The sequence below is a fragment of the Cherax quadricarinatus genome, chromosome 31, assembly GCF_038502225.1.
Source record: "Cherax quadricarinatus isolate ZL_2023a chromosome 31, ASM3850222v1, whole genome shotgun sequence".
In the NCBI taxonomy this organism is placed as follows: domain Eukaryota; kingdom Metazoa; phylum Arthropoda; class Malacostraca; order Decapoda; family Parastacidae; genus Cherax; species Cherax quadricarinatus.
The window spans coordinates 11,248,511-11,320,599 of NC_091322.1; positions in this window are offsets into that span (position 1 = coordinate 11,248,511).

Below are 72,089 nucleotides of genomic sequence, written 5' to 3' on the forward strand. Positions count from 1 at the left end.
TATGGGCCAACAGGCCTGCTGCAGTGTTCCTCCTTTCTTATGTTCTTATGTAACTCCACGCCTCTTGCCAAGACCCTCGCATTTACTTCTCTTACAACTCTTATTTCTTTGAGCAAACACTAGGACATGTTTATTAGTAAAAGTTTCGGTTCTGGGACCTTGATAATTTCTGAATGATCAAGGTCCCAGGACCGAAACGTTTTGTAATATCCCCTAATGTTTACTCACGTGTCTTATAAACCACCTGTTGGTATCAATTACTAAGGTTTATACTAGGTACTATGGAAAGGAAGCAGATATGGGGGAGTCATCCTACCGCCTTATAAAAACAACAGATTTGGCTCTATTCCACAGTGGTGGCAGTAAATCAAAAACAAAGAACTATAGACTACTAACAATGACCTCCAACATTATTAAAAAGTTTAAGAATGAAGATCGCTAACTACTTGAATTTACAACAGTTTACACAACCCAGTACAACATGTGTTTACAGCAAGTTGCTCCACCTTGTCCTGGTTGGCTTCTGTCTTTATATGCATGACCTCATATAACACCAAGACAAATATTCCATGATACTGTTATTAACTACAAAAATTATATTGAGATTGTTAAATGCATTAAGGGCAATGATTAACCAAATAACCAAATATTTTAGTAACTCTCTTATTATTGAAGATATTATTTATAACTCCTTCCTCTCGCAACCTCTGGACCATCTTCTGCTATCAACTTTCCTGTACTCGACTGAAGAAGCCTACTGTGTAGGCGAAACGTTTCGAAATAAAGATACCTAACTGTTGCATATGTGTCTTACCTAACAATCTGTCGGTATTTTATACCATTTTAATGTTTATTCTGTCAGACACTGCAACACAAGGGTATCTTGGTACAGACCATCAACTTCGACAACCTCTACTAGTGAGAACGGCTGGGTTTGAGAGGGACCTGCCCTCCCAAAGCAACCTGTGTCTCACCTCCTGGCACTATATAAGGCCCCATTCTGTCACTTCAACTTCATATTGTTTCAGACAACGGAACAATGCTCTTCTCCAGACTGAGGGACTGACCACCTCAAAACTTTAAGGGTGATGGACTGATTACATCGTCTTCAAGTATCTTCTGCTTCTATCAACTTTCCTGTACTCGACTGAAGAAGCCTACTGTGTAGGCGAAACGTTTCGAAATAAAGATACCTAACTGTTGCATATGTGTCTTACCTAACAATCTGTCGGTATTTTATACCATTTTAATGTTCAAACTGTAGTATACACAGACTTTACGAAGTGCGATCATGGTTTAATAGTGTACAAAAATGCCTGCAAAAGAATAACTGGAAAAATAAGCAGATGGAGTTTTAACTTTTTTAACAAATAGAATGCAAAAAGTACGTAATAGTAAATAGTTAAGTCAGTGGCTTCCACAGTGAGGCGTTGGGTTCCCTAATTCACAGAACTGTACCCTATCATTTTCTTAATCCTCGTATGGGGCTTAAACAGGGGACATTAATCAAAGCATCTTATCATCCTTTGCAGACAATAATGGAATTCATATGTGTGGCATCCATTGAGAACACTCCGAATCTCCAAGCGGATATAAATGAAATCTTCCTCTGGGCCATAGACAACACTATAATGTTCAGTAAAGACAAATTTCAGTTACTCCATTAAGGAAAAAATGAGGAAATAAAAACTAGAACAGAACACACAATTAACTCTTGCTACTCACTACAGGAAAAACTAACGTAAAGGACTTAGGCGTGATAATGATAGAGCATATTTCTTTCAAGGATCACATCAGTGTCACTATCACAACTGCGAAGAAAAATGATTCGAGTGGATGGTAAGAACTTTCAAAACAAGGAATGCCAAGCTAATGATAGTCATCTTTAAGTCAACTGTTCTCTCTAGGTAGAAATATTGCTGTACACTAATAGTCCCTTTTAAGGCGAGGGAAATTGCAGACCTAGAGAATGTGCAGAGAATCTTCACAATGTATAAATTCAGTCAAGCTCCTAAATTTCTGGGAACGTTTGAAAGTCTCTTTTCATCCTTTTGCTCCTTGGAACCCAGGCAAGAAAAATCTATCATAATTTACACTTGGAAATTCCTAGAAGGGCTCATTGCTAATCTGCACACACAAATCATTCTACGAAAGCAAGAGACTCGGCAGAAGGTGCAAAATACCCGATGAAGAGCAGCGATGCCATAAATACATGTAATGGCTGTATGTAGAGGCAGCTGGTATGGGATAGTCCATCTTGTCCATGATTAAAAGGTAGATCGATGTGGTAGCTGGCGAGTTAGAAGCACTACAGGATAGAATAAACTCAAGTAGACTAGACCATAGTTAATTGGATGTGGGATACATCAGGCAGACAAGGGTGAGGATAAGCAATGCCAAGACCAAGGTGGGTAGGTGTTGTTGCAAGTGCAGCTGTCAAGGAAGTGAGAGAGAGGCATGTGGACACAGCCTCACACTAACTCAGTACAGGGTCACCAAGTGAAATCTTTGAGAAACAGGCCTAGGCAGGGATTTTGAAATTACGGGTAGGAACCTCGTTACATACACTAAGAAATAACACAATAAGTTTAAGGGGCCCAATATTTTTCAACAGCCCCCTTTCATGCATGAGGGGGATTGCCAACAAACCCCAAACACACTTCAAGAGGGAACTTGATAAGTTTCTCAAGTTAGTTCCTGATAAGTAAGGCTGTGGTTTGTACATTGGACTGCGTGCTGCCAGCAGTAACAGCATGGTTGATCAGGCTTTGATACACCAGGATGTTTGGTCCAGGAATGGGCTTCCAGGGTGTTGACTCCCGAAAATATCCTTCAGGTGTCGAAGCAGGTGTTGAGACGTGTGGTGACGGGTGTGGAGACAGGTGTGGAGACAGGTGTGGGGGCATTATGTATTGAGTGCCACCTGCGCCATCTTCCCAACCCACCGGAAGTCGGAAGTCTTTTGCATAATGTTACTGCCTCATTATGCTTCCCCGGGCACTAGCTTCCTATTATCTTGGGTCATCACACAGTATTGGGTCACTTGGGGTTACTGGAGTTATCCTGGGTCATCAGGGACACTGGTGTTATCTTGAGTCATGACAGCATTGGGTCACTTGGAGTTACTGGAGTTATCTTGGGTCATGACAGTATTGGTTCATCTGGGGTTACTGGAGTTATCTTAAGGCATCACACCGTGATTTCAGATTTTACGTTCAATAGGAAAGGAAATTGATTGGTTTATCAAACGAGCCATGTAGATCCCATGACGATATTCTTAAAACACCTATACTTTCTTGACTTGAATATTGCTGTACACTAACAGTCCCAGTCACAACAGGCGAAACCGAAGACTTGGAGATTGTACAGAGAGCTTTAACTGCCCATCATATACTATTTAAATTAAATTTTGAAAATGCCTAGAATCCTGCATATTGTAAGCCCCAGAAATAGAGAGTAAGATATATCAGAATTTAAACCTGCAGAATTTAAACCCGGAGCCCAGTCCTGGGCCAGGCTTGTCAGGTGCTTGCCTAGTCAACCAGGCTGATACTGCTGGCAGCCTACTGGCCCATATTCTGTATTTGGCATGGAAATCTTGGAGCATACAATTTCCCTTAAGCTACAGTACCTAAATATAAGGTCGCCGACCGTAGACTCCATGACTGGTGCAAAAATTGCTTGATGAAGTTAGCAATTTGAATGGGCAGTCAACAGCCTGGCCCCAGACCTGGTTGCGTGAGTACAAAAACTCTCAAAGTAGGTCTCTGGTATGTTAGGGGTAAACCCACCCCTAAATGGCCTCATAGGTGTTCATTGGCTGTTCCCTGATCAGTCTTAAACGGGGTGCTCTAGCTTCCCTGTCTTTCGAATACAATGAAGCAGGATTTTTTTTTGTATCTTTTGAATTGGGTGTACTTATGTACTTCTGGATATCTGTATGATTGTTTTCAAACACGATGTCCATTGTATACAAAAGCCAGAAGGTTATCAAATAGAACGAAAGGAACCTGTGAGTAATGTCAGCTGACATTTCTTTCAAAGAAAACAATAAAGCAAATGTCACGACGGCCAAAAAAAATATGGGGAGAGGATCATTAATGGGAACTTTCAAAACAAGGGAAATAGTGCCATTTGTGACACTACTCTAATCGCTTTTGCTCTCTTAAAGTATTGCTCAGAGTTGACGGCCCCGTCCAGGGAAAGGAAGATATCGGAACTAGAACAGATACAGAGATCATTTATAGCCCGCATAGAGTTAAAGCATTTAAATTACTGTGAAAACCTCAAAGTTCTAAATATGTAATCACTGGAGTCTACCTGGAGAGTATTCCGGGGATCAACACCCCCGCAGCCCGATCCACGACCAGGCCTCCCGGTGGATCAGGGCCTAATCAACCAGGCTGTTACTGCTTGCCACACGTAGTTCAACGTATGAACCACAGCCGGCTGATCCAGTACCGACATCTGTCCAGCTCCCTCTTGAAGGCAACCAGAGGTCTATTGGTAATTCCCCTTATGCATGGTGGGAGGCTGTTGAACGGTCTTGGGCTGGGACACTTAGGGTGTTTTCTCTTAGTGTACCAATGGCGCCCCTACTTTTCATTGGGAGTATTTTGCATCGCCTGCCCAGTCTTCTACTTTCGTAGGGAGCGATTTCTGTGTGCAGATTTGGGACCATTCCTTCTAGGATTTTCAGTGTAGATTATGATACGTCTCTCTCACCTGCGTTCCAGCGAGTAGAAGTCAGGTGCTTCCAAGCGTTCCCAGTAGTTGAGGTGTTTGATAGAACTTATATGTGCAGTAAAGGTTCTCTGTACACTCTGGTTCTGCAATTCACCTGCTTTGAATGGAGATGTTAATGTACAGCAATATTCCAGCCTATAGAGAACAAGTGATTTGAAAAGGATCACCGCCACTGCCAATACACCCACATAACACTCCGGCACCCTCATGGGAACCCTCCATATTTTACAGAAAGCAGGATAGAGAATAATATGAACATATAGACCGCTCAAAAGCGTGTCAGTCCACTATCAACTAGTCTAGTGGCTGTTTCACAAATAGCATAGTTTTGTGTGGAACTGTGAAGTGACTTAAGAAACCTATATTACTTCTTGTTTATACTCTCTCTCTCTCTCTCTCTCTCTCTCTCTCTCTCTCTCTCTCTCTCGCTCTCTCGCTCTCTCGCTCTCTCGCTCTCTCGCTCTCTCTCTCTCTCTCTCTCTCTCTCTCTCTCTCTCTCTCTCTCTCTCTCTCTCTCTCTCTTTTTTTTTACACAGGGTTTGACAAGGTTAAGGATCCCTAGCTTTAATGACAAGCTATTTACAGGTTAAGGATTCCTAACTTTATTGGCAAGCTAAGAGCTGTTACCTACATCAGCTCATTTGAAAGCATTTTTATTGTTATGAGACATACAAGTAGGGAACAGGATGAAGTTGGAGCCATCTGTGGGCCAGCATTTTCATTTGATCAACTGACTTTATCTCGTTGACATCATTATGCTGTACGAATGTGTTCCATACTCGAGTCATCCTGGGTATGTATGATCTCAGATGGAGTGATGTTCTGGAGAAGGGTACAGCCAGAGTGAAGTTGCTGCTTTCTGCCCGTCTTGTAGCATAAAAGCTTGTTTCATGCTGTCCTCGAAGTGGATCCAAGTGTGGTACTTTGACAATATTGGCCTTGTACATAACAGTAAGGCCACCCACATCCCTCCTATGTTGAAGGCTCTGCTGAAATGACAGATCTATCCAAGATGGGTCCAGGCGAGAGATGAGACGTCTTGCTCTGTTCTCTACTCTGTCAAGCAGTCTCTCTCTCTCTCTCTCTCTCTCTCTCTCTCTCTCTCTCTCTCTCTCTCTCTCTCTCTCTCTCTCTCTCTCTCTCTCTCTTTCTCTCTGTCTCTCTTTCTCTCTCTCTCTCTCTCTCTCTCTCTCTCTCTCTCTCTCTCTCTCTCTCTCTCTCTCTCTCTCTCTCTCTCTCTCTCTCTCTCTCTCTCTCTCTCTTTCACGTTTGTATATTTTCCTTTGCCATAGAGACATATGTCTAGAGCATACTTGGAGCACCAACAAGTTCATTTTCCCAAGGAACTGGTTTAGATCTAGGGTGGTCATGTCATCATCTCAACGTATCTCTCTGTGTTCGCTATTAATTTGATCCCAGTTGATGCTCATGTTGAAGCTGAATCTCTTGAAATTGTCTTCATGATTGATAGTGTTTCTTTCTGACCACTGGGCACGCAGGCCTATACCTCGAGTATGTTGTGGTCTGAGATTGCATTTTTCGACACCGTTATGTCCGACTGTCTTCATTGTTCATATTAAACGTCTGGGTTGTTTTCCAGCCTGGTTGGTTGGGCAGTCTGCTGGCTTTCGGCGAATTTATTGCAGAGGATTAATATTTCTGTTATTTGGGACTGTTCGTCCATGCTAGCTCCAGGGACTCTCTGCAGTTACAGTTCTTGCAACATTCTTTCATTTAGAATGTCTCAAATTGAAGTCTTCAAGGAATATGATATTTTGAAATAAGTTTAAAATTATATCAAAACGGTGCTCAATCTCCCGTAACTGGTCCTTGAACTGGTGCGAGGTTGTGTCCAGTGGTTTATGTACAGACACAGCAACTAGGTTCTGGTTGTCTATTTGACTGTCAGAACTTCAGCTACGCCACTAGTGATGTTAATTAACTCAGTATACATTTAGTATACATTTAGCTGCGGCCGGAAAAACCGGCCGCAGCTAAATAGGTTGTGCCCTAGATTCCATATTCCCTTATCAAAATAGTCATTTATATGAGTCTTTGTTAAAGCTGCCAACATTGCACTTGACTCCATGAGAAGACCACTGATAAAAACGGTATTATATTGTTCTTCATTGGTTTGATACCTTGTGCAGGATTCATTGCTAGTTGCAATGCTGGGGAGATTTGTTGGATATACTCAGCATATGTAACGGATGAACCCGCTACTATCTTGGATTCTAGTCCGATATGACTCCTAAAGTGTTGATACTTTCTTAACATTTCTTGCCATTTTGCTGCGCTTCCTAGCACTGAAAAATCCTTGTTGCTTGTATGATTAAATTTGAAGTTGTTGGGTGGGGTGAGGTAGGTTTTAAATTGAGGGGTGAAGTGTGAGGTGGGTTGTTATGTTTTGGTTAATAAGATTTGAGGTGGTGGGTGGGGTTTAGTGGGTTTTGAGAGGTGGGGTAGGCTGGTGAGTCAGTGGGCGGCGGCGAAGGTGATGGTAGTGGCAGTATCCAACAAGTGTTTACATGACGCTGGTAAACTCCCACTTTTGTTTACCTTAGAGGCTGCACCAGCCGTCTGGGCAAGCTGAGTCAGGACAAACACACACCAACACTAAGTATGGGCGAAGAGCAAGACCAAGGATGAGAGAGCAGCATAAAGAGGAGACGTCAGCGAGGATCAATGGGAAGGAAGGTGGAGGGATGAGAGAGGAAAGTTAAGAGGAAGAAAAATGGAAGAGTCGCGAAAGAGGATAATCAAGGGGAAGTAAGAATGAAGAATAAGATAAAAATGGCAGCAGGCTTACCCTCTGCTGGTAGGATTATTATATTTATGGAGAAGTGCTGTACCCTTATGGGTCATGCAGCACCAGAGGAATTAGTGGTAATTAAATTTGATCCAGGCTTGTTTGGTGCTTGCCTGATCAACCAGGCTGTTGCTGCTGGCGGCCCTCTGGCCCACATATCCACCAAAACCTGGTTAGTTTGCCACTTGATGGATGTACTTGAAGATTTCTACACTTTTTCCCGCAGTAGTGTTTCTGATATCTTCTGGTAAGATGTTAAGGAGTCTGGACCGTATACCCCACGGCTACGAGGATGAGAATCAGCAGAGGTACCAGGATAGTGCCTCGGGAAGCTGAGCTTTTTACCTCTCTGATGCTGGATTTTGCTCTGTTTACTACTACTTTTTGTGTTCTGTGTGTTAGGAACCCGAAAATTCATCTGCCTACCTTTTCCGTGCAGTATGACCCTTGTAGGTTTAGCGCTTTTTTATTATAATAATACCTTCCCCGTAATGCTTATGGCCCTCATTTTGTGTGCAGTCTCCCCATGATCATATTTGTCAAACGCCTTTACAAAATCTATGTATATCACATTTGCGTTTTGGTTGTCTTTCAACACCTCCGTAATTCTGTCATAGTGATTCGGTATCTGTGACAGGCATGATCGTCTTGCTCTAAAATCATACTAGTAGGTTTGGGTTATGCCGATTGTGCTGTTCCATGTACTCAATGGAGCGGACGAGAGATACATGATAATATATAAATGGAAGGTACTTGAGGGCCTAGTCCGATATCTGCATACTGCCATAACATACTGGAGCGAGAGATATGGGAGTAAGTGCAAAATAAACCTAGTGAAAAGCAGGGGTGCGATGGGCACAAGGGAACACTGTGCCAACATCCGTGGCTCCAGATTATTCAACATCTTTCCAGAAGATATCTGAAACACTGCTGGGACGAGTGTAGAAGTCTTCAAGAGGAAACTGGACAAGTATCTTCACCAGGTGCCAGATTAACCAGGCTGTTATGGATATGTGGGGCAGCGGTCAACCAACAGCAACAGTCTGGTTGACCAGGCTAGCACCAGACGAGTCTGGCCTATGGCTGGGCTCCGGGAGTAGAAAGACTCGGAACTCATCAAAGGTATTTCAGAGGTAAAGGGACGGCGTCCTTGCATTTCACTGGATTTATTTTACATTTTCTCCTATGTATCTCACTCCACCATTGTACAGATTCCGGACTAGGCCGTTAAGCACCTTCCACGTAACTTAACCTTCCCTGCTCTACTGAGTGCATTCCCAATAATTTAAATACTCTATTAACTTTATGGAGGTTTGGCAGACGGTGCAAGATACCTCAGGTGAAAAGCAAGGTGGCGTTGAGTACAATGAGGTGAATCAAAGTTAAAGGTAAAGGCTGAGAGAGAATTTAATAGTGTAAAAGTACCACGACTCTTCAGTACCCTTTATACAAAAGGGGGATTACCAGCAGACCTCTGGCCAGATTCCTCAAATCAGCTCCTGATAAGCTAGGCTGTGGTAAATTGGGCTGCGGGCACCGACAGCATGATCGATGAGGCCTGGTCTAGGACCGGGCATCAGGGGCAGTAACCTCTGGAAGCGATTACACTTAGTCTACAGGTAACCTGTATTTCTTCTTCCTGGAACAGAACCTTTAACACTGAACTATAAATACTCTAAGCGAGAGAACACAAGCAATTTGAGTAGTGTCTCCATTCGCACTCATTCCCTGTTTTAAAAGCTCACATTATCTAGAAAAATGACAGGATGGATAATGAGAACCTTCAAAACTAAGGATGCCAAGCCCATGATGACACTCTTCAGGTCGCTTGTTCTATCTAGGCTGGAATATTGCTGCACACTAACAGCACCTTTCAAGGCAGGTGAAATTGCTGACCTAGAAAATGTAGAGAACCTTCACAGCGCGCATAACGGAGATAAAACACCTCAATTACTGGGAGCACTTGATGTTCCTGAACCTGTATTCCCTGGAACGCAGGCGGGAGAGATACATGATTATATACACCTGGAAAATCCTAGAGGGACTAGTACCGAACTTGCACACGAAAATCACTCACTACGAAAGCAAAAGACTTGGCAGACGATGCAACATCCCCCCAATGAAAAGCAGGGGTGTCACTAGCACGTTAAGAGACAATACAGTAAGTGTCAGGGGCTCGAGACTGTTCAGCTGCCTCCCAGCATACATAAGGGGGATCACCAATAGACCCCTGGCAGTCTTCAAGCTGGCACTGGACAAGCACCTAAAGTCGGTACCTGACCAGCCGGGCTGTGGCTCGTACGTTGAATTGCGTGCAGCCAGCAGTAACAGCCTGGTTGATCAGGCTCTGATCCACCAGGAGGCCTGGTCACAGACCGGGCCGCGGGGGCGTTGACCCCCGGAACTCTCCAGGTAAACTCCAGGTATCTTCATCATTTTTCCGGCTTTCAACACATTTGCGCAATTGTGTGTCTTAGAAGAAAGGTCAGGTGACATTATCACACCCAGGTCCTTTACATATTCCTTTCGTTGGGACTTCGGGTGAATTTTAGGTTTTTTGTTTTGTTTTTTATTCGCCGGTACTTTCCCGGCCCGGATCTTTTCCAACAGTGGTGACCCGGCCTTGGCTCCCTATCTTTAATATCACTTATCTTAAAGGCTGATGACTTAAAGGCTACAGCAGCTCCACCCTGCAGTCATTCCTTCACACAACCATCCTTGTCCCCCGTAGCTGTCCAACATCAATGAACGTAATGCTATTCTCCACTGCTCACTGGAATAATTTGCATATATCTTGCAATTTTTCCGTGTCTTCTGCAGAGGTGATTTTCATGCTTATTTTGGTGTCTTCTCCAAACGATGACACGAAACTGTAGCAAGCATTTTTATCTCAGTCCGCTATAAAGATAAGATAGAATAAAGTCACCTGGACTGTGTCTTGGGGGTATCAAGGTTTTTACTTTGCGAATGCTGGATTGTGCTCTGTTTACTATTGTTTTGTCAGAAAAGTGAATATCTATTTGCATACTTTTCCCGTTATACATTTTCCCCCGTATTTTATGTGCAATCACAGCCTTCTGATATTTTCAAATGCCTTTACGAAATCTGTGCATACCTACTACATCTGTGTTTTTATTTTCTTGGGTTGTGCTGTTTCATAAAAATCTTACTTTAGCACATCTTAATTCTGTCATAGTGGTGCAGTAGCTGTGACAAGCATGAACGTCCCGTTTAATAAACATGCCGTTTAATAAATTTTTATTTTGGCGTCTCATCACCTATTCGAAGGCTTTTATGAAGTACAGTGTTTGTGTTACTGGTGTGCAGTTTTTGCCAGCACTCTAATTCCTTCCTTATGCAGAGGAGCTATGCATGCATAGCTTCTTTCACCTAAATAACAAAAAAGGCGCAATACCGTGACTGGAGCGATACACAAATAACCCGCACATAGAAGAGAGGAGATTACGACGACGTTTCGGTCCGACTTGGACCATTTACAAAGTCACACTAACCAGAAGTGGAGCAGGACGGCTATATATAGGCAGGAAGAGGTGGTGGTAGTAGTAGTAGTAGTACAAGAATGGTATATAATACCGACAAGATGAAATTAAGACACATGCGCAACACCCGGGCATCTCTATCGTAGACGTTTCGCCATCCAGCCAGCCACTGTTGTGGACGTTTCGCCATCCAGTGGCTGGCTGGATGGCGAAACGTCTACGATAGAGATGCCCGGGTGTTGCGCATGTGTCTTAATTTAATCTTGTCGGTATTATATACCATTCTTGTACTACTACTACTACTACCACCACCTCTTCCTGCCTATATATATAGCCGTCCTGCTCCACTTCTGGTTAGTGTGACTTTGTAAATGGTCCAAGTCGGACAGAAACGTCGTCGTAAGCTTCTCTCTTTTATGTGCGGGTTATTTGTGTTTCTTTCACCTAGATTTAAGCTCTTCCTCGAAAGGATACTGAGTGCTAGCGCTAGTGATATTGTGCACTTTATAAATATGGAATTACTTGTCTCTGTTCCAGGTGCTGCATGAGTGGGCTTTTTTTTTCTATTTTTCGAATTCTACGGAATTAATGCCTTATGTAAGTTATATGATCTGTGTTGCTTTCAGAGGCAACGAAATTTTCTGCATTCTTCATCCTGCTTTCGTTTAGTGGACTGCTGAACATTGATTCATATTGATTTTTGTTTAGAATTTCGCTCATTTTTCATCGGTGTGTGAACCTTCTGTGTTCAATGGTACAGTTCTACAGACAGTTTTTAATTTGTATTTTTCATAAGTGTAAAAAAGTTTCTTGCAATATCCTGAACGACTTTTTTGTTCCCTCTTTGTTTCTTCTTTCTGGTGTGAAAAGTTTTTGCTCTGTCTCGGTACTCTCTCGACTGACATTATCTTTCCTTTGTCTTTATATATTTACCTTTATTCTTGTACACTCTCTATATGTGGTGATCTTTTATGTTTTCTTGGTGGTACATATTTAGTGCAGACCTTGTATGTTTCTCTGTTCAGCTTTTCTACCTCCGCATTTATACTAGTTTGTACTTCTATAATGCTGTGATCACAGTATATTGTATTTGTGATTATTTTAATTGGTAGTGTACGAAAGTATCGGTATCAGTGGGTATCGGCTTATTTTGATGGTGTAGGTATCGGCCTAAAATTGAGTATGGGTTTAGGTATATGCAAAAATTTTCGTAATGGTTGTAATTGTTGTTCGTGAAGGTCAAATCCAGTCTTTTTTTTATTTTAGTGGCTTCTGTAATCTGTTGGTTCAAACCAAACTTTTTACGAAGCTTCATTAGTTCCAGAAATTATTTCTGGTAGTGCTGCGCTGTACCATCTTCCAGTCCATATCTGGGAGGTTGAAATCTTCCAGGAGGATTTTTTTTTTCAAGCAGTTGTATATCTTCCCTTATCTGAACCCTGAAATCCTCATTCGTTACTGACTGTGCTTTATATACAAGTATAATCACTAGAATTATATTTTCTAATAGTTCTGCGCAACAAAATGTGTCTCAAATGGTCGTACTTCTTCCTGTCACCTATTTATTCTGTCACATCTATAAATATTGTACTTTTTTATTTATAATTTTTTCACAGTCCAAATATCCCTTGTATGGGTTTCTGTAAATACTTCCAAACATAACATTTGCTTACTTTTTCATTTGTTTATTTTAAACCTTGAGTGTTTGCAAATAGGAAGGAGGATTTACCGTTTAAGATGTTTTGTTTTAGTGTAATTTTTGTTAATATCGGAGGTAATGTATTACGTCGTACGGCAGTTGGTGTATTTATCCTTGCTTTCTCCATTATTGGTTATACTCTTGTCTGATGTACTTTCGAACCTGTTGTACGATTGGCTTGGTTTGTCCTACTGCTGTTCACTCTCTTTACCACCTGTTGCTCTTCCTTGTTCTCTTTTTTGGGTTGCTTGTTTCTGTATATATTTTTTTCTGTTGGCATTATCCCCGCTTTCTCTGTAGCGTCGTATTCCTTTCATAGGATTGTCTAGGAAACTAAGGTCATAATATTGATTTGCAGTGAGGATTTGCACATCTCTGGGTGGAAGTACATGCACTCCTTGTTAAAACGACACTTTCCCTTCCTTAGCATATTAGGACATTTTCTGGGGTGTTGGTACCCGCATACTCTTCCCTATACGTATAGTACTGGCATAATGTCCCCGCTGCCTACATCTGTAGTCAACAGTTTCGTTTTCTGTGAGGTGTTCTAGGCTCTCATTTTTATTTTTCTCTGAGTACATTTCTCCAGCTTCTGATTGTTTTCTTTCTTTCTTGTATTTTTTCATCACTGCTCTGCATCCTTACTTCAGTCTCTTCTATCTTGTCCTGTGTCTTTTTTAGCATCAGGCTACTCATCATCTTACCAGAAAATATCAGAAACACTGCTGGGACAATTGTAGAAGTCTTCAAGAGGAAACTGGACAAGTATCTTAACCAGGTGCCAGATCAGCCAGGCTATGATGGATATGTGGGTCAGCGGGCCACTAGCAGGAACAGCCTGGTTCACCAGGTTCACCTGGCCCAAGGCCGGGTTCTGGGAGTATAAAAACTCGGAACTCATCAAAAGTATATATCAAAGGTATCCCACTCAGAATATTTCTGGCAAGTTCCTCAGGAAATTCTTTATATTAACTAGGGTTGTAATTTGCATTACTTCCCTTATACCTGTCTTACTTTCCCTCTCTCTAGGACAAATCCAGAGACACTTTTCCCATTTTAGGTCATTATTTGTAGCTGTATTAATGTGTACATAAAACATGAAATTTTGTACCTGAGTTCTCCCCACGAGATCCACATCATTTTTTTCCGTTCGTAATTTTGACAGCTGGATCCCTACTAGTGTTGAATATGATAGTCCGCGTGGGTTTAGGGTGGAGTTAGGCGGGTGGATGGGTAGGTGGGTGTATGAGTAGCTGGGTGAACTGGTTGAACTGATGGGACTGTCATCTCAACACTTAGTTCCTGCTGATCACTTAAGTCTTTTATCTTGTTTTCTGTCATATTAAACAATTTCACTAACCATCAGAATTAACTACAGTAATAGATCAAAAGTTAATGTGGGTCCTGAAAGCTCTGGCAACTCTTCATATTGTCACTTTTTCATAAGCATATCCTGTGAATGTCCTCCACAATTGCACTCTAGAAGCATGGAGCCTTAACACAAGTTTCCCGCGCACACCCTCTGAAAAGTGATGATGTTGTAAGTATGCTAATAGATAACCCAGTAAATATAGAGGACTTTTCAACACCATCTCTGAAACATAACTGGGGATTACCATATTCCCTTAACTGTCTTTAACAGTGAATCTAATTTCCTGTGGGGTTTTCTTGATCAGACAAGCTGTGGGGCTTACGTCGGATGGCCTGATGAGCCCTACAGATTAGCATCAAGTTGTACAGGGCTCCACGCGACGCGGAAGTTTGACCCCCTCTTTCATCAGGAACCCTTGTTTTGAGGAGATTCTCTATAAATTGAGGATTGGGTGTGCACTCATCACCCGTAACCACCTACTTCCAGGTGTTGTGGTGTCTGACTCATGGCCTTCTTTTAACACGCTTTATATTTTAACTTATAGTGATGGAATTTTTAATTGTATTGTGTGTGTGTGTGCGCGTGTGTTCTTTTGGTGGTTGTTATTTTTTAGAGTTTTACGTTGAGTGTTCTTGTGCGCTTTTATTATTTTATTTCTTAGAGTGCTGAATTCTCTTTCAGGTCGATTCGTTGTTTAGTCTCACAGCTTCCTAAGTCGATGTTTTTATTTTTTTTGTAACACTAACCCTGACTGATAGTGCCGTAAGCAGGGTGATGCTGGTGTGGGACCAGGTTTAATAAGTTAAATAACTGTACAGATTAATAACTGACTCTCGGTGAGTTCACATACTTATTCTAGCAGAACAGTAAGCTCTCGCGAGAATAGTCGTTTGTACAAAGACTTAAGTATGACCTGTCACCCTCTTGTCACTTTACCTCAGCTCACATACATACAATATTTGAGAATGATTATTAATATTTGTTTTGTTATCTAACCTATATACAACTGAATAATTTTCAAGATTACCAGTGTCTTAGTGTAGTAAATATGTTTTGGAATGTGCAGTAACAAAATAGTAGACTTTTCGAATTTTGGAAAAATAAGAAGAGATGTTGCTAAGCGGATACATAGTCTTCCTAATCTTTCACAGATTAGATTAGGCGTCCAGGCGCCCTCGTAAAAGAGAAATGACAGGGATTCCCAGACTAAAATCCGGTGATAACCTGAGCAAACAACTCCTCGTACACAATGTATCATAATGCTTAAAAATCAGGATTTTATGTCTTAATGGAAATAATATACTTAAATCAGTTGAAGACAGCAGTAAGAAAAATTACAGATTCCATTGAGGATATTCAGACAACAATTTCGGTACTAAGTATTAGAGATGGGATGACTCCAGATTTTTTTTGCAGTTACTGATACTTAATTTTAAGCCAATACTTTGGTACCGATTTCATCTCAGTTGTCCGATACCCACCGATTCTGATACTTAGCTTTAGGCCGACGCTGATAACGATACCATCAAAATTAGCCAGTACCCACCGATACCGATACTTCGGTACATCCAAACTAAGTAGAATAAATGTTACTTTGGTAGACATGAGAGAGAACTGTGAGTGGAATAAAAGCATAGTATGCAAACCAGTTATGTGGCCATCATTGGGATATGTGCTACATAGTATGCACACCAGTTATGTGGCCATCAATGGGGTATGTGCTACATAGTATGCACACCAGTTATGTGGCCATCAATGGGATATGTGCTACATAGTATGCACACCAGTTATGTGGCCATCATTGGGATATGTGCTACATAGTATGCACACCAGTTATGTGGCCATCAATGGGGTATGTGCTACATAGTATGCACACCAGTTATGTGGCCATCATTGGGATATGTGCTACATAGTATGCACACCAGTTATGTGGCCATCATTGGGATATGTGCTACATAGTATGCACACCAGTTATGTGGCCATCAATGGGATATGTGCTACATAGTATGCACACCAGTTATGTGGCCATCATTGGGATATGTGCTACATAGTATGCACACCAGTTATGTGGCCATCAATGGGGTATGTGCTACATAGTATGCACACCAGTTATGTGGCCATCATTGGGATATGTGCTACATAGTATGCACACCAGTTATGTGGCCATCATTGGGATATGTGCTACATACTATGCACACCAGTTATGTGGCCATCATTGGGGTATGTGCTACATAGTATGCACACCAATTATGTGGCCATCAATGGGGTATGTGCTACATAGTATGCACACCAGTTATGTGGCCATCAATGGGGTATGTGCTACATAGTATGCACACCAGTTATGTGGCCATCATTGGGGTATGTGCTACATAGTATGCACACCAGTTATGTGGCCATCATTGGGGTATGTGCTACATAGTATGCACACCAGTTATGTGGCCATCAATGGGGTATGTGCTACATAGTATGCACACCAGTTATGTGGCCATCAATGGGGTATGTGCTACATAGTATGCACACCAGTTATGTGGCCATCAATGGGGTATGTGCTACATAGTATGCACACCAGTTATGTGGCCATCAATGGGATATGTGCTACATAGTATGCACACCAGTTATGTGGCCATCAATGGGGTATGTGCTACATAGTATGCACACCAGTTATGTGGCCATCATTGGGATATGTGCTACATAGTATGCACACCAGTTATGTGGCCATCATTGGGATATGTGCTACATAGTATGCACACCAGTTATGTGGCCATCAATGGGGTATGTGCTACATAGTATGCACACCAGTTATGTGGCCATCATTGGGATATGTGCTACATAGTATGCACACCAGTTATGTGGCCATCATTGGGATATGTGCTACATAGTATGCACACCAGTTATGTGACCATCAATGGGGTATGTGCTACATAGTATGCACACCAGTTATGTGGCCATCATTGGGGTATGTGCTACATAGTATGCACACCAGTTATGTGGCCATCAATGGGGTATGTGCTACATAGTATGCACACCAGTTATGTGGCCATCATTGGGATATGTGCTACATAGTATGCACACCAGTTATGTGGCCATCATTGGGATATGTGCTACATAGTATGCACACCAGTTATGTGGCCATCAATGGGGTATGTGCTACATAGTATGCACACCAGTTATGTGGCCATCATTGGGATATGTGCTACATAGTATGCACACCAGTTATGTGGCCATCAATGGGGTATGTGCTACATAGTATGCACACCAGTTATGTGGCCATCAATGGGGTATGTGCTACATAGTATGCACACCAGTTATGTGGTTATGTGCTACATAGTATGCACACCATCATTGGGATATGTGCTACATAGTATGCACACCAGTTATGTGGCCATCAATGGGGTATGTGCTACATAGTATGCACACCAGTTATGTGGCCATCATTGGGGTATGTGCTACATAGTATGCACACCAGTTATGTGGCCATCATGTGGCCATCAATGGGGTATGTGCTACATAGTATGCACACCAGTTATGTGGCCATCATTGGGATATGTGCTACATAGTATGCACACCAGTTATGTGGCCATCAATGGGGTATGTGCTACATAGTATGCACAGCAGTTATGTGGCCATCATTGGGGTATGTGCTACATAGTATGCACACCAGTTATGTGGCCATCATTGGGGTATGTGCTACATAGTATGCACACCAGTTATGTGGCCATCATTGGGGTATGTGCTACATAGTATGCACACCAGTTATGTGGCCATCATTGGGGTATGTGCTACATAGTATGCACACCAGTTATGTGGCCATCAATGGGGTATGTGCTACATAGTATGCACACCAGTTATGTGGCCATCATTGGGGTATGTGCTACATAGTATGCACACCAGTTATGTGGCCATCATTGGGGTATGTGCTACATAGTATGCACACCAGTTATGTGGCCATCATTGGGGTATGTGCTACATAGTATGCACACCAGTTATGTGGCCATCAATGGGGTATGTGCTACATAGTATGCACACCAGTTATGTGGCCATCATTGGGATATGTGCTACATAGTATGCACACCAGTTATGTGGCCATCATTGGGGTATGTGCTACATAGGGGAACACTAACAATACAGATTCTAGTCATAAATTGAAAATGTTATAAAATACCAACAAGTTGATGATTAAGACACGTGTGTAGCAGTCAGGAATCTTTATTGATGAAACGTTTCACCTCCACACTAGGCTTCTTCAGTCAAATATAGAGGCAGCAAATGTAGTGGTGAAATGAAGATGATGTAATCAGTCCATCAGTTTTGGAGAAAATGTATTTAAGAGATTGACCGATGAATAGTTCATTGAGCACAATCATATTGTGACTTCAATATTTCACTCATTTTCTTATTGTCATGAGTGCATATAATTCATTCCCTTTAAATAAAGGCCCTATACTGGATATAGTTATGGCCATGGATTTTGCATGCTGGAAAAAGGATTTAGGATTTCTTCTAATCTCACTTATAGTTCTTTTCTCCCTTTGTCTCCCCTGAACGCTGTATGATGGTATCAGTTTGGGGTTTTCCTTTGTGCTTCAGAGAGTCTGTTGCCATTTAGAAGCTCTAGTATTATTATTATTTTTCTTTTTTGCTTGTAGATTGATACAAGCACAACAACCAGGCTCTGATTTTTTATTTTGACTGTCAACGACTATAGCGTATGTCGGGTTAAGTGACTCGGTACATATGAGTGACTAACCCCCTCCCCAACGCCCCCTTGTTGCCTGTTTTTCCGGTCGCATCTGTATAGTCTTTAATATAAATCTTCGTAAAAGCTGTAAACATTACATGTAATTCCAAGTGGGCGTAAGACAACAATATGATGTTCAATGAGGACAATTTTCAGTTACTTTCCTATGGTACAGTGGCGGCAATAAAGATTTAGGTACAGTACAGGACAGACTCAAATCATTCAGTTGAGCGAAAACTTCGTGTGTGAGACTTTAGAGTAATGTCAGAAGATCTCGCATTCAAGGATCACAACATTGTTTTGTTGCTACCGCAAGGAATATGAAAGCTGGATAACTAGAACTTTCAAGTCATGAGATGCTGAGCCATTGATGATACTCTTCAGGTCACATGTTCTCTCCGGACTTGAATACTGCTGTATACGCAAACCTCTCTTCAGAATTTTTTTCTAAAAAATCTTGTATGTCTCTATAATAGTAAGACAGTTTAGTTTGTATTTTCAAGGCATTTTACATATCATTACTCTTAGTTTACTTTATCCATTAAAAATGCAATTAGGCTTCAAACTTATTAGTCTTGGGTAGTCTCATCTTAAATTTATTAATGTCAAGTCAAAGCTATGTAAGCATACTTCTGTTATTTCTTTGTACAATAATTCAGATTTAAATTTTGATTGGAATTTTAAATGTTTTTAATTTATGCATTACTTTTATTGTAATTTTAGATTCTGAAGATAAATTATGTTACATCCAAAACAATAATAATAAAGAAATAGTGTGTCTACTAAGACTGTGGTTGCCCCAGCCTTGGAGTCCTGTTTTATAATGAAGATTCCTTTCCCATGAGAAGCCTCAATTGCTAATATATATATATATATATATATATATATATATATATATATGTCGTGCCGAATACGTAAAACTGGTCAATTAGCAAGAACTCATTTAAAATTAAGTCCTTTCTAAAATTTTCTCTTATACGTTTAAAGATATATTTTTTTCATTAATGTTAATGTAAAAATTTATAATTTTGCACCAAAAGAATCTTAGAAAACTTACCTAACCTTATTATAACAAGAACAATTTATTTTAGCCTAACCCAACTAAATATATTTTAGATTTGTTTACAATAATTTAACACTAAACAAACACAGTGAAATATATTTTTTTCGTTAGGTTCAGAATGATTTTGGCGAAAATATTGCATACACAAATTTTCACTTGTCCTATATGGCAAGATGAGCGTTGCTATTTAAGCCAAGATCGCAAGTTCTGCCTATTCGGCACGACATATATATATATATATATATATATATATATATATATATATATATATATATATATATATTTATTTATTTATTTATTTATTTATTATTAACACACTGGCCTATTCCCACCAAGGCAGGGTGGCCCGAAAAAGAAAAACTTTCACCATCATTCACTCCATCACTGTCTTGCCAGAAGGGTGCTTTACACTACAGATAAAGTTTTTCTTCTTCTCTTTTTTAGTAAATGTCTGCAGGAGAAGGGGTTACTAGCCCATCGCTCCCGGCATTTTAGTCGCCTCATACGACACGCATGACTTACGGAGGAAAGATTCTTTTCCACTTCCCCTTATATATATATATATATATATATATATATATATATATATATATATATATATATATATATATATATATATATATATATATATATATATATATTAGCAATTGAGGCTCCTCATGGGAAAGGAATCTTCATTATAAAACAGGACTCCAAGGTTGGTCTAGGTAGTAGGCTGGTAGACAGCAACCGCCCAGGGAGGTACTACCGTCCTGCCAAGTGAGTGTACAACGAAAGCCTGTAATTGTTTTACATGATGGTAGAATTGCTGGTGTCTTTTGTCTGTCTCATAAACATGCAAGATTTCAGGTATGTCTTGCTACTTCTACTTGCATTTAGGTCACACTACACATACATGTACAAGCATATATATACACACACACCCCTCTGGGTTTTCTTCTATTTTCTTTCTAGTTCTTGTTCTTGTTTATTTCCTCTTACCTCCATGGGGAAGTGGAACAGAATTCTTCCTCCGTAAGCCATGCGTGTTGTAAGAGGCGACTAAAATGCCGGGAGCAAGGGGCTAGTAACTCCTTCTCCTGTATATATTACTAAATTTAAAAAGAGAAACTTTAGTTTTTTCTTTTGGGCCACCCTGCCTCGGTGGGATACGGCTGGTATGTTGAAAGAAAGAAAAGATATATATATATAAATATATATATATATATAAATATATATATATATATATATATATATATATATATATATATATATATATATATATATACAATTTATACAGGAGAAGGGGTTACTAGCCCCTTGCTCCTGGCATTTTAGTCGCCTATTACAACACGCATGGCTTACGGAGGAAGAATTCTGTTCCACTTCCCCGTGCAGATAAGAGGAAATAAACAAGAACAAGAACTAGAAAGAAAATATAAGAAAACCCAGAGGGGTGTATATACACACACACACACACACACACACACACACACCTGTGTATATATATATACACACACCCCCCTGTATATATATATATATATATATATATATATATATATATATATATATATATATATATATATATAAAAGAACATCAGAACATAAGAACGAAGGAACACTGCAGCAGGCCTACTGGCCCATGCGAGGCAGGTCCAAGTCTCCTACCGGTTTAAGCCAATGCACCCAACCTAGTCAGGTCAGATCACATTGACTTAAGGGAGGAACACGGCAACCGACCTGGTAGCACAAGCTATCAGGTCCAACTCACACCCACCCACATCCACTCATGTATTTATCCAACCTATTTTTAAAGCTACACAACGTTCTGGCCTCTATAACTGTACTTGGGAGTTTGTTCCACTCATCCACAACTCTATTACCAAACCAGTACTTTCCTATATCCTTCCTGAATCTGAATTTTTCCAACTTAAAACCATTGCTGCGAGTCCTGTCTAGGCTAGATATTTTCAGCACACTATTTACATCCTCTTTATTTATTCCTGTCTTCCATTTATACACCTCAATCATATCCCCCCTAATTCTACGTCTTTCTAGAGAGTGCAGATTCAGGGCCCTTAGTCTATCCTCATAGGGAAGGTTTCTGATACATGGGATCAACTTTGTCATCCTCCTTTGTACATTTTCCAGAGCATTTATATCCATTCTGTAATACGGTGACCAAAACTGTGCAGCATAATCTAAATGAGGCCTAACCAAGGATGTATAGAGTTGAAGAACAACCTGAGGACTCCTATTATTTATGCTTCTTGATATGAAGCCAAGGATTCTATTAGCTTTATTGCGAACACTTATGTACTGTTGTCTTGGTTTCAGATTACTGCTAACCAGAACTCCTAAATCTTTTTCGCAATCCGTAATATTAAGATCTACATTATTTAGTTTATATGTGGCATGGTTATTTTCCTGTCCAACTTTTAGAACTTTGCATATGTCTATATTAAACTGCATCTGCCACTTCTCTGACCACTGCATCAGTCTATTAAAATCTTCCTGGAGTGCTCTGATGTCCTCGTCAGAATGAATTCGACGGCCTATTTTGGTGTCATCGGCAAACTTGCTGATGTCGCTCTTTATGCCCTCATCTATGTCGTTTATGTAGATTGTGAACAGCAGGGGGCCCAACACTGACCCCTGTGGAACACCGCTCGTGACGCTTCCCCACTCTGATTTCTCCCCATTTATGCAAACTCTCTGCTGCCTATTTGTCAACCATGCCTCTATCCAGGAAAAAATTTCTCCTCTTATTCCATGTGCCTTAATTTTCCTCAATAGTCTCTGATGTGGGACCCTGTCAAAAGCCTTACTGAAGTCCATATACACAATATCATATTCATTACCATGATCTACCTCCTCAAATACCTTAGTGAAAAAAGTTAATAAATTCTTAAGGCAGGAACGCCCCTTTGTAAAACCATGCTGAGATTCGTTGATTAATTTATGCTTTTCAAGGTGGCTACGAACTGCCTCGGCAATTATTGACTCCATAAATTTTCCCACTATTGGTCTATAGTTCGAAGCTAAGGACCTGTCACCTGCTTTGAAAATAGGTATCACATTTGCTATTTTCCACTTATCTGGCACCATGCCAGTTTGTAGTGATATGTTGAAAAGATTAGCCAAAGGTTTGCTGAACTCCTCTTTACATTCCTTCAGAACCCTTGCATACAGTTCATCAGGGCCTGGGGATTTGTTAGGTTTTAATTTATCTATTTGCCTAAGGACCATGTCACTTGTGACCCTAATCGTGCACAGTTTATTATCGTCCTGTTCTACATAATTTATCATTTCTGGAATATCGCTGGTATCCTCCTGTGTAAAAACTGAGAGGAAGTATGTGTTAAAAATTCTACACATTTCCTTATCACTGTCAGTGAGCTGACCCGAGGAACTTTTGAGTGGGCCTATCTTGTCCCTGATCTTACTTTTGTATACCTGAAAGAATCCTTTTGGGTTAGTCTTCGATTCTCTTGCAACTTTAACCTCATAATCTCTTTTTGCTTTTCTAATTCCCTTTTTTATTTCTCTCTTTAACTGAATATATTGATTTCTTAATTGCCCCTCTCCTCTTTTGATTTGCCTATATATTCCTCTCTTTTGACCAATCAGATATTTTAATCTATTGTTCATCCATTTAGGATCATTTTTGTTTGATCTGATTTCTCTATTTGGAACATAATTTGACTAAGCAGCTAGAACTATGCCCTGGGAAGCGTCATATCGGCAACCATCACCACCTACCTGACCCTTAGTCAGGTCATTCCAGTTCAGCCCACCTAAGTAATTTTTCAGTCCTATGAAATCAGCCAAGCGAAAGTCAGGGATGGAGACTTGATTGTCATTATTAGGGGAATTCCATGATATATTAAAACTGAGTGATTTGTGATCACTTTCCCCAAGCTCATCATTAACCTCAAGATTATTAATTAGTGTTTCCCTACTGGCAAGAACCAGGTCAAGGAGGTTATTTCCCCTAGTTGGCTCTGTCACAAACTGTTTTAAAAAACAATCCTGGATTGTATCAAGAAAGTCACCTGACTCTAAATTTCCTGTCAAATTGCTCCAGTCAATCTGTCTATAGTTGAAATCTCCCATTAGCACAACATTTTCGTATGTAGATGCCTTACGAATTCGTCCCTTAGAAGTTTACTGCACTCCCTATCAAGATTTGGGGCCCTGTAAATCACACCCAAAATTAGTTTTTCTCGGCCCTCGAGAAGCTGTAACCAAACAGATTCAGTGGCCGACGCTTCTAATTTTATATCTTGTCTAACACAACAATTTAAATTGTCTCTGACATACATCGCTACTCCACCACCCTTCCTGTTGACCCTGTCAGTGTGGAATAATTTATAGCCTTGTATGTGACATTCAGAGGGCATCTCTCTATCTTTCAGATTGAGCCAGGTCTCTGTTATAGCAATAATATCTATGTTTCCTGCACCTGCAGTTAATCTTAGCTCATCTATCTTATTTCTTACACTCCTGCTATTAGTATAGTAAACCTTAAGGGAGCTAGTCCCTTGCTGCCCTCTGCTGTCCCCCTTTGTTTGCTGACCTGATCTATTGTCTTTATTTATAACTTCATGCTGAATGTCTTTTATACATTTACTGTTTCCAACCCTAGTATTGCAACCTGCTTGTTTCCCACACACACCCATACCTCTATCTTCTATCAGTTTAAAATCATAGGCATTTCACCAATGGCCTTCTCAATTGAGTTTGCAAGTGCTACCACCCCAGCCCCAGAGAGATGTACCCCATCCCTTGCATACATATCATGTTTACCATAAAAGTTGTTCCAGTTGTCAATGAATGGGATTGCAAGTTCCTTGCAGTGTCTGTCTAGCCAGCAATTTACACCAATTGCCCTAGACAACCATTCATTTCCTACTCCCCTTCTAGGCAATATGCTACATATGATTGGGACCCCTCCCTTAGACTTATCTATAGCTGACCTGTACTTATCTAGCACCTCTTCTCTCCTACCCTTCCCAATATCATTTCCACCAGCACTGAGACAGATAATGGGCTTGTTCCCATTACCTGACATGATATTATCCAGCCTGTTAACTATGTCCCCAACGCCAGCTCCAGGGAAGCACACTCTATCTCTCATCTTCTTATTCCTATTACAAAAAGCACGGTCAATATATCTTACCTGAGAGTCACCAACCACAAAAATGCGCTTACCTCTGTTAGCAGGGGCATTAGTACCCTTACTTTCACTGGCCACTGAAGTACATTCATCCTGAAGAACAGAGAAGCGATTTCCTACCTTCAGATCTTCACTCTTAGCTTTCCTTATTCTGATTCTCCTCTCATTACTGGTTACCACTCGCCACTTGTAGCAGGTGCTGGACTGCACCTCACTGCTGGTAGCCGTTGCTACCTCCCCACCTACAACCTCCTCACAGCGAGAGACAGACTGCATCTCACTGCTAGAAGCCTCATTCCCCACAACTCCAGCCACCTCACACTCTCTCCCAAACCCATTAAGGTGGACCTTCAGCCTCCTAATCTCCTCCTGGAGAAGCAAGACCTCCTCCTTCAACTCTCCAACCTCAATTTTTAAAACACTGCAGAAGCTTTGTAACCGTCCACGCTAATCCCCAAAGCAGCTCAGGGTCTGTGACCTCACGTGACGACTGACCAATGACCACCCTGTCTTGGTGGGATACGGCCGGTTTGTTGATATATATATATATATATATATATATATATATATATATATATATATATATATATATATATATATATATGTGTGTGTGTGTGTGTGTGTGTGTGTGTGTGTGTGTGTGTGTGTGTGTGTGTGTGTGTGTGTGTGTGTTTGTGTGTGTGTATGTATAATGTCGAGCCGAATAGGCAGAACTTGCGATTTTGGCTTAAATAGCAACGCTCATCTTGCCATATAGGACAAGCGAAAATTTGTGTATGCAATAATTTTGCCAAAATCATTCTGAACCTTACGAAAAAAATACATTTCACTGTTTGTTTAGTACTAAATTATTGTAAACAAATCTAAAATATATTTAGTTGGGTTAGGCTAAAATAAATTGTTCTTGTTATAATAAGGTTAGGTAAGTTTTCTAAGATTCTTTTGGTGCAAAATTAAAAATTTTTACAATTACATTAATGAAAAATATATATCTTTGAACATATAAGAGAAAATTTTAGAAAGGACTTAATTTTAAATGAGTTCTTGCTAATTGACCAGTTTTACATATTTGTCACACACACACACACACACACACACACACACACACACACACACACACACACACACACACACACACACACACACACACACACACACACACACACACACACATATATATATATATATATATATATATATATATATATATATATATATATATATATATATATATATATATATATATATATATAAGGCGATTTTGCCTTAAATAACAACGTTCTTGCCGAATACGACAAGCGAAACTTTGTGTATGTAGTAATTTCGCAAAAATCATTCTGAACCTGGTCGCCACTAGGTTCACTCTCTACCTGCTTCATGAACTTTATCACACTTCTTCTTAAAGCTATATATGGATCCTGCCTCCACTACCTCACTATCCAGACTATTCCACTTTCTGACAACTCTGTGACTGAAGAAATACTTCCTAACATCCCTGTGACTCATCTGAGTCACAGGGTATGTATGTGTGCGTGTGCATACCTGCTGGCTCTTTTTTTTTTTTTTTTTTTTTTTTTTTTTTTTTTTTTTTTTTTTTTTTTTTTTTTTTTTGCCTAGTGGCTAGATTATTATGCTCCGCCTCTCTTGCTCATCCTGTGGGATGGTGGAGCAAAAAGTATTAAACGAAGGGCGAGGTCTACTTAGGTGCCGGATATGCCCACTTGTAGATGATATGGGCGGTAGTGTGTGCTTGACCCTGGCTGCTGGGGCGTGGTGGCGCGGGTGTGGCAGCCGCGGCAGTTAGTACTCACTACAGTTTAAACACAACATGGCTTCTGGTATCCCTACGAGACGGTACACTGTACCCCCTCTCCCCCCGCCCTATGAAAAACAGAACTCAACGCGTAGATATAAATCCAGATGTACTCCTGTTATTCCTTTTGGGGCCTAGTTCCTAGGGTCCTAGGCCTTTTGAGTATCCACGTTTTCTTGAGCTTCTGTCCAGAGGATGGATGTAGGGTGCACGGTAAACTAGCCATTTCGGCAGCAAAATCAATCGAAGGGGCTCCAGTGGAAATAAGTTATATTGTTTGATTTTATTGAGTTATTCTAAGTTAATTCTACATGATACAGTCTAACGTAGGCACCACAGCCTGGATGATCAGGAACTATCGTGAAAAACTTATCAGGTTCTATCTTGAAGACAGCTTGGTCTTTTGGTAATTTCCCCAATGTATTAAGAGAGGTGCAAATTACCCCAACGAAAAACGGGTTTCATGACTACACTTAAGAGGAAAACTCAATAAGTATGAAGGGACCGAGACTATGCCTTTATATATAAGGAGGCTTATCAGCAAACCCCTGTCTGCGATGAATTGGCCTTAGTGAGGCTAAACCAAACAGGCTGCTTGATCACCCATCCTCTGGGATACCTGTTTTGGAATTGGGCCACGGAGGCGTTGACCCCCGAAAGACTCTCCAGGTAGTATTGATTTCTTTACACTTGAGTTGTCTCTTAGTGTACTCATTGCACTCCTGCTTTTCATTGTGGGTTTTTTGCACCGTCTGCTAAGCCTCTTGCTGTCGTGGAGAGTGATTTCGGTGTGCAGATTTAGGGCCAATTCCTGTAGAATTTTCTGGTTGTAAAAATGATGTATCTTTCCTCGCCTGCATTTCAAAGGTGCTCCGGGCTTGACTGAATTTATATGGACCGTGAAAGTTTTCTGTACATTTTCCAGTTTTATGATGTCGCGTGCCTGAAAGGGGCTATTAGTGTGCAGCAATATTCCAGTTGAGTAAGAGAAAAAGGTGAATTAAAGAGTATCATCATTGGCGTGGCATCTTTTGTTTGGAAGACTCTAATTATCCAATCCCAAAAGTTCTTTGCGTTTATGATAACAGCACTGAAATCTAAAATCCTCTGATATTATGACTTCTGAATCCGAAATTATCTACTGGTAATCAACTGGTAAGCCTCTCACACTTCTTTTTCATACCCAAAATGAGTATGAAATGGAAATCTGTTAATTATTTTTTGCACTCTGTCAGCACTGATAATCTCTTATTTGTCTCATGAATACAGATGATAGCTAAATGATACACATTATTACTTAATTCGATATACGCATACTTTTATTGTACTTACTTATGTGCTTCTTACGGGTTGTTTCCAACTTAGAGGCCTGGTCAGAGAGCGGACGTGGAGAGGCTAATCCCTAGAATCACTAGAAGATACATAATAATAATAATAATAATAATAATAATAATAATAATAATAAATTATTATTATTATTATTATTATTAAAACATAAAGGTTTGTACGAAGCTCAGAACGCGACTGGTCTCTGCTGTCGTAATTTCTCAACACACATCAGGAAGTGTAGAATAACCCCAGTGAAAAACAGGGACGCCAGTTAGAGAATAGTGTGCCAACAGATATAAGAAATATTGCTGGAACAAATGTGGAAGTTTTCCAGGAGAAACTTGAACAATTCCTGCAGAAAGTTCTAAATCAACCAAGTTCTGATAATTATGTAGACCTGATACAAGCAGACAACAATAAGGCAGTCAACTAGGAATTCTGACCTCGGGCCGAGTTCAAGGGATGAAAAACACTCGATACCATTAATAAGTATATCACAGGTATGTTTAAAGCAAAGTAGATCACTATCCCTGCGTCCCGGTCTGAAACATGGTTCCATGAATGACAGCCCCAGGTTATTTTGGTTGTTGGTGTTCACTGTACGCAGTATGAGTACAACAACCCGTCTCGTGGTATACAATACAGACAAGTGGATGAATAAGACACGTGAAAAAAAATAATATTTTTGTTTCCACAAGTACATGTACAAGGTATACAGTCCTCGCTCACATCAATGACATACTACTATATAGAAAGCCCCTTGTTATGCTGAGTATTTCGGGCAAATTTGGTCAATCTTTGTCCCAGGATGCGACCCACACCAATCAACTAACGCCCAAGTACCCATTTTACTGATGGATTGACATGGACAGCAGATGCCTTGAGGAAACACGTCCAATTGTTTCGTGCCGTACCGGGGAATTGAACCCCGGACCTCAGTGTGTGAGCTGAGTGCACTAGCAATCGAGGTATCTTTATTGTAGAAAAGTTTCGCCTGCGTAGTAGGCTTCTGCAGTCGGGTACATAGGTAATTAATATGCTGAAGACAATTGAAAAAGTGGATATTCGAGATATTTAGTCCCTCAGTCTTCCTAGCAATAGAAGAGTCATCTTGAGGATTTTTCAGGTGTAAATTATTATGTACCTTTCTCGTCTACGTTCCAAGGATTGCTGTTATCAGTAGTTCAGATGCTTGATTAAGTGTATACGGGCAATGAAAGTTCTCTGCAGGCAAATGTCACGACAGCCAAAAGATGACGGGATGGATAATGAGACCTTTCAAAACAAGGGAAATGGTGCCAGTGGTGACACTTTTCAGATCGCTTGCGCTCTCTTGTATAGAATATTGTTCAGTGTTGATGGCCACGTTCAGGCCAGTAGAGAAATGAGAAATCATGGCCCGCATAGAGCCAATAAAGCGTTTAAGTTACTGGCAACGCCGTAAAGTCATAATTATGTACTCACTGGAGCGGAAGAGAGAGAGAGAGGGGGGGGGGGAATGTGATAAATATATATATATATATATATATATATATATATATATATATATATATATATATATATATATATATATATATATATATATATATATATATATATATATATATATGCAATAAGATCACAGTAAACAGGTGATTTCAGAATATGCAAAACAACCACTCTGAAAGAATAGAGAAATTCCAAGCGCTTTCGTGACTACTCACATTATCAAGGAGTAGTCACGAAAGCGCTTGGAATTTCTCTATTCTTTCAGAGTGGTTGTTTTGCATATATATATATATATATATATATATATATATATATATATATATATATATATATATATATATATATATATATATATATATATATATATATATGTTGTGCCAAATATGTAAAGCTGGTCAATTAGCAAGAACTCATTTAAAATTAAGTCCTTTCTAAAAATTTCTCTTATACGTTTAAAAATATATTTTTTCATTAATGTTAATGTAAAAATTTTTAATTTTGCAGCAAAAGAATCTTAGAAAACTTACCTAACCTTATTATAACAAGAACAATTTATTTTAGCCTAACCCAACTAAATATATTTTAGATTTGTTTACAATAATTTAATACTAAACAAACACAGTGAAATATATTTTTTTCGTTAGGTTCAGAATGATTTTGGCGAAATTATTGCATAAAAATTTTTCGCTTATCCTATATGACAAGCGTTGCTATTTAAGCCAAGATGGCAAATTCTGCCTATTCGGCACGACATATATATATATATATATATATATATATATATATATATATATATATATGTGTGTGTGTGTGTGTGTGTGTGTGTGTGTGTGTGTGTGTGTGTGTGTGTGTGTGTGTGTGTGTGTGTGTGTGTACTTGAGGGCCTTGTCCAAAATCTACACACTGCCAGTAGCATACTGGAGTGAGAGATAAGAAACTTAAGACGACGTTGCGGTCCCACTTAGAACATTGACTAGTTACACTTATAATGTGGCACTCATTATTACTTAGTGGCACTCACTATTACCTAGTAGCACTCATTACCTTGTGACACATTATTACCTAGTGGCACTCATTATTACCCATTGCAAAATGATCCTAATGAAAAGCAGGGGCGCCTTGAGCACAATAAGAGAACATTGAATCAACATCTGTAGCCCAGACTATTCAACATCTTACCAGAAGCTATCAGAAACACTGCTTGGACAAGTGTATAAGTCTTCAACAGCAAACAGAACAAGTATCTTCACCATGTGCCAGATCAACCAAGCTGTAACGGATGTGGACCAGCTGGCCGCCAGCAGCAACAGCCTGGTTGATCAGGCAAGCACCTTTTTCCAAGGCTGGGCTCCAGGAGTAGAAAAACTCTCGAAACTCATCAAAGGTATAGCAAAGGTATACTTCAAACTTTCACCCCAAGTACACTGCATATTAGAGTATATCAACAATGGTTCATCTAAGTCAATAGTAATCAGGATCGCGTTTTATATAGTAGTATAAGCAAGAAAACAATAATAATAATAATAATAATAATAATAATAATAATAATAATAATACTGTAGTCTAATAATAAAAGGAGTATCCACTTTGTAGAGGTGAAAATTTATGGTTGTACTATCACTAAATGATGTGCAGTGATGGGTGGATAGGTTGTTGTTTCATAATTGCATACTACCGGATATTCGGGTGAAATCTGTATGAAACAGTGATCATGGCTTCATGGAGAGTAAGCAGTCCTGTTTGTTACCAAGCAAATAAATTATGTAGATATTCTTTGCGTGGAAAATATCTGAGAATACCATAGTTTTAAGTGCTACGGGACCGTTGTGGGGGATATTCCTGGTGTTGCCATGTAAGCAAATTTTGTGTGTAGTATACGGATATTATGTGAAGTATAAATAATACAGTAAAGCAGCAAGAAAGGGTTCCGTATTAAGGGAAAACGCATAATGCAAATGGTAAAAATAAATTTTGAAAGTGAAATTCGTAGAAACAAATAATTTGTAGAACATTACGAATGGAAATACTGGTACCATAGGCTTACTTTTACAGTGTGCAGTGTTTTTTGAGTTTAAAATACTAAAAGGAAGAACTTACCCTAGTGAATCTTGTACGTTGCATCAGTTATATAGATAACTGAGTGATCTTTAGTGAATTACAGTACATACATATATATATATATATATATATATATATATATATATATATATATATATATATATATATATATATATATATATATATATATATATAATAGTACGGAGTGATCAATGGTGAGGGTTCCATAGCCGCCAACAATTCGCGCTAAGTCCCTCTTTTTGGACATAGCCGGAGTATACACGAATATCTCGCACATAGGAGACTGAAACTTATGACGACGTTATAAGTTTCATTCTCCTAAGTGCGGGTTATTTGTGTATTTTTCCAGTCACGGTATCGTTCCTTTTTATTCTTAGCAGGAGTATAATTATAGAAACCCTGAGCGAAGTGTCATTGAGAGTTACACAATACACAATATCATTGAGAGTCATATTAAACAGTCAAGTGTGAGGCAACTAGCCATATTTTGGGGTGTATGGTAGAAGGAAGCAGAGAACAAGTACGAATGGATCCCATAGATAGAAGCAGATGCTCTGTGGAGCAAAGCTGAAGAGAAAAGAAAACCTTGCAGAAAAGAAAATTAAAAACTGATCACAGTATTCATAACGTTTGAACATTTGTAGCATTCTTATTATTCTGCTGAAACTGTATTATTTTGGCTGCTGTTTACTATGCTATAGGTTCTGTAAATAACATGATTACGGTTGTTCATTAATTTCATGAATCAGTAATAGTTGAAGCATTATTTCTTTCTGTTCAAATAATACATTTAGATTTTTTTTTTCATAATTCCAAAGAGTATTGACAATATAGTGATGTTACAAAACATAAGTTAATGTTCACAAAGTGACATTTGTGAAATGTAAATTGTAGTGTCCACTTTAACATGAGTTTATGAATTATATAAGCAAGTTTAAATATTGACTATCCTAGTCTACTATACGTAATATAGATACATAAAAGTATACTGTGGGAGGAATTGGCGGCTGTGAGGAGAGGTTGGAGGTCACGAAATAGTGAAATATTGTTAGGGAAAGTTGCAATTTTGTTAGGGAAATTTCAGATAATTTTAAAATTGGTGCATTGTGCGAACGTTTGAAGTCGTTCCAGCTATATTCCTTGGAACGTAGGCGAGATTATAATCTGCACCGGAAAAATTCTAGGATTGGCCACAGATCTATTCACACACATCATTTCCCATGAAAGTAAGAGGTTTGACGTGGTAGACTATGCAAAATACCCGTGAAGCAAAGCAGAGGTGCGGTGAGTACGCTAAGGAGAAACTCAGTGTGAAGAGACCAGACTTTTCTGTCCTCCCTTCATGCATAAGTGAGATTACCAACAGACCCATGGCTGTCTTCACGACGGAACTGGACAAATTTCTCAAGTCAGTACCTGATCAGCCGGACTTAGTGCAGCGAGCACAATTAGCCTGGTTGATCAGGCCATCCACTGGGAAGCCCGGTCTAGGACCGAGCAACGGAGACATTGACTATCGGAATAAACTCCTGGTAGACGGAGGAGAATAGGGAAGAGAAAATCGGAAATCAATCTATTCCGCAAATGGAACACTCACATACATACACACAAAAAAAAATTGCTGCGATGAATTCGAACTTACTACCGTCTGTCTTCCTCATCAGAAAGACACATGATATGGTAATCACTTGGTTGGCTCGGCCACGACATCCTTATAGAGTTCGTGTGATGGAAGTATTTATATTTCCACATGGGAGTGTTCATGCTCTCATCAGTGACACAAACCCAAATGCAATAGTATTTAAGACACTCGTGTGCATGTGTGAAGTATTTCTTCAGTTACCCTTCTGTTGAAATACTTGTAAAATTCCGAAGTATTGATATATATATATATATATATATATATTTTATTATTTTTATTATCACACCGGCCGATTCCCACCAAGGCAGGGTGGCCCGAAAAAGAAAAACTTTCACCATCATTCACTCCATCACTGTCTTGCCAGAAGGGTGCTTTACACTACAGTTTTTAAACTGCAACATTAACACCCCTCCTTCAGAGTGCAGGCACTGTACTTCCCATCTCCAGGACTCAAGTCCGGCCTGCCGGTTTCCCTGAATCCCTTCATAAATGTTACTTTGCTCACACTCCAACAGCACGTCAAGTATTAAAAACCATTTGTCTCCATTCACTCCTATCAAACACGCTCACGCATGCCTGCTGGAAGTCCAAGCCCCTCGCACACAAAACCTCCTTTACCCCCTCCCTCCAACCCTTCCTAGGCCGACCCCTACCCCGCCTTCCTTCCACTACAGACTGATACACTCTTGAAGTCATTCTGTTTCGCTCCATTCTCTCTACATGTCCGAAGAGACATGTAGAATTGGGTTCCAGACTCATCGACACCACCAGGGACCCAAGGGCAGCCACTTTCATGTTCCAGCGCCTCAGCGTCGCCATCCAGAGGGGAAATGCTTGCTGCATACTTGGCTCACGTCCAGCCTCGGAGGAGCTGGAGGAAATTCATCATCTTTGATACATTGTGCCATTGTATTCATGTTTATGTTTTTTTCTGTAAATGTATTTTGTTTATTAATAAATGTTCACATAGAATTAGAAACATATAGGGGGTGGTAGGAGAAGAAAATATTCAAACAGCTCCGGGGAGAACCTTGAGTTTTCTCTGAGGTACGTTTATTGTCTTCTCTGAGGATGAGGGTCCCCATTCCAGCTATAGAGGTGGTACTTCCCTATATTTCTCTCTCTCTCTCTATATATATATATATATATATATATATATATATATATATATATATATATATATATATGTGTGCAGAATAGGTAAAACTTGCGATTTCTGCTTAAATAGCAATGCTCTTCTTGCCGAATAAGGCAAGCGAAAATTTGTGTATGCAATAATTTCTCAAAAATAATTCTGAATCTAACGAAAAATATATTTTATTGTGTTTATTATTAAATTATTGTAAACTTATCTAAAATATATTTAGTTGGATTAGGCTAAATTAAATTGTCGTGTGGGGGTTCGAATGCTGAAATTGGGTATAAACATGCGCATCGGACTGCTGGTAACTTATAATAATGAGTACTAAAGGTGGAGCGCCAAACCTGACCTGTCGTCTCTCTAACGTCTCGACTTGAACTGCTGTGCCCCTACCCGGAGGGCAAGCAGCATTCAAGTATCATGCTGTGGTCAGCAGAATGACTCAATAATGGTCAGTGATCACATAGCGAAACGGTGAATCAATATCTGTTGGTGTGAGTCACATACTACTGACACTACTGGTAACTGATACTACTGATAAAATTATGCTTGTTATTATAAGGTTAGGTAAGTGTTCTAAGGTTCTTTTGGTACAAAATTATTAATTTTTACATTAACATACGTATATGAAAAAAATATATCCTTAAATGAAATTTTAACTTTAGACAAATTGATTGGAACGATGTGACAGGAAATCTCGAGTCTAGTGATTTTCTTGATATGGTTCAAGACTGCTTTTTAAAACAGTTTGTGACAGAACCAACTAGAGGAAACAATCTGCTTGTCTTGGTTCTTGCCAACAATCTTGAGGTTAGTGATGAGATTGGGGAAAGTGATCACAAATCACTTAGTTTCAATATATCATGGAATTACCCAGATAACTGCAATCAAATCGCTGTCCCAGATATTCGCTTGGCTGACTTCATGGGTATGAGAAATTACCTGGGTGGGCTAAATTGGGACGACCTAACTATGTGTCAGGTAGGTAGAGTTGGTTGGCAATAATGACGTATTTCAGAGCATAGTGCTGGCTGCCCAGACGACTTTTGGCCCAAGTAGGGAAATTAGATCTAACAAAAATTATTCCAATTGGATAAACAGATTAAAATATCTCATTGGTCAAAAGAGAGGTAAATATAGGCGTATCAAAAGAGGGAAAGTGCAGTTAAGAAATCAGTATATTCAATTAAAGGGAGAATAAAAAAAAGGAATAAGAAAAAGCAAAAAGGGATTATGAGGCTAAAGTCGCAAGGGATTCGAAGACTAACCTAAAAGGGTTCTTTTAGGTATACAGGAGTAAGATAAGGGACAAGATAGGCCCACTTAAGAGTAACTCAGGTCAGATCACTGACAGTGATAAGGAAATGTGTGAACTTTTCAATACCTACTTCCTCTCAGTTTTTACTCAGGAAGATACTAGCGAAATTCCAGAAATAAATTATGTAGAACAGGACGATAATCTAAGCATGATTAGGGTAACTATTGACATGGTCCTCAGACAAATAGAGAAATTAAAACCTAACAAATCCCCAGGCCCTGATGAACTGTTTGCAAGGGTTTTAAAGGAATGTAAAAAGGACCTTAGCATACCTTTGGCTAATCCTTTCAATATACCACTACAAACTGGCATAGTGCTAGACAAGTGGAAAATGGCAAATGTAATATCTATTTACAAGGCAGGTGACAGGTCCTTACAAGGCAGGTGACAGGTCCTTAGCTTCGAACAATAGACCAATAAGCCTTATGAAACGTTTCGCCTGACTGAAGAAGCCTACTGTGTAGGCGAAACGTTTCATAATAAAGGTACCTAACTGTTGCATATGTGTCTTACCTAACAACCTGTTGGTATTTTATACCATTTTAATGTTCAATCTGTCAGACACTGCAACAAAAGGGTATCTTGGTACAGACCTGCAATCAACTTCGACAACTTCCACTAGTGAGAGCGGCTGGATTTGAGAGGGACCTGACCTCTCAGCATCTGAGTTCTTACCTCTCCTAGTGGCCTACGTCTCACCTCTTGGCGCTATAAAAAGCTCCATCCTGTCACTTCATCTCCATATTGTTTCATACTATGGAACAATGCTCTTCTCCAGACTGAGGGACTGACCACCTCAAAACTTTAAGGGTGATGGACTGATTACATCGTCTTCAAGTATCTTCTGCTTCTATCAACTTTTCTGTACTTGACTGAAGAAGCCTACTGTGTAGGCGAAACGTTTCATAATAAAGATACCTAACTGTTGCATATGTGTCTTACCTAACAACCTGTCGGTATTTTATACCATTTTAATGTTCAGTAGAGAGTTTGCATAAATGGGGAGAAATCAGAATGGTGGCACGTCACAAGCAGTGTTCCACAGGGGTCAGTGTTGGGCCCGTTGTTGTTCACAGTCTACATGAACGACATAGGTGAGGGCATAAATAGCGACATAAGCAAATTTGCCGATGACACCAAAAGAGGCCGTCCAATTCATTCTAATGAGGACAGAACACTCCAGGATGATTTGAATAGACTGATGCAGTGGTAGGAGAAGTGGCATATGCAGTTTAATATAGACAAATGCAAAGTTCTGAATGTTGGACAGGAAAATAACCATGCCATATATAAACTAAATGTAGATCTTAATATTATGGATTGTGAAAAGGATTTAGGAGTTCTGGTTAGCAGTAATCTGAAACCAAGACAACAGTGCATAAGTGTTCGCAATAAAACTAACAGAATCCTTGGCTTCATAACAAGACTTATAAATAATAGCAGTCCTCAGGTTGTTATTCAACTCTGTATCTTTGGTTAGGCCTCATTTAGATTATGCTGCACAGCTCTGGTCACCGTATTACAGAATGGATATAAATGCACTAGAAAACATACAAAGGAGGATGACAAAGTTGATCCCATGTATCGGAAATCTTCCCCATGAGGATAGACTGAGGGCCCTGAATCAGCACTCTCTAGAAAGGCGTAGAATTAGGGGGGATATGACTGAGATGTATAAATGGAAAACAGGAATTAAAGGGGATGTAAATAGCGTGCTAAAAGTATCTAACATAGACAGGACTCGCAGCAATGGCTTTAAATTGGAAAATTCAGGTTCAGGAAGGATGCAGGAAAGCACTGGTTTGGTAATAGAGTTGTGGATGAGTGGAACAAACTCCAAAGTACTGTCAGAGAAGCTAAGACTTTTGTAGTTTTAAAAATAGGTTGGATAAATACATGAGTGGGTGTGGGTGGGTATGAGTTGGACCTAACTGGCTTGTGCTACTAGGTCGGATGCAGTGTTCCTCCCTTAAGTGACGTGTCTGACCTCACTAGGTTAGTGAGCTTAAGCCGTTGGGAGAATTGGACCTGCCTCGCATAGGCCAGTAGGCCTGTTGCAGTGTTCCTTATGTTCTTATGTGTGTGAAAAAATTTAGAAACGACTTAATTTTAAACGAGTTCTTGCTAATTGGCCAATTTTACCTATTTGCCACATTGTAATATATATATATATCTATATATATATATATATATATATATATCTATATCTCTCTATATATATATATATATATATATATATATAGTGATATCACATTGGAGGGAGGCAGTATGGAAGAAGTGAATGTTTTCAGATATTTGGTGGTTGACTTGTCAGCAGATGGGTTTATGAAGGATGAGGTTAACCATAGAATTGATGAAGATAAAAAGGTGAGTGGTGCATTGAGGTATCTGTAGAGACAAAAAACATTATCCATGGACGAAGAAGAAGGGAATGTACTAGAGTATAGTGGTACCAACACATATGGGTGTGAAGCATAGTTGTAAATGCTGCAGCGAGGAGTAGGCTGGAGACAGTGGAGATTTCGTGTCTAAGGTCAACGTGTGGTGTCAATAGTATGCAGAAAATTCGTAGTATGGAAATTGGGAGGAAGTGTGAAGTTACTAAAAGTATTAGTCAGAGGGCTGAAGAGGGGTTGTTGAGGTGGTTTGGTGATTTAGAGAATGGAATAAAGTAGAATGACTTGGAGAGCATATAAATCTGTAGGGGAAGGAAGGCGGGGTAGGGGTCGTCCTCGAAACGGTTGAAGGGAGGGGGTAAAGGAGGTTTTGTGGGCAAGGGGCTTGGACTTCCAGCAATCGTGCATGAGTGTGTTAGGAGTGAATGGAGACGTGATGACCTGATGAGCTGTAGGAGTATGGACAGGGTAATATTTTGTGAGGGGATTCAGGGAAACCTGTTATCCGGAGTTGAGTCGTGGAAATGGGAAGTACAATGCCTGCACTTTAAAGGAGGGGTTTGGATATTGGCAGTTTGAAGGGACATCTAAACTGTCGTATCTGAACGCCTCTGCAAAGACAGATTATGTATGAGTGATGGTGAAAGCCTTGAATGATTAAAGTTTTTTCTTTCTTTTTGGGTTTTTCTGTTTGGGTCACCCTGCCTCGGCGGGAAACGGCTGATGTGTTCATATACATCAGTAACAACACTGCGAGTAGCCAGGGGATCGAACCCGTGTTGTTTTAGCCTGCCTCATGGTGAGCGAAAATTCACGACGCTCTAACCCACTGGACCATACAGTCCTCAAAGATCACGCACCCAGCAGAGCTAGGTGTTGTACTATGATCCGAGGACATACGATGGTGTGGGTGCTTCAGAGCTAATGTCATTCTACTCCTCGTTTGGTGTACTAGCCTCCACAAGCAGTTTACATAGTATTGCAATCACGAACAAGTGGTATTTAATCAATAACAACACTGCGACTAGCCTGGGGATCGAACCCGTGTTGTTTTAGCCCGCCTCATGGCGAGCGAAAACTCACGAAAATTTGTATGCCCTTGGATCATGGTACAACACCTAGCTCTGCTGGGTGCATGATCTTTGAGGATTGTATGGTCCAGTGGGTTAGAGCATCGTGAATTTTCGCTCAACATGAGACGGGCTAAAACAACACGGGTTCGATCCCCTGACTAGTTGCATCATTGAGTCTGCAAAAGGAAGCTGGTCGGTCTGGGGTTTTCCTGATTATTTATTTTTTCACCTAACTCTTCCAGAAACTTTATAACGAAGTTATAGCATGGTACCAGGTCCCTGTATTTGTTAATCTTCTAGATCTTCCTGGCACTAGCAGCATCAACCCCCTCACCTTTGTAATATCATAGGAGGTATTAGTGATTGTAGATGCACAGGTGTAGTCCCATGCTATCTGCCTACCATCTTTCCAGGGTAGCGTTGTGAAGATTCAACAGCCATATCAGACTCTCAAAGAGTATTTGATAAGGCCGACTCCTCCTTATGGAAATGAAAAGATAGAAAAGTCAGTGATAACATAATTTTTTTTATTAATATGTACAACTAGTATAGAATATATAAAACTTAAACATGAAATTAATCCTACCTGAAGCATAAAATGAAATATATATATATATATATATATATATATATATATATATATATATATATATATATATATATATATATATATATATGTCGTGCCGAATAGGCAGAACTTACGATCTTGGCTTAAATAGCAACGCTCATCTTGTCATAAAGGACAAGTAAAAATTTGTGAATTTGTGTATGCAATAATTTCACCAAAATCATTCTGAACCTAACGAAAAAAATATATTTCACTGTGTTTGCTTAGTATTAAATTATTGTAAACAAATCTAAAATATATTTAGTTGGGTTAGGCTAAAATAAATTGTTCTTGTTATAATAAGGTTAGGTAAGTTTTCTAAGTTCCTTTTGGTGCAAAATTATAAATTTTTACATCAACTTTAATGAAAAAAATATATGTTTAAACGTATAAGAGAAAATTTTAGAAAGGACTTTATTTTAAATGAGTTCTTGCTAATTGACCAGTTTTACATATTCGGCACGACAATGTATATATATATATATATATATATATATATATATATATATATATATATATATATATATATATATATATATATATATATATATATATATATATATATATTGGGGTCCACCTCTGGTGTAAATTGTGGGACCCATAGCCTCGGAGAAGTGGACAAAAAGGCTTCAAGGAAGAATATTTGGATGTCTTCCTGAAGCCATTTGAATATTACACTTCCCCTACCACCCCTTCTTTTCTTTCCCTTTTACCAATAGGTATATTTTATTACATAATATCGTTCAAAATATTTAAGAGATATACTTTTGATGTAAAGATGGCATATACAGTACATGAGGTGTGAGAGATACAAGTCTAGTACATATTGTTACTTGTTTGTCATTGATTATAATGCGAAAATCTCATCCAGCTCCATAGAGCTGGGGTGCGTGCCCAAAATACAGCAGGCATTACCTCTCTGAATAGCACTAAGTCGCTGGAACAAAAAACTAGCTGCCCTGGGATCCCTAGCTACCCTGATGAGTCTTTTGCCTAGCTCCTTAAGAAACTTAGGTGCGCTCTTTCCCCATGAGTCAAGGTTCTCCTAGCCTCTGGGAACAAACATATAATGATGGGGAAGTTCTCCATATTTTCTAGACTTTTGGGACCCCCCTGAAGCTGGCGGCTGCCCCTCCTTCCTCCCTGGTGTATTGGAGGTAGGTATCAGCCAAGGTAGATACACATGTGTAGTCCCACACCACCTGCTTGCCGTCTGTCCAGGCTTGAAGGGTGATGTCATCTGGACGCTTTTGGCTGCCATCAGATCTGCATAGTTGGGGTGGTTCCCTTACTGCTGGGCATCCGGCTGTTGTGAGGCTCCTCTTGATAATGTTATTAACCTCAATATATATATATATATATATATATATATATATATATATATATATATATATGTGTATATATATATATATATATATATATATATATATATATATATATATATATATATATATATATATATATATATATATATATATATATATATATATATGCCGTTGTTGATGCCGAAGTTGGGGTGGGGGTCACGGGTGGATGTGACTTGTGACACTTGAAGCAAGTAGAGAGTGACTCCAACATCAGTAGGGATCTTGAAGAAGAGAGGTACTGGAGTCCTTTGAAAATCACAACCCTTCCGAAGCAGTAGTCACCAGTCGTGAACCACCATGAAAGTTTGGTAGGGGTGATATCTGGAGAACGGCTGTAGATGGTGTATAGCTGATTGCATGTCAGCTACGAGTGGAAGGGGACCAGTTTAAGTACAGATGCCAGATTAATTTTCAGATCTGGGAAATATCTAAGCTGCTTCTTATCTCGCCTGTGGTGGATGACCCAAGCCGACAATCAAGGCTGAAATAAAGAAACAGAAAATTGCAAACCACTCGAGAAATCACATGGTAGGTGTACTACCTTTAAAAGAAATGGTGAGAAAAAAAATGATTACGTTACACTACGTAAGTCCAGTCAGGTCAGGTTGAGAAAGCAGAATAAAAACCTAAACAGGAGTGAAGCTCTTGTTTACCAAATTACCCAAAACACATAATATATTATTAAACAGTAGTGGATTGAATACTTACAGACTTGATGGGAGTTGACAGTGACTGTCAACTGGTGGGAGGGACACACGTCGACTCCCACCGGGTGGAGAAAAGGGAGAGAAGTGGTAGCGGAAACAATGCACACACCTAAGAGAAAAAGCATACCGCCCAACAAACTACCACCACCATTCATTCATACTTACACTCCTATCTAATGAACTTTTTCCTCATAATCATGGTCACTTTGTCCTGGCGCTCCTGGCTGCTATCAGGCCTGAGTATCAGAGGACACAACACCTGACTGCATGGTGGATGTCAGGAGTCCCGGAAGTGTTTCAAAGGAATAATACCGTACAACTGTAGGTAATTTCCAGGCTACAATATTGACAAACAGGAAACTGAAGTAGGGCAGTTGTTGGTGGTGTGGTGGTGGTAAGTGTTGCAATCACCTCATTATCATTCAGTTATTATCTTATCACTTGAGTCACCACCGCCCCAGTCTTGACAGTGGAGCTGAGGGTTGTGGCGGTGGTGACACCGAGAGTTGTTAGGGTGGTGATGGTGCTGATGGTTGTCATGGTTTACTTACATATTGCCCATCTGTAGAGGGTTCTGGGGTCACTCTCTCTAGCTTGGTCCCATACCAAGACCTCTCGATTGCTGACCTGGCAAGTCAGGCTTTTGATGCTAGCATCACACAGTCAGACATAGGTACCACAACCTGGCTGATCATGAACTGACTTGAAAGTTTTCTTTTATATATGAGGGAAAGGTGTTGACTAGTCTTGGGCCCTTAACACTTATATTTTATTACGATCTGTGCACCTCTGATTTTTATTGCCGGTATTTTGCACCGTCTGACAAGACATTTTTTTCTCGTAGGAAATTATTTCAGTGTAAAAATTTGGAACCAATGCATCCAGTATTTTCCAGGTCTAGATTATGTATATTTATCACTTCTGGACCTCTGCAGCACAATTGTCCTCAAAGATTTGTTAATAATTGAAAAGGCGATGTCTCTACAACTTTCTTTACTTTACCACTGTTAGCATAACAGTCACCGAACTCCTCATATGCAGCTGCTATGTTGAAGGCAGTATGTCTCTCTTCAAATATATTGCAAGCAAAAACTCTTGACTTCAATTGTCAGTTCTTGTTTATAAAGTGAATTGTTGCCCTAAGGTATGGCATCTTGAGACTGGTTCTGATATTAAATAAACTCAGCTGAGATCTTGGAATTCTTCTTTCAGTACAGCCTCCATCTTTGTTACATATTCTGCAAGACATGTGTTTCTAATTGTTGTTCATGCAAGAATTACAAATTTCGGTTCTAATTTTAGAAAATCCCTGAAATATAATTCTTCACAGTACTCAGTGGCAGCTGGCCACATGCAATGAAATGCGGGAGTTTTTTATTAAAGATCTTTGTCTCAGATCATTTTCACCTGAACTTCTGTCTTTTGAAATATGACCATATAGATGTTTCTGAGTACTGCTGTCTTTCATTTTCTGTACATTTTCTGTACATCATCTTGCTTCACTTTTAAATACTCAGCATACTACTTTTCATTGCGACATTTTAAAGTGTGTAGGTTTGAAGTAACCTTCTGCATCTCTTGCACTTAACTACTTTTCTCTCGCTATTTGACTTCTTGACAGAGACTAAAGTACTTCAGGTGTCGTGATAATGCTACCTAACCTGAGCTAACCCAACCCAACCCAACCTAACCTAACCTAACCTAACCTAACCTAACCTAACCTAACCTAACCTAACCTAACCTAACCTAACCTACCCTACACTACCCTACCCTACCCTACCCTACCCTAACCTAATCTAACCTACCTAATCTAACCAAACCTAACCCTACCTAATCTAACCTAACCTAACTTAACATAGAAATGGACTGCATATCCTATATGAAAATGTGACATGGTTATTAGGAAGACAGGTTGCAGTACTACTAAAATGGGATTACTTGAGTAATGGTCAGGTGGATGGTTCAGTAGATGGGTGTGTGAATGTGGTATCTGGTCAGCAGTTGATGAAGGTGGCCAGGCAACCGAGGCGGCTGCGGCGGCACAGCACCCGGCTTAAATGTGGGTAGAGAGGAAGTGTGCTTTGACTATTTGACTTGTTCAACTGTAATGCTGCCGCTGTCATTGAATCCTGAATTAAGCTGAAATGGAGCTGTTCCTCATGAAGACTGACTACATGTAGTAAAAGATATCTGAAACATATCTGAAGGTAGATAACCAGGTGAAGGCTGCTTCTCCACTCGATAGTATATTAAACCCGCTCCTCATCAGTCAGTCAAAACTGGCTGTGAAAACTCACACACTTCTGGGGGAGCAAACAGACCTATGGACTGGGGTAACAATAAAATGCATTAGAAAATGTTACACACTCAACACGTTTACTGCTTATAGCCAAATCAAATGTTAAAAATGGTGCTTTGTTAAAATACTGTAAAGTAGAATAGTCAAAATAAAAAAGAAATGGCTAAAAGCATTAAGCAATAGCTGAAAGCACTTTAGCATAAACCTGAACCCTAGTAAAAATTAAAAATGGAAGGAAGCTGGACAGGTAAGTACCAAGGTACTTACGTGGACAGAAGAACCTCAGAGGGAAGTGGCGGTCGGAACTCCTGGCTACACAAGAAAATGAAGGTAGAAAGAGAAATTTGACTGAAATAGCGAGGAATCAGATTGAACACGTCTAGCTCAAACACACGTGGTGCTGCACCGCGTGTCATACCAGAAGAAAATGAGATTAATGTGTATCAGAAGAGACTTTTCTCTTGCTTCTCCATAGTTTTTAACATAATGATCTAGTAGTGGTAGTGACATGCGTGATCTTCCTCTTCTAATCCTACGTTGACCTAGTGTGCAGGTCATGCTTTCAAAAAAAAAAAAATTTGTCTTCTCACCAATCTCTCTAGAGATTTTTGTGTGAGATGTTAACGCCACTAGCCTGCTTTTTTTTGTGCTAGAGCTCTACTGCTTCCTTTGTGCAGAGGAGCTATGCACTTTTTAAGACATCAGGGTTTTCACTTAAATCTGAGCACTTCGTCCATAGTATATTGAATGCTCGTGATAGTAATAATTTGCACTTCTTTCACTTCTTTATAAAGAGGATTTTCTGAGATTCAGGTCCAGGTGCTGCGTGTGTCAACATGTTTTTTGTGTTATTTCCTTCTCGAATTCTAAGGGATTTGTGCTAATATCAGATACATAATTTGTCGGCAGGGCAGAGGTAATAAAAAAAACTTCCTTGATTCGTTACTCATCTATTGTTTAGTGGGCTAGTGAATATTGATTCATACTAGTCTTTCAAAGATTTCTCTCATTTATTTTACGTCGTTAGCGTATAAACCTCCTGTTAGTAATGGATTTTTTTTTGCTGTGATTGTTAATATGTGTAGAATTACTTACCATTTTTTTCGGTTTCATGAGCGGCTATTTTGTTCGATTGTTCATCTTCCATTTGGCATGAATATTTTTACTTTCTGATCTATATTGTTAATCTCTCTATGTAGATTTTCATTCTTTCGTTGTGACAGACTTGTTTTTAAGGAATTCAGTAACTTCATGTACATTCTTCATCGTTCTTTCAATATTTCATCGTCTTGTAGGGTTTCTCAAAAGAACATGTTTATACAGACGTTATGTGCTTCTGTTTTCAGCTTTTCTATGCACTCTTGTAGCTTAATAGTGCTCAGGACCATTTACCAGTGAGTGTCTAATAATTCTTTGTTATTTTGTACAAGTCATTTCTTTGATAGTTGAAGTTAAATTTACTGAACATCCGTTCATATTGGCTATTTCTTACTTTTCTACACAAGGATTAATGCTTGTCTGTACTTCATTTGTGATAGGAGTACTTATATTTGAGATTAGCTTAGTGCCTCAATATTCATGAAGAGCAAGTCTAGTATATTTGCATTTTAGTAGGTTCTGTTATTTGTTGTGTCAAAGCAAACTTTTTACAGGGTCCCATCAGCTCTCTGATTTATATGTTGAGTTAACGTGCTTCCGGGTACTCTTTATGTCTGCCATTTTCCATTTAACATATAAAAGGCCCAAATCTCCAAGGGACATATTATCTGGTGTAATATTTTCAAGGCTTTCAAGGCAGCCACCTATCTACCTTAGTATTTCGTGATTTCCTCTGCCGCTGCTGATTGTGGTGTATATTTACGAATTCGATGATAATTAGCAGATTCTTGTTCTGTACTTTAATTTTTAGTGCTTCTGTTGTATTATTTGATGATTTCGGCAGTTGTGTGCAACGAAGTGAGTCTCTTACATAGAACCCTACTCCGCCTTGTGACTCACATCTATATACATTGTAGTTTTGTGCCCAAATCTCATTGTTCAACACGTCTCTTGTATGTATTTTTGTGATTCCCAACACGGAATGTTAGCAGAGGGAAGGAAGATTTACCATTTAGGATGTTTTGAGTTATTGAACTTTGGTAGTATCTCTGATAAAGGTAAAGGCACAGTCATATAATATGGCACGTGGTAAACATATCCATGTTCTCCCTAGTACTGGTTGTGTTATGGACTGTTGTAGGTTTCAGCCTGGTGTGTGAAAATTTGATTTATTGTATTCCACTGATTTACATCTCTGTATCCCCTGTTGTCTTACATTGTTTTTCCTTGTTCCACCTTTAAATATTGCGTGTGATCGCCTATTATTTTCTATGCCTTCTTTTTCTTGATACGCGATTTTGTATCGTGTTTTTTTTACGTGTAGTTTTAGGTAACTTAGATCGTGACATTTTCTGATCATTAGTGAGGATTTGCATATCTGTGAGTGAAAATGCCTTCAATCTTTATGAAAATGACACAGGAACAAGTGTAGAAATATTCAAAACGAAAGTCAACCAGTACCTTCACTAAGTGCCGGATCAATCAGGTCGGGATGGATATGTGGGCTAGCACTGCCATCAGCAACAGCCTTGTTGACCACCCAACTTTGACCCAGGGCAGGACTCTGGAAATAGGAACATTATCGAAACCCGTCAACCCTTACCTTTGACCTTCAAGAGTTTCGAGAGTTTTCATACTCCCGCAGTTCGCTTCCGGGCCAAGCTTGTCTGGCGCTTCCTTGATCAACCAGGCTGTTGCTGCTGCGACCTGCTGGTCCACATATCCATCATATCCTGGTTGTTCTGGAACTGAAAGGTACTTAAAAGGTATATATCCCTTTCATAACATATTGGAAAATTTTCAGGTGTGTGGATATTTACATCGTGTTTCATGTTTACACATTCCCCTGACATAGCACTTACATCTCACCTCCTTCATCTTTTGTCTGTGATAATTGCAGGTTTGTTTATTGTGAGGGGTTCTGAGGTTTTGTTTTTCTTCCTCTCATAAACCACTTCTAATTTTCGTTTTTTTTTTTTTAAATTGCTACCGTCATTGTGTCATGGTGATTAGTTGCAGATGTTCCTGATCTGACACTGTGTTGACGTCAGTTGTGCAACTCCTGTTTTTCCATAAGCTTACTAAATTAACGTTGTAGCACCTCTCAAAAGATTTATATAATATGTGATACTAATATGTACTAATATGTATATTTTATATCATTGCTCTGTTGCCTCCTTTGTCAAGTGGGATTAAATCTGTTCTTTTTAGAACCTCTGGCATTTCACCTAAATCTAAGCACTTTCTCCATGTACGCAGAGTACACGTGCTAGTGTTAGTTTTCATTTCTGTATAAGTAACATTCTCGGAATGGCAACCCATTGCTGAGGCATGAACATGCTGTTAATTTTTTTTCAAATTCTGTGAATTTTAATTTGAGACATGTAGCACTCAGGGATAGGTAACGCTCAGGGACAGGTGACACTCAGGGACAGGACAGGCAACACTTAAAAACAGGCAATACTTAGGGACAGGTAATACTCAGGCAGAGGTGGTGTATAGCGGAAAGCATAGACAGGCTACTTGATATCTTCATTCATATGTTAAAATAAAAATGCATAAGAAACGATCAGCTAAAGAATGGGACGGTTGCTGCTTATCACGTCTTCACTATTCCACAAAATAGAGTATTGACTGTTATCATTTTGATAATTTTGTGGTTAGGGAGGCGATCTCTAAAAGGCGTGGGTTGGATACCGCAGAACTTACTAGATACACTAAAATTTAGCTTTACCCCATTTACTGTTGATTCAGAAATCTTGTAATCTTACACCAGGGGCACACTGCTGTTTTCCTCTCACATTGTTACTAGTAGTTCTACGTGGGAGTTTAAACCTGTATTAGGCCTTAAAGGTAGATGCACTGAACGCCTAACCACTGACATTCTTCGATTTTTCCTCACCATAAAGCACTGGATAGGGCAGACTATGTTAGTTTTAATTAAGTTGCCTGTGTTTCTTGTTAAACGATAGAAAAATGTTAAGAACTATAAGTTAAGTATGTTATGATTATTGGAAAGTAAGGTGAAATCTTGTAAGTAGTGTGATTTGTATTCTCAACTTCTTAATGGCTTAACAAACACTGTATCTTAACTAATATTTATCTTACATCTAGAGTTCATGCCATATAATTTGTGAATGGAGATGCTTCGTACTTGAAACTAGATCTTCACGGTGAGTACATGGCTTGACATTAGGTCTTCTGGGCGAGTACATAGCTGGAGACTGGATCCTGTTTGTGAGTAAATGGTTTGGCACCTGATCCTCTTGGTGAGTACATGGCTTGACAGTAGATCCCCCTTGGTGAGTACATAGCGTGGCACACCCACCTTACACTCTCAGGGAACATTTGTATCATTCACGTCTTCACTAGTTGGTTCTCCCTGGAGCCACCTAACGGAAGGACAACTTTAAAACGGCAGAGGTAAAATATCAAGCGTTAAAGAGGAGGATGTATTGGTGAGGTTTTAGGTATAACCTGTGCGTGCCACACTCAGGGTCATGGACGCCACCACTACCTGTGTTGAGGGTCAGGTGTAATGTGTGTGTGTGTGTGTGTGTGTGTGTGTGTGTGTGTGTGTGTGTGCACTCGGGTGTATTTGCTTATCTGCTTATCTGTAGTCTCTTCCGGAGGTCACCACCACCGTAGCCAGGTCGCAGACCAGGCCTCCTGCTTGCTGGCCTGGTTGACCAAGTTGTTGGTGCACCATACCCTGGCTGGTTTGGTGCTGAATTTAAGAACTTATCAGGTTCCTTCTTGAAGATAGGGGGCTTGTTGGTAATCCCTTAGGCTGATCGGCATTGCTGATTTCTGGCATCTTGGGTCCTGTCATATCTACCTTACCCTTCAGGGTACGGTAGATATGACAGGACTTACGGTAGATATTGTGTTTGCAAACATACAAGGTCTTAACTGAGGGATACCTGAAGTTTGTTTTTTTGGGTCAAAGCTCCCGCGACCCTGTTTCAGACCAAGCCTCCTGGTGGTACAAGGCCTGACCAACCAGGCTGTTACTGTTGGCTGCACCCAGTCTAGAGGTGGTACAAGGCCCGACCAACCAGGCTGTTACTGTTGGCTAAACCCAGTCTAGAGTTCGAGCCACCTCTCGGCTGATTAGGAACTAACTTGAGGAACTTGCAAAGTTTCCTTTTGAGAACAGCAAAGGTTCTATGGATAATCCCCCTAATGTATTATGAGAAACTTTGGAAATGTCTTGAGTCTCTTACACTTATTGTGTTATCTCTTAGTGTACTCATAACACTTCTACCTTTCATTAGGAGGGTGCACTCTCTCTCGAGTCTCCTACTTTCCTAGAATAATTTCTTTGTGCAGATTCAGGACCAACAAGATAATGAATTAGACACATGTGCAACACATCTGGGTAACCCAGATGTTGCGTGTGTCTAATTTCATCATTTTGTCAGTATTAAATACTTCTGATATACAATTTGTCGGACACAGCAACATCATGGAATCTTGTTACAGAGGACATCTGGTCTGGTCTCAGACCGGGCCGCGGGGGCGTTGACCCCGAAACCCTATTCAGGTATACTCCAGGTATACTTGCTGACTCTTGGCCCAACTCTTGGGCATGACCTACTTTCACTGGGGAATCCCGCCTACCAGTGACAGTGCCTTCGTCTGCTGCACGTTCTCTGACTGCGGTATATAAGCACCAGTCTTTCTGCTTGTGCTTCAGACTTCAAAACTACGGTGCTCATCACCTGCTCCTAGGCTGAGGGACTGATTACCTCATCTTCCACTGTCTGCTGTGTATATTCCTAGTCTTCCAATTATGTCCATGTAATGTTGACTTACATATCCCCTCACCTCTCTTCTCCCCGTACCTGACCTCTCCTTACACCTGACATCTCACATCTCATTGCACCTGACCTCTTCTCACTTGACATCTCACATCTCGCACCTCATCTCTCCTCACTTGGCATCTCATATTGACATCTTGCACCTGAACTCTCTTCACAGCTTACAAATCGCAGCTGCCTGTATAATCCTATTAACTTGAAAAACCCTTTTGTATAGGCGAAATGTCTGCATAAAGTTTCCAATTATCACTTGTATGTATCATCTACATACCGTGGCTGTAACAGCTCACAGTAAACCAAAAATTAGAGATGAGACGTTCGTCATCTAGCTTCATCTCCTATTTATGGTCTATTGTTATCTCCTATTTATGGTCTATTGTTATGTAATATTGTTGGCAGTGAGGTACGGTGAGCTAGCACAGTACCCAACATCTTTACACTACCTTCCTGGCATGGCTCCTACCGCTTTGTCTCAACACCGATCTGGACTCAACATTATATTATATTCGGGAATAAATTTAGAAGGAACGTGAAACCTGTGTAATGTCCATAACTTGATATGTAAAGTGGAGAGGCCACTTGGCTGAGAGTCAAATATGTTGTACTAGCTTGTTGAGGCTGTCACCCTTGACTGCCTGCTCTTTACATGTATTTATAGGGAGCTGCTCTCTCTAGTCAACCTGCCACTCCGGTGTAAGAAATAGTGTTCTAACAGAAGTAGAGGCCTTCAAAAAGCACTGGAGAGGTTCCAGCTAGCTGTGTAGGATCAGGCTATATGTAAGAGGATCAGGCGATCACTAGAATGGACAGGGATATGACAGCAGTGTCGACGTAGTAGAGATAACAGAGTTGGTAATACAGTGAACCTTCACCGAATAAATAAATACGCTGCCCTGCCATCAATACCAATCCCTTCCCATCCCACCTACCATAGCATTCGAGAAACAGAAAACCTTGTGTATGATGCCCTGGCGCTGCCTGCTGCCGAGCCTTTGCCACCTGAGTCCGACCTTGTCTACAAAAGCAAGCGTATAATCAGCACCGCGAGCAGCACTTCCAATTCTGGCCAACCAAAGTCATGCGGCGGGGTCTAGCCCCGGCTTTTTCTCTTACTCAAACAATTCCTCTCCCTCACTTCTCTTCCACTATCCCACTCTTCCCTCTCACCCTCATAGGTCTTACCTGAGAGTATTCTGTCGGAAGTACCAAGTACAGTAGCGGTACTTAACTTGCGGAACCCCCGCTACCTCCCAACCTGTCATAAGCTACTGATTTATTACTTGAATTTTTCCTTAAAGGATTAATACATGCCTAGAGTAATATTATTTTTCCAGTGTTGCATTAAAGTTGTCCCAAAGTTGTAAATGTAAAAAAGATTAAATGCTTCCAAATTATATAGAGCTCAATAGTTTTTAGCATGGCGGTGTGGATGGTTAGCATGTTCCTCGAGTTTGGCTCGTGGCTAAAGGAAGTAGGATAACCCAAGAGCTTATTTTGTCCTTCCCCTCCTAACAGCTTGTACTCGTCACCTGAAGATTGTGTGCAGAGTATTATCGTCTTATTCCAGCCTGCCCTATTCTGACCCTCCTCCTCTCTCTCATCTCCCCTTATTCCATCTCCCTCTTCCGTTTTTTTTTTTTTAAATTCCTCCACTCACCCCGTACGCTCCCTAAGACTTTCTTCCTAGCATGGTGCTGCAGTGAAGTTGCTGTGCTCTGTGTTGGCGCATCTTTTCCCGAAGGATTCAGTTTGACGGCAACCACACTCCTTGCTGGATGTATAAACGTAGCCTCTTGTTCTTGTTGCTGAAGGTACAGGGTGCTACCTTATTTGCTGCTGCTGCTGCTGCTGCTGCTGCTGCTGCTGCTGCTGCTGCTGCTGCTGCTGCTGCTGCTGCTGCTGCTGCTGCTGCTGCTGCTGCTGCTGCTGCTGCTGCTGCTGCTGCTGCTGCTGCTGCTGCTGCTGCTGCTGCTGCTGCTGCTGCCGCCGCCGCCGCCGCCGCCGCTGCTGCTACTACCGCAGCTCATCTGGGTCCTGTCTTGGTCCCTCAGACTATCATGTTCTACCTTGTGTTCATTCCAGGCTAATGTTGAAATTTTTTTTTACTGAAATATTGTTGTGCGTCTTTTAAGGCAGGCGAAATTACAAATCTAGAGAATGTACTGATAATTTGTTGTCCATAGCAATTCAAACACCTAAATTATTGGAAACGCCTAAGTCTGCTAAACTGTACTACCTAGGACGCAGGCGAGAATGATACGTAATAATGTATACCTGGAAAATACTGGGGAAACCGGTCCCAAATCTGCACACTAGAATTACTTTCCACAAAAGCGGTAAGCTCAGTCGGAAGCAGAGGCACAGTAAGATAAACCCTGAGCCAGGCAAATGAAGAAACTTCTTTACATGCTTAATCAGCTGTGGACTCCACGCTGGGGCTGCATACTCTGTGGGCCTTAAATGGGTCACGTACATTGTTCTGGAGTAAATATTTGTATTCCTGATAAAAGCGTATCTAAGATTTCCTCGTTTTGCATATGCCTTTGCCTTTCCCAATTTTCATGGTGTTGCAGTTGTCCAGGTTGAGCTCTAATAGCCACTCCTTTAGCCTGCCGCTGTCGCTCTCCTTCCACGTTTTATCCCTCGTTAGTTTTTCACCAGCAGAGACGGACACACAAACTCCATCCCCACTTTGAGATTATTAACTAAAGTTTGGAACAGCAGTCGCCCAACTAGATCATCGCAGCCTCAACAGCGGCTTCCATTAATTAATATATTCTGAAAGCTTGCTTTACTGGAGTTAATGAATTTAAAGAAAAATATTTTTCAGTTATTTTATTTAGATTTCTCTCGTGCCTAACTGATGTTACCAGGACAAAGTAAATGTTATTCTTGTTTTTGAAAATTATTTTTTAGCAGAATTTAATCCCTTGGATAGGCTCTATTTTTCGTTCATGATGCTATACTTTGATATTCATTATTGCGCCTTGAAGTGTCCAAGCTCCGTCCGTCCGTCGCTCTCTCCTCCCTTTGCCTCTCCTCTCTTTTCCCCCTCACCATCCCCCTCTTATCACCTTCCTGTGGTGGTGGCGGTGGTGGGGGCGGCGGCGGGGACGGCGACGGCGGCTGATTTTTTTTTTCTTTGGAGGTAGTGGCGATGGCGGATGCTGCTTTATTTTTCTTCTTCTAACACCTTTACATATGCCGCCCTGCCAGTCATAGAATGTACCAGTATTGTGTCTAACCACCGTCCAGCCATCACCCCACCCTGGCCGCCTCCACTACAGCATTCCCCATCCCCACACTGCTTTCAGGCATGACAACAGTGTTACGAGTGCTCGAGTTACGCCTAATTAGCCTTGAGAAGTGTGGCGCCGTGATTGTATCACTTGGGAGGGAGAAGGTAGGTGGGACTGTATCACTTCCTTTTGCCTTGTTCTTACCCCTTCACTCATACATGTCATGACGACTTGTCATATTGTTCAAAGTCGTTACGGCCTACCTAATTACTGAGTCACCAAACAAATCTGGCTTCAGACTATACTGCCACATTACGGCAAATAGAACATATATCTCTGGGGACCGTCCTAAGCGATTAGGCTGTCAACCAGGACGTTGAGAGAGAGGGCTGCAGGAGGGTCAGTGATACATGCAGTCAATACTAAGAGGTGTGTCAGGCTTGACCTCCCTGTCATAACCTGTAGTTAGTATCCTAACTGGAACAGTTCACAACACATTCTGAGTTAGTTGTGAAATATTGATTTGGTTATATTTGTTTTTTTAGTTTATTTTAATAATTCTATTAGCAAGATGTTTAACAAAATGTAATTCTTTTTTAAGCTATTTTTCGATAATGAAATTTATAGGATGATACGTGACAGTTCTAGGTTGTAACAAGTAGCGCTGGTCAGAATTAATAGTTTTGTTCTACGTAGTGATTAAGCTGATCACTATGTAACCTTCGGGGTCAGGTTGGCCCTTCCATGTTATAATGTAGATAAACTGTGAGAGTGAAACTAAATAGTCTGGAAGAAAAATGAAGCTGTATTAAAAGTAGACAAGGATAAAGTAAATTATTATATTGTTGTATTTTGTCAATGACTGGTTTCTTTGTTTCTTTATTTCTTTTTTTTTTTATTTTTCAGGTGAGTAGAACGGTTGAGGGGCGCAGGTAACGCCACAAGTGAGGTGAGTGTTGTGTGGTTGTACATGCAAACTCTCACTAGAACATCCACGGGGAAGTATTGCAGTAGAACACTTTGAATACTGTAGCCACAAAACAAGACGATGGTTCCCTAACTTCACTCTGTCACCCTCTTGTCATTTATTTTATTTCGAACTGGACAACATTGCGAGCTCTTGTAAATATAAGTTTATCACAGTCTCTGACCTAAATGTGATAAGTATAAATTATTTTACATTGATCACAGCTTTAAGAAATATAATTTTTTTACATTTAAGGTTTACAGAAAGGAAGACCATTACGAAACTTTAGGGAAATTTTGTCTAATGATGCGCTGTATGAAAAGAAGGTTCTTACTCCTTTCCCTTCCTCCCTTCCCCGTCTCCTAATTTAACTCTCTCTGGCAATTTTCGTTTCGTTTTAACACTGCGAAGTGAGTGTAGAGACTTGGTAGTGAATATATCACAAGATATACTGTTCATACACAAATGGTGAGGGATCAGGCGCAGAGATAAAGCTACACCTAAGAGAATCCCTCAGATTTTTTAACCTCTTACTGGAGACGAAGCCATAGTCTCATCAGAAAGTATTTGGCAATAAAGAGTGGTGGCAGAACGCAAAAAGTGGAGGGAGGAAAGAGGCCGTCTTTACCTACCTTCGATATAACTCAGCCAAGTTTATCTGGTGCTTGCCTGGTCAACCAGGGTGTTGCTTCTGGCGGCCTGCTGGCCCACATATTAACCACAGCCTGGTTGAATGACACTTTTACACCTGGAGTCTGGTGAGATGTTAAAGGTCTTGGACCACAGATGTTGATTCATTGTTCTCTTATTGTGCCCATGGTGCTCCTGTCTCTCACTGGGTTTATTTTACATATTCGCTCATCTCTCTCATTCTGGTATATTGTTGTGGCAGTGTGCAGATTTGGTACCAGACCCTCAAGCATCTTCCGCATATATATTATTACTGTATTATCTGGCATGTAAGGTGTACGAGCATATAAGAACATGTTTCCAAGCAGCTGTAACGTTAGTAAACAGCTTCTAAAATGTAACCCAAAATCTACCCTTGACCCTGATCATATAAGGCGCAGTGTGATTTTTCCAGGACTTTTTGTGGAAAAAAAAAAAGCACGGCGTATATGCCGGAAAATACAGTATGTATCTATTTCCCTTCTGCTCCATGGACTCAAGGGCGGTCTCAGCAATTTAAATGCTCTATGGGGTCTATGCGGGCTACAAGAATGGCGCAGGTTGGTGGTCCTGTGGTTTAAAGCGCTGTGGTTCTCGCTTACCATGAGGCAGGCCAGTACAACATGGGTTCGAATCCTTGGCTAGCGCAGTGTTGTTATTGATCAATACCACTCGTTCGTGGTAAAACTTGCGATATTGGCTTAAATAGCAACGCTCTTCTTGCTGAATAAAGTAAACGAAAATTTGTGTATGCAATAATTTCGCAAAAATCACTCTGAACCTAACGAAAAAATATATTTAATTTTAAACCATACCACGGGCGGGATTTGAACCCGGGTTCAAATCCCGCCCGTGGTATGGTTTGTTTGCAATCGTGTCATTACGATTTCGTGAGTCATATTTCATTTTGTTTATTATTAAATTATTGTAAACTTATCTAAAATATATTTAGTTGGTTTAGGCTAAATTAAATTGCGCTTGTTATAATAAGGTTAGGTAAGTTTTCTGAGGTTCTTTTGGTACAAAATTATTAATTTTTACATTAACATAAATGAAAAAAATATATCTTTAAACGTATAAGTGAAAATTTTAGAATGGTCGTAATTTTAAATGAGTTCTTGCTAATTGACCAGTTTTACCTATTCGGCAGGAGAGAGAGACGCGCGCGCGCGCGCGCGCGCACACACACACACACACACACACACACACACACACACACACACACACACACACACACACACACACACACACACACACACACACACGCACACGCACATACATATGTATATGCGTACGCACGTACGCATATACAACAGGCCTAGTGTCTAATCGACATGTGCCTAGGACAAAATGGTAATTAACTAAAATACACACACACACACACACACACACACACACACACACATACATCATGGTAAACTCTGTAGGTTTAAACCTTTTCTTTCCTACTGCATTCCATGGAACAGGAGGGGGCGGCTAGAGTGATCATCCCACCCCTGACGCTTCTGCCAGTGGTGCTCACTCTGACTTAGGTGTGCATGCAAATGAGGACAACGACCAGGTGTGTGGGGGAAGGGGTGCCGGGCCATTGCAACAGGTGTGGACGCCGCACTCCCTGCCTCTTGGGATGTTAGCAGAGAAAAGAGGTCACAAAGGAAAGAAAATAATTGAATGTGTAAGAGATACTGGATGGATAGGAGAAGAGAAACAGGGAGGACAGGAGAAAAGGAATGAGGAAACGAAGGTGGAGAATTTAATGAAGTAGTGCGGGTAAGGAATAGTTTAAAATAAAGGACAACGAGAAAACACTGGAAAGAACAGTCATGAAGGAATAAATAAGTGATAGTAAGAGTTTCAGGTAAGCATCAGGTAATAATACCAAACTCTGATACACTGCTTCACATTCTCCATGACTCGACCATACACTTCATATCCCTCCCTAATACACTAGCCCACTCCTCCACACTCTACACACATCACAGTATACCATCACACTCATTTAGGACAAAAAAAATCGCTCATTAGAGACTTGGAAGTCATTAAGCTCAGACTGAATGCATCAGAGCTCAGGAGAGACAAAGGGAGTAAAAAAAAAGTCGTTAATGCCTTCGAAAAAAAATCTTAAATACTTTTTTTCTGATATAGAAAACTCTAAGGTATAATCAACATCTTATATCGGACCCATGCTTAAAGGAGATGAAACTTACACTGAGGATAACATAGAAATAAAGGAAATATTGAGGTCTAAATATGACTCTGTGTTCGGTGAGCCAAAAATCAGGCTGAAAACTGACATTCCAAATTAACTTTTTCGTCATTGAAAGCTAAAACTCTGCTGACATCAACATAATTCTAATAATCCTAACCCAACTTAGACTTCGAAGTCATTGATAACATTCCCATGCATTCTGCCGTAGGCTCAGAATCGTGAAAATTTATATTCATCAAGGATTGCAAGAAACCACTAAAAGACGATATAGACTAATAGCACTGCCGTCCAATATTATGAAAGTATTTGAATGAGTTTTAGTAACATTGCTAAATACCTGGACTCTATTAGCTTCACAACCCAGGACAACTTGTTTACAGCACGTCGCTCCTGCTTCTCGCAATTGCTGGACCATTACAAGTTCATGGATGTACTGGAAGACAAAATGCAGATGTAAATAGTCTTTGCAAAAACCTTTGACAAGTGCTGTCATAGTGTAATTGCACACAAAACTTATGTAAAAGGAATAACTGGAAAAGTGAATATACGGATATATAACCTTCTAACAGATAGAACGCAAATGTAAATCAGAGTTAAATAAAAGGCTGCCTCAGTGATAAGCCCTGTTTTCTAAGGCACAGTACTTGCCCCAATTCTGTTTCTTATTCTTATATCCGATATGAGAGTGGCATCCATTTGTGAGCACAGGGCACAACAAATCTCCAAGATGCAACCCAAGAAAACTATATGATGTTCATTGAGGACAGATGCCAGTTACTCCGTTTTGGAAGAAGTCGAGGAAAATAACTAGAACCATATACAAAACAAATTTATCTCAGTAGATATTATGCTGTGAGGGACTTGACGGTGACTTTGGGGGTTACTGCTCTTGCAGCCTAAGGATGAGGATGGTGGTAGCCACACGTAGTCTAACTATGCATCATAGCCCGGCTGATCAGGAACTAACTTGATCTTATCAAGCTTCCTCCTGAAGGCAGCTAGGTGTTTGTTGGTAATTATCCTTATCGTTAGGGAAAAAATTTAAGACACTGGACAAAATTGCCAGATTTTGTACGAGCCTGGCCCACGGCCGGGCTGCAGGAGTAGAAGACTCTCGAAACTCGTCAGAGGTATGGGCAAATAGAATTATCCTAAAAGGGTGCCGCTATCATATCTTATTTGAATGGAAATCTGGCCATTTTCCTCAAAAAGAAAGACATACGAGTTATGTCCATGCTTCAGTAAAAGCTAGATAGACAAATTTGGTGTCTACCTGCATTGTTTTGAGGACACAGAGTTTCGGAAGTTTAAACAAGTCACTCCTACTTTTCATAACTGCTGGATAATTACGTAGCCCTAGATGCACTGGAAGACGAGCTAAATGCGTGCAGAGGAAATAACTGGAGAAGTAGGCAGATTGATAGTTAACTTCTTAACAGATAGAACTCAGAGAGTAATAGTAAACAAAGTGAAGTCGGAAGCTGCCGCAGTGAAAAGCTTTGTTCCTCAGGGCACAGTACTCGTCCCATTTCCGTTTTTCACTCTTATATCCAACATCAGCAAGGACATAAATCATAACACTGTAACATTCTTTGCGGATGACACTAGAATCTGCACGAGAGTAATGTCCGCCGAGGAAACCGCAGATCTTCCAGCAGATATAAATCAAGTCTTTCAGTGGGCCTCAGACAACAATGTGATATTTAACAAGGACAAATTTAAGTTGTTTCGCTGTGGGAGAATGAAGGAAATAAAGACTATCGGAATACAGGACGAACTTGTATCATTCAATAAAGCGAGAAGCCATGTGCAAGACTTCGGAGTGATTATATCAGATCTTACATTCAAGGATCACAACAATATTGCCAGTGCTACAGCAACGAAAAGGATAAGATGGATGGCTAAAATTTTAAGACAGAGGTGCTGAGCCAGTGATGATACTCTTCGAGTCACTTGTTCTCTCCAGGCTGGAATACTGCTGTATACTAACGGCCACCTTCAAGGCAGGGCAGATTGCTGCTGAGCTAGAAAACAGAGATCTCTCACTGCTCGTATAAATTTAGTCAAGTATCTGAACTACTGGGGCTGCTTAATTTCTTTTAGCTGTATTCCTCGGAATGTTGGCGAGAAAGGTACACAATAATTTACATGTGGAAAATCCTGGAGAGACTAGTCCTAAACTTAAATATTGAAATCGCTCCTTATGACAAGGGACTTGGCAGTCGGTGCAAAATACCTCCACTAAAAAGCAGAGGAACGACGAGCACACTAAGAGAGAACTCGATAAGCGTCAGAGGTCCCCGACTATTCAACACCCTCCCTCAGTGCATAAAGGAAATTACCAAGAAACATCTGTCTTCAAGCGGTAACTGGACACGTTCCTCAAATCAGTGCCTGACTAACCTGGCTGTGCTTCGTAAGTTGGGCTACATGGGACCAGGCCTGGTCTGGGACCGGGCCACGGGAGCGTTGATCCCTGTGTAAGTTATGATACATCTGTATCACCTGCACCCAGGAAGTAATGCTTGGGGAATTTTACACGTTCCCTGTAATTCGCATATTTAACTGAATAAATACGATCGGTGAAATTTCTCTGCGCATTCTCCATACTGTATAAGCAGGATGCAGTATGGAGAATGCACAAATTGTCCACTTATTGAGAAACATAGAGACAATACAATAACCTGTATGATACATCCAAGGAAGGGAAACAAGAGAATCCAGAATACTTCTCAGAAAACAAGAATGAATCTAACTCAGTAAATGTAGGCAGTCAGGATACACGTATCTGCAGATACTGTGCTAAAGGAATGTGCCAATATGAGAGAAAATGCTGGTATCAACACGCTAGAAAATGTGCAAAGATGATAAGGAAGAGGGAGTGTCGCTTTGAAAAGGAACGCAGGTACTTCCATCCAGAGATGTGCAAAGCCTCAGTACAGCTGAGAAAATGTTATGACCTTAGCTGTCCAGACCACCACGTGAAAGGAATGCGGAGTTCGGAGTTACAGAGAAAGCAGGGGAATGAAAAATGAAAAGTATTTTTTTATACGAATAGAGAAACAAGCATACCCAAAAAGGAGGGACAAATAGGCAGGTACTACGAGTGGGATAGAGGTGCACAACAGTGGGACAAACCAACAGGTTCGAATATACCACAGACAAATGTACAATCAATACTGGAGAAAATGGGTATGTACACTAGGGGCCATACGAGGTAGTACATAACCAGTGGAACTAACAAAACACACCAAATCAAAACATTTCGAGCGGTAAATTCTGCTTCCTTTTTGTAAACACTCAGGGTCTGAGATCAAATAAAAATAGCGTTAGTTTTTTTAGTGGGCTTCTCACAGAAGCGAATGTCATGTTTGGAACATTTACAGAAACACATACATGGGATGTTCTGAACTGTGATAACGATTAAAAAAAACTATAATATGCATAGATGTGACAGAGTTAATAGGTGAAAGATATTTTTTGTTGCCCAGAATTACTAAATTCATCGAATGATACAGTAGAAGTACTTGAAATTAAACTAGAAAAAATTGCCAAACTAGAAATAATTACCAGGAATCTGGTAATTTTCCTCGTATATAAACTACCGGTCATGGACCAGTGGTTTATATACGAGGATAGAATTGACTGGGACAAAATTAACCAAGAACTATCAGACATATCCTGGGAACCAGTCATGAGCATCCTAAATCCTCACCAGTGCCTGGAGAAGCCGAGCACTGAGTTATTCAAGGTCTGCATTAAATATGTACCATTGAGGAAACCTGGAAGATCTGATGTAGAAATAGAATGTAGGACATGGCACGAAAGAAGAAAAAGGTTATCAAATTGCTTAAAAATGTGAATGTCACAACGAAGGAAAGGCAGTCTTAGCCAAGAGTTCATAGGTGTAGAGCAAAACTTCAAGCTGTCGTACCAAACAGGGGCACAAAGGGAATGAAAGGCCATCCAGAATATTGCAAAAAAAAAAAGTCTATTAATGTGCAAAATACCAGCTAACAACTACCTATAGAATTGGACCCTTAATAAGAGGAGGTTCATACACTGACAGTGAACAGGAAATGAACGAAATTCTAAAAGACCAACGTGAGTGTTGAGCAACCCACTAAATGACAGCAGGGTAGGGAGTGCAGAAACTTTTTTTCATTGCATCGCAAGGCCACGAAGACCAACTAATTGACATTAGTACTAATCATATAGAATTAAAAAAAAATAAATTAAAAACATGACCACTAACTCATCACCTGAACCAGATTCATGGAATTCCTTACTTATAAAAAAAAAGTACAAAGCACCATTAGCACAAACTCTCAGCATTCTTTGAAGATAGCTCAGATCTCGGTGAAATACCAGAGACTTTAAAGAGTGCCGATAAAGTTCTTTTACATAACGGAGGTAGTAGAGCACTAGCCAAAATGACAGGCCAGTAGTCCTAATATTCTATATAAAAATCTTCGGAAGAATAATGAGACTTCAAATTACAAACTTAACTGCCAAACTGTTATGGCAAAATTACGGAGGCACTGGAAGAAATCCAAAACGCAATGTGATATACACAAATTTTGCAAACGCATTTGACAAATGTGATCATGGAGTGATTGCACACAAAATGAGGGCCATGGACCTAACTGGGAAGGTAGTCAGAAGGATTTTCATATTTCTGGCACATAGAACACAAAAAGTAGTGGTAAACAAAAATTCAGCATCAGCAAGGCAAAAAGCTCAGTACTCCAAGGCACTGTCCTGGTACCTCTGCTGTTTCTTGTACGCATAGCAGACATCGATAAAAACACCCATCACAGTTTTGTATCATCATTTGCCGATGGCACTGAAATAATCATGAAAGCGACTTCGATAGAAGACACTGAAAAATTACAGGAAGATATAAGCAGGGTTTTCCAGTGGGCAGTGGAGAATAACATGACATTTAATGGTGATAAGTTCCAGCTGCTTAGGAACGAAAAGAATGAAGAACTCCAAAGGGACATTGTATACAAAACTCAAATGGATCATCGATTAGAACGAAGGTAACACTTGAGAGCCCTGGGAGTAATTATGTCAACTGACCTTTCTTTCAAAGAAGATAATAAGACTAAGGTCACGGCAGCCAGGAAGATGACAGGGTAGATAATGAGAGCTTTCAAAACGAAGGAAATAGTGACATTGGTGACACTTTTCAGATAGCTTGTCTTCTCACATTTGGAATATTGCTCAGTGCTGACACCCTCTTTCAGAGCAGGAGAAATATGAGAGTTGGAACAGATACAGACATCATTTACGGCCCACATAGAGCCAGTAAAGCATTTAAATTACTGGGAACTTCTTAAAGCCCTAAATATGTATTCACTGGAGCGGAGGAGAGAGAGCGAGAGAGAGAGAGAGAGAGAGAGAGAGAGAATGATAATATATACTTGCAAAGTACTTGAGGGCCTTGTACCAAATCTGCACACTGCCATAACATACTGGAGTGAAAGATTTGAGAGAAAGTTCAAAATAAACCCGGTGAGAAGCAGGAGCGCAGTGGACACATTAAAGGAACTTTGTACCAACGTCAATGGTCACAGACTACTCAACGTCTCACCAGAAGATATCAGAAACATTGCTGGGACAAGTGTAGAAGTCTTCATGAGGAAATTGGACAAGTATCCTCTCAGGGAACCAGATCCACTAGGTTGTGGTGCAAGGCTGTGGAGTCGGAGTCTGAATCGGAGTCGGAATCGTGGAGCCGGAGTCGGAGTCAATTCTTCTTGGGTTACTGGAGTCGGAGTTGGTAAAAATGTTCTGACTCCGACTCCTAATAAATTTAAATTGTATAAAATGTAAATAATTTAACATGGTAAAATTTCCTATTTCACAGAATATAATTTGATTAACCAGTTTTTTCAGGATGTATGTTATTTTCAGGATGTATTTTAATTTCAAGTTCTCTGCAAATTTGAAAATATTTTAAGATATAAAAATAATTGAAAGTGGCAACCTATGAAGAAAATTACAATGGCAGAAAGAGTGTCAACAAAGTCGATTTTTTTGAACATTTTACAATAACAGGTGAGAAACATTGTGTGTTAGTGTATTGTAAAAAATGATTCTGAAAAAAAAATGTAATGCAAAAAATTAGTAATTTTAGGGTTCTGACAAGTGCACCTACAAGAACCTCAAATTTAAAAAGACACTTGCAGCGTTTTCATGGTAAAGTGTTAGAAGCTGTGAATGAGAAAGGTAATGACAACGTTCCATCTTGCAATCCATATATGGAATACATAATTAGTATATTTATAATTTATTTCCTATATCGATATATAATTCAAGGAGTCGGAGTCAGAGGAGTCGAAGGTTTTATGTGCCGACTCCACAGCCCAGCTGTGATGGATATGTGGGTCAGCGGGTCACCAGCAGCAACAGCCTGGTTGACCAGGCAAGCACCAGACAAGCCTCGCTCAAGGCGGGAGTAAAAAATAACTCGGAATTCATAAAAGGTATATCAAAGGTTGATAGTCATAGCGTTGCTAACTACTTAGTGTTGGCAGCAGGTGAGTGTAAGTATGGAGGTATGGATGTTAATATTCGTTGGTTAGTGTTCTAAGTGTACGAGTATACAGATTAGTGCAGTATGTTAATGTTATTAGAGTTGGCAGGCTGGTATATACGTAGTTGTATTTGTTGTTGCTAATTTCAGAAAATTGCCAGTAAAATTTTTGACTGTTGTAGATTGTTAGGTAAGACACATGCAACAGTTAGGTATCTTTATTTTGAAACGTTTCGCCTACACAGTAGGCTTCTCCAGTCGAGTACAGAAAAGTTGATAGAAGCAGAAGAGACTTGAAGACGATGTAATCAGTCCATCACCCTTAAAGTTTTGAGGTGGTCAGTCCCTCAGTCTGGAGAAGAGCATTGTTCCAAAGTTTGAAACAATATGGAGTTGAAGTGACAGGATGGAGCCTTATATAGCGCCAGGAGGTGAGACGTAGGTCACTAGTAGAACGCAGATGTTGGGAGGTCAGGTCCCTCTCAAATCCAGCCGTTCTCACTAGTAGAGGTAGTCGAAGTTGATTCCAGGTCTGTACCAAGATACCCTTGTGTTGCAGTGTCTGACAGATTGAACATTAAAACGGCTGGATTTGAGAGGGACCTGACCTCCCAATATCTGCGTTCTACTAGTGACCTACGTCTCACCTCCTGGCGCTATATAAGGCTCCATCCTGTCACTTCAACTCCATATTGTTTCAAACTTTGGAACAATGCTCTTCTCCAGACTGAGGGACTGACCACCTCAAAACTTTAAGGGTGATGGACTGATTACATCGTCTTCAAGTCTCTTCTGTTTCTATCAACTCTTCTGTACTCGACTGAAGAAGCCTACTGTGTAGGCGAAACATTTCGAAATAAAGATACCTAACTGTTGCATATGTGTCTTACCTAACAATCTGTCGGTTTTTATACCATTTTAATGTTCAAACTGTTGTAGATGTTGATATTAGCAGGACCGGCACTGAGGGGCGTGTGGTGGTCCTGCACTCAGGACTCTAGTCTTAGGACCAGTGTTACTGGTTGTAAATAGCGTGTGTTGTGCCATGTGTGGAAGCGTATGGGCCACGCCCACACGCTTCCAGAGGGAAGTAAAAAAAAAAACTGTGTTAGCGACTAACGGCTTTCATCACAAACACATATGGTCTTAACTGTCCGTCTGGCGACTCGCCATTCCCCCGCTCTCCCCTTCCATGAGATAAGCTAGCAGTACACTGCTGATGTTATTCAATTAAAAAAAAAAAGAGGGGGGGGGGTTGAAAGGCATGACGCTAGACACTTGCGAGATGACAATACTGTAGATAAATTAGACACATGTGCAACTCTTGGGTGTCTTTATTGAGGAAACGTTTCGCCACACAGTGGCTTCATCAGTCCATACAAAGGAGAAACTTGGAAAACAGGAGGAGAATGAGGTAATCGGTCCCTCAGCCTTGAGTCGATGTGGTCAGTCCATCAATCTTGAATAGAATACGGCATATGAGCGGAGAAGCAGCTTATAAACCGTAGATAGGAGAGGTGCAGCAGTCGTAGGCGGTGTCACATTTGTCCAATGTGGAAGTAGGTCGTGCCCAAGGGTTAGGCAAGCGAAGAATTCCCAAGTATTAAGATCCAAGAAGTTGCAGTGTCTGACAGGATTGTAGATGAATGGTTCACAGAACCGACACGTTGATAAATTAGACACATGTGCAACTCTTGGGTATCTTTATTGAGGAAAATAAAGATACCCAAGAGTTGCACATGTGTCTAATTTATCAACATGTCGGTTCTGTGAACCATTCATCTACAATACTGTAGAAATGTGATAGGGAATGCGAGAGCTTAGGAAACACGTTCCAAGAAGTATTAGATTAGATTCAGACTTCGGATAGTTTATTGTGCATCCCGAATGAGCAACACGCAAAGGCCCAGTACTTTTGGGTTTATTTACAAATTGTTATTATTTTACAAGTAAATATGAAATGCGCAGAATTTCTGGTGTTTTAATTTCGGTAATAAAATACTTTCATATATCGTATAGGTTAGTCTACTATATATATCTCGATAAATATGCACTTATACACATAATGTTGAAAAGAATGAGTATAAGACTGACTGCAGACTTTGAATGTGGCTTAATCATTGCCTGTGTATAGAAAGTTCGCAACCTTGTGAGTCGAGCAACTGTGCCCGGAATTTTGGTGGTCAAAAAACTGTTTTCATTCACTAGTCATCGGGTATGATAGAACTACAAAGCCAAAACTTATAAAAGTGTTATTCCATACATTTGCTTTTACTGTATATACGAAGATAATAGTGATTATTTTTAGGTATCCTTGTAGGAGTACCGTTAAATGGTTGCCTAAGTTTCTTATTTCTTCTTCCAACTTTCGTTTATGACTTGAGAACGCCTTATTCAACCAGCTTCAAATTTTTAACGCTGGTTTGCTGTACCGGGGAAAGAATGCATGCAACTATTGGCATATGCATGTGCCCTACCATCAAAGTATATAGCCCATTCTTGAAATTTCGTTTTCACGCGATAACTTAAGGAAGTCTCTTTTGAACAGCTTCAAATATTAGAAAAAAGGCCAAGACCAGGCCTCCTGGAGGATCATAGCCTGATTAACCAGGCTGTTGGTGCTGGCCCTACGCAGTCCATCGTACGAACCACAACCCGGTTGGTTAGGTATTAATTTAAGGAACTTATTAAGTTTCCTCTTGAAGACAGCCAGAGGTTTGTTGGGATTTTTCCTTATGTGCAGAGGGAGGGCGTTAACATGTCGGAATATCTCACATTGAAGTATCACAACAATGTTGACATTGCCACTGCAAGAAAAATGATAGGCTGCATAATTAGAACTCTCAGGATAAGAGATGATCCTCTTCAAGTCACATGTTCTCTCCCGGCTGGAGTACTGCTGTACGAGTATTCTGATAGGAGGTAAGATTTCTCTTTTTGCCTCCTATGTGAAATGGAGCAATGTAAGCAGTTTTCGATCACTTTGGGATGACAAATACGTCTAGGCTCCTTCATAAATTACTAAAAGCCTTAGATATTTTCTTAAAAAAATATGAATGTGGAATTTCATAAGTCTGGGCGTGGAGCGGAATACAGGGACATGCTGTCAGTGGCTTCTTTGAAATCAACTATGGAGAAGGCTACGTCGGAAATTGAACCTTCAATCTGTAGACTGAATATAGTCTCAGTGTGACATCAGTATTTCACTCATTTCGTTGTTGTCATCAGTGTATATTCTCTCTCCTTTATAAAAGGCGTTATAATAAATGGATTTTCATCCTGAATTTTCCGCGGAAGTGTTTGGGATTTCTTATAATTTCATTTATGCCGTTTTTGTTCCCTGTCTCTCCTGGACTATATGATGCAGTTAGTTTGTGCTCGATGCTCCCCATATCTCAAACCAGAATCTCTCTTCATGCTTTAGAAGTTCTGATGCCTTTGAGAAGATACATTGTCCACCATCTTCGCCTGTAGAAGAAGCGCCTCTTCCTCTTGAGTTTGGATGCTTTCTTTAGCCGCAGATGTACGTGCCTGGAACATATTTTGAGAATTAAGGAGTTCATTCTCTCGTGTCATCATCCTAGCCTATCTTGCCTTTAAGTTCGTAATTTGTTTGATCCCAGTGGATATTGTTGATACAGAATCTGTTGAAATCGCCTCGTGATTTGATCCTGTTTCTCCGTCCCAGGCCACTGTGCACGCAGGTCTGTCCTTGGATTATGTTGTGATCTTCACAGCAGTCTTCAACATTTTTATGTCCTGGACTGCGTCTTCATTGTTCATAAATAAAAGGTCTAGGCTGTTTCCCAGTCTGGTTGGTCCATCAAGCTGCTTGCAGAGTTTTAATCTGTTGTGTGGGACTGTTCCTCTAAGCTAGCTCCAAAGGCTCTCCGCAGTTACAATCCTTGCTTCAGTCTTCCATTTAAAACGTCGCAAATTGAAGGTCTCCAAGTACCAGGATATATGGGGACCGCTTTGATAGGTTATAAAGGCAATGCTCAATCTCGAACAATTGGTCCTTGAATTGATGGAAAGTTATGTCTGGTGGCTTATCATCACACTGTTGGTGCTAGCAGCAAGCAGTCTAATGGATAAACAGTAGCTTGGCTGATCAGGAACTTGAAAATTTATAGAGATCCTTCTTTGTGAAGGTAGGGTGTTGAACAAGCTTGGTTTCTTTACATTTACTGAGCATTCATATTTTTAAGAAAAGAATCACAAATAATGATAGTAAACAAACTGGAGTCCAGTCTTAGCAAAATGAAAGGTTTGGTATCCCAAGGACAGGGCCGTGGGGGCGTTGAACCCCGGAACACCCTCCAGGTATACTCCAGATGTGTTCCTAAGACCCGTGCTGTTTCTTATCCTCATAATAAACATAGATGAGAACAATAACTACAGCTTATCTGAAGTATAATGAAGGATGTTTTTGGGAGTCAGTGTCCCCCACGACCCGGTCCCAGGTCTGGCCTTCTTATGGATCATGTTCTAGTGAACCAGGCTGTTACTGCTGGCTACACGTAGTCCAATGTATAAGCCACAGCCCGGCTGATCAGGAACTGACTTGAGGATCTCAAGTTCCTTCTTGAAGACAACAAGGTGTCTGTCGCTAATGCCTCTTATGTTTGATGGGGGCCGTTGAGATATATGGGGCCCCCTTACACTTAATGTGTTCTTAGTGTACTTAAGACACCTCTACTTTTCATTCGGAGTATGTTGCACCGTCTGCCGAGCCTCTTGCTTTCTAGGGAGTTATTTCTGTGTTCAGATTTGTGACCAATCCTGTAGGATTTTTCTGGGGTAAATCATGATGTATCCTTCTCACTTGTGTTACAGAAAAAAGTCGAGGGACTTCATACATTCCCAGTAATTTAGGTGTTATACTTCTTTTATACATGTAAATGTTCTCTGTACATTCTCTAGGTCCGCAGTTTTGACCGCAAGTGCTATTACTGTACAGCAATATTCCAATTTAGAGAGGACAGGTGATTTAAAGAAGACCATCATTAGCTTGGTATTTCTTGTTTTGATGGCTCTCAGTATCCATTCTGTCATTTTCCTAGCGGTTGTGATAATGACATTGTTTTGATCCTCTGACAATATTACTCCTAAATCCTTCACGTTAGTTTTTCGCTCTGGTGTGTGGTTAGAGTTAGTTTTATTATCTGTTCTTGTTTTTATTTCCTCAGTTTTTAAAAAAATGAACTAAATAAAAATTGTCATCATTGAACATCATATGATTGTCAGTAGCCCACTGGAAGTCTTGGTTTATATCCGCTTTGGATATTTGTAGTGTTCTCCATGGATGACACTCATATGAAATTCTAGTATCGTCTGCACAGGATGATACGATGCTTAATGTCATCAAAATAATTACGAATGTCACCTCAGTGAAAAACAGCAAGTTTCGGGCAAGTGAAAATTAGGTGATGTGCAGTGGTGACAAATTGAAACTGCTTAGGTATGGGAAAAATGAACTCATAATGTGCATAGTGTTACAGAATGTAAAAACAGATAAAAGACTTAGGAATAATTATGTCAGATGATTTGTCATTTGGAGAACACGATAGAGGAAATGCAGCCAAGGACAAGAAAATGACAAAGTTGATTATCTGAACTTTTTACCCTCTCGGCTTGACTATTGTTGTGTTCACAGCGTCTTTCAAAGCAGAAAAGAGAACAGAGCCAAAAAAAAAAAAAAAAACGTAGATAGATCGTATAATGTCCACATATAATGAATAAAACATCTGAATTAGTGAGAATACTTAAAAGTACCTGGATTATTTTCTTTGGAAAAGAAGAGAGAGATGCCTAATAATACATACGAATACATGGAAGAGGGGCACCCTGCTATAACAACTTACGGGAACGAAATCATTGGAGAATTTGTGGAATAAATCCAGTAAAGAGCAGGGGATCCATGGGTACAACTAGAGAACACTGTGTCAACATTCCAAGAATCTTTAGCATACTACCAACATGTATCAGAAATATTGCCTGGCCTCAGGCCAGGGCCCTGGGAGCGATGAGATCCGGAATCATCAGTAGGTGAACAAGAGGTTGGGTAAGGGCCAGTTCACTGGTGAGTGAGGCGTTGCATAAAGCTATAAATAGCCAGGTTACCGTTGCAAAAGGATGTGATCGTGATATGCAGTATGCACGCTGCATTTGTTTACCTGTGATGTCATTATTGGAGGAGAGGTCAGGTGTGATTTATTTACACTAGTTATCTGGCAGGTAATATGACACTTATTGTTTTAATATTTCATTCCAGTGAGGGGCGGCTGCAGCATTATATGTCCATGAAAAACAAATTTAGCAATATCGTGGCAGCAACAATTCACAACTGACCCACAGTTTGAAGAGAAAATTTTAGATGACGTTTCGGTCTGTCCGGGGCCATTTTCTTAGGCCACGGGTGACATGTGGAAAATTCGCCGTCTGTAATTATGATGTAGCCTGCTTAACTCTGCATGACGTTCCTACCTGGCGAACGTTCAGTGTGTCTTATTATTAACGATCACATTTATGTGTGTCTGTCATAGTAAGATCTCACGGTCAACCAACCTAATAGTAACTCACATCCTAAAAAAAGAAGTTAAAAACAATATGCATCTGTAATTCAAGACATAGCAGGATTTGCAAGTTAGGTAACAGAGGATTTGCAAGTCCACGCCTCGCCAAGGCTATCTGCTGAGAACTATCTGCCTCAGTTTCCATTAAAGTCTATGTTGTATTATCAACGTGAATGAGACAGGGATAGAAAAACAAAACTCTCACCACCCTCCACTCCCTCCGGCGTGAAAAACGGGGAAAAAATGTACCATACCATATTGGGGAGTAGCATGGAATTAACGGGACAGACGGCACTGGCTGGAAGGAGTGAGCTACCTTTCATAAATTAGTACTGTTTCTGCCTCCATATTTGTATTACTGCACTGCCATTCATAAGTCTGTGTGTACCAGTAGTTCTGCTTCTGGTTACCACTAGTTCTACTTATGCTATTACAACCTTCTACATCTACCACTATTTCTGTTATAGACTCGGCTACCTTGCTGTTAACTGATTTTCCTTATGCACCTGCCGTATAAACATCAGGAATCGTTGACCTCAGAGTACCCCATCTATTTTTTGTATATGACGGTTCGTGTGGGTTTTAGTGAGTTATTGGGGTAGCGAGTGTCCTCCCTCGCCTGTGGCAACTCTTCCCTTTAGAGGACGATGTATCTAGTTGAATCCTATACTTGCAGAATGGCTTGTCCAGCTGATTCTTGAATGACTATATTGTCTTCTTACATTAGCTGGTAGTTTCTTTTTTTTCCAGTCAACCATAACTCTGCAAAACAGTTTCATCATCACAGTATATAGACACCTTGTCTATGCTTGGAAATAATCGCATTTGCATTGTTGATCAGTGTCAGCATTATGATGGAGTGGCTCTTTACCTTCCAGTTGCCTGTTGCTGATGCTTTGAAATCTCTCTCTCCCATGTCTCTGTCCCCGTCTCTCTCTCTCTCTCTCTCTCTCTCTCTCTCTCTCTCTCTCTCTCCATCCCTCCCTCCCCTGTCTCTCCCCCTCCCTCCCCTGTCTCTCCCCCTCCCTCCCCTGTCTCTCCCCTCCCTTCCCTGTCTCTCTCCCTCCCCCCCCCTGTCTCTGCCCCTTCCTCCCCAGTCTCTCTCCCCCCTCCCTCCCCTGTCTCTCTCCCCCCTCCCTCCCCTGTCTCTCTCCCCCCTCCCTCCCCTGTCTCTCTCCCCCCTCCCTCCCCTGTCTCATCCCTTCCCTCCCCAGTCTCTCTTCCTCTCCCTGTCCCTGTCCCTGTCTCCCCTTCTCCCCCCCCGTCTCTCTCTCTCTCTCTCTCTCTCTCAACCCCCTTATCTCCCCCGCCCGCACACCCGAATCTACTCTCCCCCTTCTCTCCCCGCCTCGTTGTGGAGTTCCCACGACTGCCATGTCAGAGGTGAAGGTGATTTTATTGGTATCAGAGCGAGTGGCTTCCCCAAGTACGTAATTGTGATAACCCAGGACCAGTCCTTGTTGAAGCTTCTCTTTTAACTTGTAATGCTTCTACTGCGTCATCTGTGTGTATGTACTGAGTGCTCTTTGTACAGTGTACACCCCTATATGTGTTTGGGAGTGTCGCTCTCAGCTCCTAGCCCAGCTTTCTAGACTACTTAGATCGGCTTCACTGACATCTG